The 72,089-nt window shown below is 36.8% G+C and overlaps 5 protein-coding genes across 6 annotated transcripts; 3 read left to right on the top strand and 2 right to left on the bottom strand.

Annotated features, from left to right (window-relative positions):
• The first annotated feature begins 9,006 nt into the window (after positions 1-9,006).
• LOC131144810 (egg cell-secreted protein 1.4-like) lies at positions 9,007-9,462 on the top strand. The gene has a single exon (XM_058093687.1). It carries the CDS (start codon positions 9,007-9,009, stop codon positions 9,460-9,462), a length of 456 nt encoding a protein of 151 aa, XP_057949670.1.
• An 8,314-nt stretch (positions 9,463-17,776) lies between these two features.
• Positions 17,777-18,535, top strand: LOC131161310 (uncharacterized). Its single transcript, XM_058116987.1, has one exon. It carries the CDS (start codon positions 17,839-17,841, stop codon positions 18,433-18,435), a length of 597 nt encoding a protein of 198 aa, XP_057972970.1. The 5' UTR covers positions 17,777-17,838; the 3' UTR covers positions 18,436-18,535.
• A 16,428-nt stretch (positions 18,536-34,963) lies between these two features.
• LOC131166927 (GTP-binding protein At2g22870) lies at positions 34,964-38,695 on the bottom strand. The gene is made up of 4 exons (XM_058125578.1): positions 38,128-38,695; positions 37,940-38,009; positions 36,288-36,450; positions 34,964-36,189 (listed from the first exon to the last, which is right to left on the bottom strand). The coding sequence occupies exons 1-4, from the start codon at positions 38,612-38,614 to the stop codon at positions 35,980-35,982; spliced, it is 930 nt and encodes a 309-aa protein (XP_057981561.1). The 5' UTR covers positions 38,615-38,695; the 3' UTR covers positions 34,964-35,979.
• A 620-nt stretch (positions 38,696-39,315) lies between these two features.
• Positions 39,316-54,350, top strand: LOC131153881 (uncharacterized). The gene is made up of 3 exons (XM_058106332.1): positions 39,316-40,026; positions 47,653-47,840; positions 53,414-54,350. Exons 1-3 carry the CDS (start codon positions 39,402-39,404, stop codon positions 54,113-54,115), a joined length of 1,515 nt encoding a protein of 504 aa, XP_057962315.1. The 5' UTR covers positions 39,316-39,401; the 3' UTR covers positions 54,116-54,350.
• Positions 54,351-54,554: 204 nt separating this feature from the next.
• On the bottom strand, positions 54,555-59,893 carry LOC131158522 (ACT domain-containing protein ACR1). Of its 2 annotated transcripts, XM_058113402.1 has the most exons (8): positions 59,638-59,893; positions 58,834-58,971; positions 58,513-58,558; positions 56,992-57,106; positions 56,741-56,808; positions 55,953-56,660; positions 55,292-55,396; positions 54,555-55,169 (listed from the first exon to the last, which is right to left on the bottom strand). In XM_058113402.1, the coding sequence occupies exons 2-8, from the start codon at positions 58,902-58,904 to the stop codon at positions 54,792-54,794; spliced, it is 1,491 nt and encodes a 496-aa protein (XP_057969385.1). In that variant the 5' UTR covers positions 58,905-58,971; positions 59,638-59,893; the 3' UTR covers positions 54,555-54,791. The 2 variants fall into 2 exon arrangements, with proteins under 2 accessions (XP_057969385.1, XP_057969378.1); XM_058113395.1 differs by lacking the exon at positions 59,638-59,893 and having other exon boundaries at positions 58,834-59,035.
• Between the last annotated feature and the right edge of the window lie 12,196 nt (positions 59,894-72,089).

Below are 72,089 nucleotides of genomic sequence, written 5' to 3' on the forward strand. Positions count from 1 at the left end.
TATGTTTTCTACTGCTATCCAAATATCCAATCAAAATTGATATCAGATTCCTACCTCGATTCTTGGGAAAACCCGAAACTCTCCGAAGCGACGATCCTATCCACTAAAAGTGTAGAGTTCATCTTTTGATCCACTCAGTACCCTCCGTTTTTGGAAATGGACGACGAACAGCGAAGGATCTTAGCGAGAGAGAGAGAGAGAGAGAGAGAGAGAGAGAGAGAGAGAGAGAGAGAGAGAGAGAGAGAGAGAATGAGAGAATGAAAGAGAATAAGAGAATTTATAAAATAAATCCTAACTTAGCCCTTAAGTAATCTAAATAAATATCTCCTCCAAGATATTTATATATAAATATCTCAAAATATCTCTTTTCAAAATATCTTCTCCAAAATATCTTTTTATTTATTTATTTATTTTATTATTTATTTATTTATTTATTTATTTATTTATTTATTATTATTATTATTATTATTATATTTTTTTCTTTCTCGGGGTCGGGTTACTACAAAACCACCATCCCTCGAAGGAATGGTCAAAACCGCGGAAGTAACCAAACGGTGCTTCAACTCCTGAAAACACTACTCACAATCATTGATCCACTCAAACTTCACCCCCTTCCTCGTCAAATGAGTCAAAGGCCCAGACAACTTAGAGAAACCTTCCACGAGAAAACTACAAACCTCATGAACACTCTTCAGCCTCACCTAGTCAACCACAGCTTCAATCTTGCTAGGATCAACTGAGATGTCGCCCCTAGACATCACATGGCCTAAGAACGCGATCTGATTCAACCAAAATTCACACTTCTTCAGCTTGGCATATAGCTTCCTTTCCCATAGGATCTGTAGTACCAACCTCAGATGATTCTCATGCTCTTTCGAACTCCTCGAATACACTAGAATGTCATCAATGAACACCACTATGAACTGATCTAGGTACTCATGGAAAACCCTGTTCATCAGATCCATGAACACTGCCGGAGCATTCGTCAACCCAAAAGGTATGACTAAGAACTTATAGTGGCCATATCTGGCTCAGAAATCCATCTTCACCACATCTTCAGATCGAACCCTCACCTAATGATACCCTAACCGTAGGTCGATCTTCAAAAAGACTTGCATCCCCTACAATTGGTCAAAAAGATCATCGATACAAAGCAACGGGTAATGATTCTTCACAGTTACCTTCTTGATCTCACGGTAATCAATGAACATATGCATCGAACCGTCCTTCTTCTTCATAAACAAAACTGGAGCTCCCCAGGGTGAAACACTTGGTCGAATAAAGCCCTTGTCTAGTAATTCCTCCAACTGCTCCTTTAATTCCTGAAGTTCTGCTGGTGCCATCTGGTACGGAGCTTTAGAGATCGGTGCCTTTCCAGAAAGCAACTTTATCGCAAACTCCACCTCACGATTCGGAGGTAAACTGGGTAAATCTTCTGGAAACACATCCGAGAATCTGCTAACCACTCGAATATCCTCGAGCCTTAACTCATCCCGCAGTGGTTCCTTCATACAAGCCAGGTACCCCTGACATCCGTTCAAGAGTAAACTCCTCGCTTGTAGTGCCGATAGAACCTGTGGCGTTGAGTGCACACACGATCACACAAACTCATACTCCTGCTCCCCAGGAGGTCTGAAAACTACCACCATCCCACGATAGTCAATCACAGCATAACTGGAGAACAACCAGTCCATCCCTAATATGACATCAAACCCCGACATATCGTATACTACAAGATTCGCTGATAGCAGCTTTCCTTGAATTATCTCTGGGCAGTTTTCTAACATCCTCATATAGAATGATATACTCTCAGATGGTGTAACTACAGACAACTCTTCATTCATAACTCGGGTCTCAACCCCACATAGTTCTACAAAATTAGTAGATATAAAGGAATGGATCGCACCCGAATCAAATAAAATCGCAGCTCTATTTAAAAGTAACGTCAAAGTACCTGTCACCACATTCCTCGAATGCTCAGCATCCGTTGAAGTAAGTGAGTATACCCTGGCCAGAGCTGTGTTCGTCTGGTAAATTCCCCAGGATACCTGATTACTCCCCCGATTCTGACTTGGAGCGAGCGTACCCCTCTTCGACGCATGAAAATCTCGAGCCATGTGACCTAATTGGCCACAGTTGTAGCAGTTACCCCCAAACAGTTGGCACTCACCGCTATGTCATCTGTGGCACCTGATACAACAATCACTAGACTAGCTCACCTGAGAACCGGGGCCCTCGGTATTATGACGATAACCCGAGCCATTGCTCTTCTTCTTCCATGATCCATGACAAGATCCCTACTGAGAACTAGAAGGTATCGACCTCTTCTTCGATTCCTGATCCGCCTCATCCTTCCGGATGCCGGTCTCGATCACCGTGGCCTTATCCACCAACACTGAGAATTCACGGATCTGAAGCATACCCATTAGCCTGCGGATATCCTTCCCCAAGCCCTTCTCGAACCTCCGAGTCTTCCCGTACTCACTCGAGATCAAACACTGTGTGAAATGGGATAGCTCTACATACTGAGCAGCATACCCCTGCACCATCATATCTCCCTGTGTCAAAGTAGAGAACTCATACGCCTTAGCATCACAAGTGGAGGCCGGGAAGTATCTCTCAAAGAACACCTCCTTAAAACAGCTCTATGACATCTCTCAAACATCGGCTCTCGGTCTTCTTAACCCAGTCCTCAGCCACCATCGGATCAGGTCCTCCAAAAAACGTCGGAGGGTGCATACGTGTGAACCTCTCGATGGTACACCCCGCAGCAGTAGGAGAGCGTTCACTTCTCCTAACACTCCGCTCAATCTCTTGCATCACCTACCTCATCAAACCCCGAGGCACTGAAGTAGACTCATCACTCACAATCTCTTAGGAGCCACTCTCTAAGTTATTATCATTGGGTTCCAATCTGAAAATATGGTAGAAATTTATTAGCACTCCTACAAGTACAGTTAACGCAATTATTTACAACTAATTATGTTAACTACTATCTCGCAGGTCTAGGTCTATCCTATCACACTAACAGGGAAGTCATCAATGATTTGCCATGATTTTATTGAAATCGTTATTCCAGGAAAAACATGGAACACCGCCAACGAGTCCCTGTCTAGCAACAAAACATCCCTCGACCTATTCTACCCATTTCCACATCCTATGCTCTGGTATATACACATAGCTACTCCTAACCAAATCTACATAACCTAACAACCTGGTTAGCTCTGATACCAAGTTGTCACACCCTAAACTCGGTAATGGGACCCAAGGGTGAAATAGTAACCTAACATGTCCTTGTATCATACAAAAACCAATGATACAATACCATATGAATGAGGGTCCGACCCCGTGGGGTTCCCAAGTACCCTATACACATTCATATACATTACAGATACACAACGGAAAAAGGTCTTTCTATACATATATAGTACCATACCAGAGTCTATACAACAAGAGACTAGGCTCCATAACATAAAACATAAACCCGGGTGCCAACCATACCCCAAAAATGACAACTTGAAAACAAAAGTCCTAGCACTTACACAAGCGCTATCCGAAGTACACCAACCACTACGCTCCCAACTAAAGGACGCTAGTTCCAGTTACTCTAAGGACCTGAAAAATATGTACGTATAGTAGGGGTGAGACACATCTCAGTAAGGCAGATCCAAGTTATATCGGAGTGTGACATTTGAGTGTTATCATGACATAAAACATACACAGTTAAATGCAATTTTAGTATTTTCACAAAATAGTTCCAGAATAGTGCATCACACACACACACACACACATAATCAAACAACCTGGTATCATCACACCCTTCGGCCTGAAGCCGGCCCGCATTACACGGTATCCCTAGCACATGGCATAGCCCCAGGCTCCCATGGCATCGTACTAGTACAACTGGTGGATCCACACCTTTCGGTGATCAGCCCGTAAGGTTCACGCCCTCGGATATAGAGTCAGACACTCTTGCCAAACATGGCAGCCGATAACACACGCCCTCAAATATAGAGCCGAACACTCTTTCAGTTGCTGGAACAATTCGGAACCCAGTTCCTATTGCATTTCAACAAAACACAACCATACACACTTATATAACCAAACAAATCACATCCATTTGGCAATCTAAAATCACGGTTTTAAAAATACAGTTTATAACAAGTCAAGGCACAACCATCTCCATAACACAATATATAAAACATAATATATTCACGGTTTTCCAATAAAACTAGAGATGCAACCCAATGCCTCCTTTTTCCAAAAACTGTAATATGCAAAACCCATAATTTTACTTATTAGATCCCCCCAAATGAGTAACCAAAATGCACGCAGAACCGCGAACCACAGTTCTACCGATTTCAAAAATAACCGACATAAACAGAATCCCCTTACCTTTCCCCGAACAACCAATCCCAAACTCTACGGCTCCTAAATAGCGAATCAAGTTCTCAAAACCTATAAAATACAGCACAGAAAGTACTCACGACTTCGTTCTACTCTACAAAACTACTGAAATGGAAATGAAAATCGAGTCTTACCTCGATTTTACACCAAAACCTGAAAATGCCCTGAACGAAGATCCGATCCACAAATCTTATAGAGAATCCTTCCTTGGTCCTCGTGGTAATGTCGGATCAACGATTTTAGCAACGTATGACGAAGAAATCTAGAGAGAGAGAGAGTGCCCTTCGAGTTCTAGAGAGAGAGAGAGAGAGAGAGAGAGAGAGAAGATTTTTAGTTTACTTAGCTTGGAAGTAATGAAAACAGATATTTATAGCCCCTTTGATTCGGCCAATCTCATCGACGAATGGTGACTTCATCGATGATCCAAAGTAAACAGCTCATCAACGAAATGGTGGCCTCGTCGACGAGCCTAAGATTCCTAGTTTCTTGAAATCTCTTGGCTTCTCCTCGTCGACGAGCACCTAAAATTCGTCACTAAGTAATAAAGGGCCTTCGTCGACAAACTCTGGCTTCGTCGACGAAGCCTGCTCAATTACCTTATTACCCTTCTTTTTATTAATTAAATCCATATATCACGATTCGGGTTCTTACAGTAGGGACAATGAAATCCTTGGGGGGTATGCCCAAGGTGGAGACGTAGACTATTTTTGCTGAACCTCGATAAAAAATATCGTGTCTCTCTCTCTCTCTCTCTATCTCATTTATTTTTTTGCACTTGAATTTTCATTTGTGTATGCTTGTTTATTTACTGCTATAACCTACATGCACACATTTGAATTAAATGAAATATGCTGCACTCTTGTATGTTTACATTAATTGGTAAATCATTTTACATATACACCTTAAAATTTAAATGGGATATGACGTGACATCTGTATGCTAATATTTAATTTGTTATGAGTGCCTTATTGGTTTTAAATATTAGCATACCAGATTAATTGGGGGAATTGAGACTACTTAGAAAGACCCTAAGTTTTGTAATACTAATTGCAAATTTAATTTAACTTAGGAAGAATTTTAAATGCTCAATTCACCCTCCCCATTTGGAAACACACCATAACTCTCAACATTTTTGTACAATTTCTCAAAGAGAAGAGATCTAAGTTAGATGGAAAGTCAAGACAATGTGGTTTCCTAGGTTATGGTCATGAAGTGTTTGGTTATAGGTTATGGGATCCTATTGACAAGAAGCCAATTAGAAATAGGAATATTGTGTTCCTTGAATATCAAACCTTTGAGGAATTTGACAAGAAAGCACAAAAAGCCAAAATGCACGTTGACGAAGCCTATTATTCCTTATTCTAAACACTCCTACTATAGTGAAACATAATTATGGGGGAGATGGGTAGGAAGATGGTGAAATTGATGCTGATGAGCCATTAATGAATAAGCAAGTCATAGAAAACTAGATTTTGCAACCTCTTTTAAAACCACTAGCAGGTACATCTACTTAGAAGATCGACTAGAGAGCATTTCCAAAATCTAAAGTATTACTTTAGGGACTATGTGAATTTCACTAATGGGGTAGAACCTAAGCGCTTTGAAGAAGTTATAACTTGTAATAAGAAGAAAGAGTGGTTGAAGGCTATGCAAGAAGAGATGAAATCACTAGTTGGCAACAAGGCCTATAAGTTAAAAAAGTTGCCTAAGGGCAATCACTCAAGAACAAGGGGGTGTTTAGGTGTAAGAATGATGGAAATAATTCACAAAGTAGGTACAAGGCGATATTGGTTGTTAAGGGATTTGGTGAAAGGTAAGACATTGATTTTGAGAGAATCTTTTAACCCATGGTCAAGATGCCTTCTATTATATTGATTCTTAGCCAAGTTCGACCTTGGAAACTGAACAACTAGATGTGAAGACTATTTTCTTACATAGTAACTTATAGGACAAAATCTACATAGAACAATATGAAGAGTTTGAAGACAAAGATAAAGAGCATCTTGTATGCAACCTGGAAAAGAGCTTTTATGGACTGAAAAAAAACTCCATGAGAGTGGTACAAGAAGTTTGAATCTTTTTTATCCCAAGATGGGTATGATAAGAATTCTTCTGATCATTGTGTTTCTATTAATAAAATTTCTAGTGGTGATATCATTGTTTTTTTGCTTTATGTGGATGATATGTTGATTGTCGGTCAAGATGTTGAGAAAATAGCTAACCTGAAGTAAGAATTGAGTAAGTCATTTGTAGTAAAGGACTTGAGGCTGACAAAGCAAATTATTAACATGAGAATATCTCGTGATAAGTAGTTTAGGAAGCTTTGGTATTCTAAGGAAAGGCACATTGAAAAGGTCTTGACAAGATTCAACATGAGTAACGCAAAACCAATGAGTTCTCCACTTGCAAATCACTTCAATTTAAGCTCTAAACACATTGTCCTATAAGTGATGGAGAGAAGGAGAACATGGAAAAGGTTCTTTATACTTCTGTTATTGGTAGTTTGATGTACGTCATGGTATGTAAAAGGTCAGATATATATAGCTAATGCAGTTAGTGTAGCAAGTCAATTTCTTTTTTATCCAAGTAAATAATATTGTGAGGTGGTGAAAAAATGGATGCTTCAATATCTTAGGGGTACATCTAGAATTTGTTTATGTTTTGGTAATCGCAAGCCTCAGTTAAATGGTTTCATTAACTCTAAAATGGCAAAGGACGTTCACTCCAAAAAATCAATATCTGGGCATTTGATAACTTTTGCAGGTGGCACAGTGTCATGGCAATTAAAACTGCAAAAATATGTTGCTTTATCAAGTACAAAGGTTGAATATATTAGTGATATTTATCACTGAAACTTCAAAGGAGATCCTATGGATAAAAAAGCTTCTAAGGGAGCTAAGCATCAAGCAAGACAAATATGTGTTGCATTATGACAATCAGAGTGCAATTCATCTTAGCAAGAACCTGAAATTTTATTCGAGGTTGAAGCATATTGAGGTGAGGTATCACTAAATTCAAGATGAACTAGAGATGAAATTGCAACAACTTAAGAAAATTCATGTAGATAAAAATGGGGTTAACATGATGACAAAGATGTTGGCTTAGACGAAGTTAAAGTTTTGTAGGGTGGTCATAGGTCTTGATCAAGACCTTTCCTTGAGAGTCAAAGGGGGGAGATTGTCAAGTCGTCCCTCCTCATGTGCCATTAAGAGGACTAGAATGGCAACTTTGTAAATAAACAATATATATATATATATATATATATATATATATATATATTTAGTATGGTTGTGGGTGTGCATGTGGAGAGGGATTCATAAGAAACAAATGAAAGGGCCAAGTGGTTGCTAGCAACAAAAGGAGGAAAAGGAGAAGTGAGGAAGAAGAAACCACTTAGGTGCTTGATCGAATGACGACAGAGACTCTAATTGACTTGAAATATTTTTCTATGTGATGAACATGATAAGGGTTTCAACTTGATCAGATTTAATTTGATTATGGTATTCTTCACCAGATTTTTGTCCTTTAGTTTGGCAAGAAGTATTTTATTGATCTCTAGTTCTTGTTGGTGAGATCGGTTCTGAGTAAGACTATTTATAATTTATTGCATTGTTGTTGTTATTGAGTCCTCTTTAGAATTTGTGGACCCTTGTATTTTTCTCTTAATATTTTTTTTTCTATTTGAGGTTTTCTACATAATTTCTTGGTGTCTTGTTTTTTGGGTGTTTTATTACTTCACTTTTACTTTTTGATTATTTTTAAGTTTATTTGGTGATCTAATTATTGTGTTGGGAGATTAAATTTTGAAATTGAAATTTAGTGGATATATTTCTAGCCATTTGCTCTATTTTATTTGTGTATGGTAGTAAAGCCTGTACAAGGATTTTGAGTAAGTTCAATTATTCCGGTATCTTTTCCTACACAAAATATGTATTCATATTAAATTAATAAAATTATAAAAGCTCAATTAAATCTCATAAATAATATTACATATTAAACTCCAACTTGACTCATTAAACTACTTGAGTATCCTGAAGTAAGCTGAAACTTAAGTAAAATTAAGCTGTAAAGTGAGCCAATGTTGCAATTAACCTCAACACATTAACACCCATAGCTCTGTATCAAATGAATATTCGTAGCTTAGGAGCCATGATTTTGATTTTATCTGCCTATTCATACTCTTCTGAATCCATGCAAATCATCGCTAAAATTTGATGTCTGGAATTCAAAATTCAAAATCTTGAGCGATGATTTACTTGGACTCAAAAGAGTTTCATCACATCATGTTTGAAATAAATATTTCCATAGTTACTGGGAAGATAATATTTTATAATGAAAGGACTGCGTAACAGAGAATATATATAGCTCTTTAATTTAATTTTACCGTTCGTTCAGTATGTTGTATACAGATCGTCGTCTCTCCCAATCTTCGCATTGATTGCAGTTCCCTCTTCATCTCCCCTACCACTCAATCCATCCATGTATAAATCAAAACCCTACCTCTTCTCTCCATCCACCATCTTTTTTCCCGTTTCTCATTCTTTAGTACTTTTTCTCTACACTTGCTCCATCCATTATCAATCTACAAATCAATCAATAATGGCTGCTCCCTCTCTCAAACTCCTGCTCGTTGCACTGCTTTTGGTCGCATGCAGCGCCGCCACCTCCGGGGCCACGCGGCAGCTGAACACCGATCCGTCGGCGACACCGCCAGAATCCCGATTAATGCAAGCGGACAACTCTTCCTCCTCTGACGACAACAACAACAACTACTGCTGGGACTCGCTGCTTCAACTCCATCTCTGCACCGGCGAGGTCGTCCTCTTCTTCCTCAACGGCGAGACGTACCTGGGCCCCGCCTGCTGCCGCGCTATCCACGCCGTCCAGCTCCACTGCTTGCCTTCCATGATGGGCTCCCTCGGCTTCACCTCCGAAGAGGGTGACATCCTGCGCCGCTACTGCGATGCCTCTGTCTCCGGCCCCCTCCAGCCTCCACCTCCCCCGCCGGAGACCGTCGAGCCCGACGTTGATGTTACCCATAACTTGATCCCTTAGCTGCAATTTAATATTTATGGCACTTCCTCGTCTCTCTATTTCCACTAATATGGCAGTTGGATTTCTCTACTGTGAAACCCTTCAACTTGATTTGGAGGTGAATAATGAATGTGCCATTTTTTAAATTCCTAAAGACAGATTATGTTTTGACGCTAATACATACAACTGGACTGACACTATCTAATTGCATTTTCGTTCAATATTATTTCCGACATCATATAACATATGAAATAAGTAATGTTGTATACTCGCATTTTGAATCAAAAACTAATTGCTATTTAAAAAAAAAAAAATCATTAAAAACTGCAAATCGAGCAATCAAATGCTTGACTTGTGCTTATATGACATAACCGATCAATAAAAAATACTTTCAATACTTCACCCTTATCATATATATCGTACATTACTTTATTAGATGAAATCATATTAGTCCTAATGCATCAATATTCATTAAATAATTTTTCATTTATATATATTGGATTTAATGCTTTACGCAATTCCTTCTTATATTATCAAAAGCAAAAATTATTTTATAATGTGCTTAAGATATTGTGTAACGACCCGAAGAACAATAATATTTAAATAATAAAGAGAAAAAAAATGGAAACAGTAACAAAAAGAGGCAGCTGACTTCGTCGACGAACGTGAAGGGTTCTTCAGGATCTTGTTGACGAGGTCCCGTATCGTCGATGAGAAGATATCGAAAGAGGATTTTTGGGAAGTCTGAAATTCGTCGACGATGGTGTAGGTTCGTCGACGAACTTTTTATAAGACTCGTCAACGAGATGACGTGCTCGTCGACAAATCCCACAGTAGCCTAAATCCGGGTTAAATGCATAATTTTTCAACGAAATTCTCTCATTTTCTCTCTCCTACGGTTTCTCCTCTCTCGCTCTTCGATTTCGGTTTCGTCGTTCATTGGATCGACGATCTGAGGCCACAACGACGCTCCTGGAAAAGTTCTCTCCAAGTCTTCCGGAGCGGATCGTCGATGGGATGAAGTTGGATTTCATCCCAGATTCAGGGTAAGACCTTTTTGATAAAATTTGACTTTATAGCAGTTGTAAGAAATGTTGTAGACGAAGAAATAGTAATATTTTGTTCTTGGATATATGATTTTCAGGGTGTTGAGTGGAGAACCCTGCGGGTGTAGGACCCGTTATAGTAGGGGATTTTTAGTAGGAATCAAGTAAGAGAAATATGTTATGTTAGGCAATTCTAGTATGTTTTTAGTATAAATTATACGTTATTATCATATTATTATTCACAGCAGAAATTTACATAGTTTATCAAGTATGTTTAATATACTTCAAATTAATATGTGGCTTGAGAATATAAATATAATACAGAATCATGTTTTACAGTATTTTTCAGAGTTATGTTTTACAGAATATACAGACAGTGAATATGTTTTATAGTAATTACAGAATACCATGATTATACAGTTGATACAGATACAGTTTACAGTACCATGACATATAGTTTTACAGTTCATTTTAGAAATACAGTTGATACAGATACAGTTTATCACAGCGTCATGGTTAATACAATTATTACAAAATCATGGTAAAATAGATAGTTGTATATAAAGATGTATTATATAGTATCAGACCCTGATGGACATTATAGATACAGTTTACAGAACATGGTACCATAGCTATATACAGTATAGAGTGCAACCACCTATTCAGATAATATATGGTATAAGTTGATCGCATAGAGCCCACGAGTGGACAAGCTCCCTATCAAATATGGGTTGAGGATGGCTGATCAGAATGACGAAATATAATGGTTTAACCTGGTCGGCCAGTTAAGTTAGATCCCGCCTACGGGCCGCACAACTTGTCATGAGGGGTTAAATCATGACATACAGTTATCCATTCAGGGAAGTTTTCAGTTATTATTATATATATACAGTTTTACTGATACAGGGAATATATGTATATATATATATATATATTAAAAGTATTATGTATAGAAAACTAAAATACATATATGTTAAGCAACATAGAAAAGGTGGTGGTTATATTATTTGTACTATATTTACAAATTCAGTTATACATGATTATATAAAGACAGATTTTCATAGTATTGTAACTCATTTGCCACATACTAGCAATAACATATTTCGTCTTACTAAGCGTCGTCTCATCCCATTACTTTAACATTTTTTAGGTGATCCAGGTAGGCGAGCAGATTTGGCTCGCAGATAGAGGGGCTTCAGTACTGTTCTGTCAGTAGAGTGAGTATTTTTTTTAGAGTATTTATGTATAACCCTAGCCCAGTTGAGGGTATTTTGGGAAACAATCATATATATATATATATATATATATATATATATTTTGGGGACACGTTTTAGCACTCTGGTATTGTATATTTTCTTGATTGTGTTTATAAGGATTCCGCTTTTTACTGCTTAGGTTGATGGTTTGATTTAATCTAGTAGGTATCAGAGCATTATAAATCTTACAGTATAAAAAAAAAAAAAAATCAGAACTATAAAATAATTAGTAGGTCATTACATATTGAATATGCATAGAATTTTTGTTAAGAAAAAAATCTTTAAGCTCGGATATGGTGTTGTGCACACATTAAACAAAGGGAATTTAATACTAGGTAGGCAGCTATTTAATTTAGCTCAATTAAATATGAGAACTAGTTTTCATAAAAAAAGTTTTTTTTTCTTAAAAAATTATCAAATTTGATAAATAATGATAATAAAACTGCTGAAAACCTAAAGTATTATTTGATATATGTAAAAAAATATTAATTATAAATACTTATGAAATAAGTGATATTATATGCTTACTTGTGTTATATGGATATGTAATATTATATGAATTATATGATTATATTTCAACATATATCTAATATATCATAGTATGTAAGAAAGTAATATATAATTGTTAAATTATTTTAATGTTTTTAATTGATATTGTCTAATTAATATTTTATAATTAACAATTAATTAATTTTATTTTGTAAATTTTTTTTAATATTTTCTAATTAAAAATTGACATTTTTGCTTAGCATTTTAAGATATTTTCTATTAAATTCCATATATTTTAATCAATTTTTTTCGAATTAATAACTATAATTTTTAATTTTTAATAATTAAAAATAAATTAAAATTTTTAGTTGACATTTTAAAAAATTTATACTTAAAAATTCATTAATATTTTTAATTATTGTTTTTAATAAAAATTTAAATATTTTTGAATTAAAATTAATAAATTATCTAATTAAGTTTATCAATTTACTTTTTATTATTTTATAATTAATAAATTAATTAAAATTCATGTCATTTTACATTTTATTGAATTTTTTAATATTTTATAATTTTCAAACTAATTGCATTTTGATCATAAATTTTAATTAATCTTTTAACTATTTTTGAATTAAAAAAATAGTTAATAGTTTTTTGACTAAACATTTTAATTAATATTTTTTATTAACAATTTTGATATTTTCTATTTAATAAATTAATTAATAGTTTTATATTAGACACCCCATTTTGTCCAGTCATTATATAGCGAAACTTTTGGAGTTTTTAATTGTTATTCTTTAATTTTATTTTTTTGCCATCTAAGGCCTTTGCCAAATCAGGTCTCTCATTTCTCAAAACTTTGCTGTGTTGAAATGAAATTGCATTCTTGGGGATCTTTATACAAATTGTTCTACATTTTGAGCATCAAAAGCACAACCTTTTTTTTTTTAAGAATATGCAAAAGGAAAAAGAATTTGTTCTTCGCTCTTGGGCTACTTCTTGTTAGGGCTTTCTTCATCACCTACATACACAAGATAGGGTTTCAATGTTAGTATTGTTAATCAAAGCAGATTGGGCCCAATTTGGGCCAATTTTATAATTAAAATTCGGTGTGAGCCCACCTTAAGCCTATTTTTTTAGAGTAGCAGCCTTTTTGGGCTTCATTTGAGCAATTAAAAGGCCAATTATGAGCCCAAATTTTGATTTGCAACCCAACTTTGGGCTGAGGGTAGCAAAAGAACCCAACCCAACAGCCTCACACAATTGTTTCCCTAAATGCCCATTTGATGAGAATTGCTGATATATAAGAGATCAAGAAATGAGCTCTTCTCACCAAGATGAGCATCACTCATAAGCCCCTAAAATGGCCATATGATGAGTACCGTCTAAAAGGTCCTCAAAGATGCCCACTTAATGGTTTGGATCAAGCAAAAAATGACTTGGTAGAAGCCATTTATGCTATCTGTAGCTCAAGTGAAACGACTTGGATGGTACCATTGTAAAGGAAAGTGGCTCGAGCTATTTGAGATTGACTCAAATTAAGTCATTTGATGGGATCGTCAACTTGGACCAAGAGCAAGGAGCTCTTGTGATAATTGGTCCCGGAAAACCCAAAACCCATCTTACTTCAATTTCTTCCAAGTAGAGAGCCAAGAAAACAAATTAAGCTGAATTTCTTGATAATGAAAGGTCTCGTGTAAAATCCAATATACTCTCGAATCAAGAGATAAATTTTAAGACTCGAGAGCGCCCGGGAGGGGAGGGGGGGGGGGGTTAAACTAATATAACATAAAAATATGCTCCCTGTTAACATCAACAATGTTATGTAGAAGACCAAAAAAGAAGAGAAATCAACCATAACGTTCCCTAGTAAATGTTCGTAGTCGAAATCTATCTCTCACCATCTTAATAAATATCTACTAAAATAGAAATCAATGAAGACACATACCTAGTACCTATAAGAGGGATATTGTAAGAGAAGTAAGGACATCTCATTCACATCTATGTTCTTACTATTGTAAATGTATAACCTTTCAAGATCCCTTAATTTAGGCATCGAAATAATTTCTTAGAGTATACACTAGGTTCTCTAAGTCATTTTCCCTTCATTCTTGGCATGTGATCTAGGTCGTGATTAATCCAAAATCTTCCAGATAAATTTTGACAGCAACATACATTATATTTTAATAAAATTTAAAATTTATATTCTAAAATAAAGATTACCCCTACATATTTAAGTCTCACATAGATGTGTAAGCGATTTGACAAAGGCGGCAAGAATAGGAGAGGAGAACCTGTCACGGTCCAAAAATCCTACATTTGCCTTCATATTTAATTGCCTTCTATTCTTTCCTTCCCACGTCACCACGCATGGACTGCAATACAAAATACAGCTAAAAATGACAAACAATATGTATTGGAAGCTTTGAACAATAAGCCATCCTGCCTATTTGTAATATATGAAATGGCCTCAAAGTGGTTATATATCATTTGGTCAAACTCAGAACTTACATTCTTTTCTGAGAAAGTTATATTAAAATGCCGCCAGGAAGCACGTGTGACGTTCATTTTTTATAGGGCTGGTGTGTGGAGGCGGAGAAACTATATTGGGGCTGGAGGCGGCCAGACTCCACCGCCACCAGATGCCTCCGCCTCCTTGACCATTTTAATCCCCAATGCTTTTGAAACTGATAAAAAATATCAAGAAATTCATATATATTTTTATGTTTAGATATTAAGAAAAGTAAGAAAAAATAAAATATATATATATATTTTTTGATTAATTTTTAAAATTTTAATCATATTGAGAACTTATTTATTGAAAATTTTAATTAAACTTGAAACAAACTCAAATCAAATTTAAAAATATTTGTTTAAATTTTTTTTTTGATGAGTTGGGAACTCCGGTCACCATCGTACCACTTTGGACACAATAATGTGACACCAAACCTGAGGATGAAAGTCACTCGCCCATTGACGCACCCCTACTAATTCAAAAGGGTAATCTCTTGAAGGAAAATCGAACTCGTGACCATGGAGTTATCAAAGTTATAAGTCGCTCTTACTACTTGAGCTAACTCAGCTGGGCTTTGTTCAACTTGTTCATTTATGCAAATAAATGAGTTGCGAGCTCTTCTCAAATTGAACTACCATACTCATAAATGGCTTGATTCTCTTAAAATTTTAGGTTATCTGAGAGGACCGACGTAGTTCTTCCATTAGGTTCTATTGTCCAATATCAGTTCAAATAGTGGATCTAATATGGTAGGATCCACATATATTCTAATCGTGGCTACTGTTTAATTAGAATGATTTCATTAGATAGGAGTGTCTGATGGAAGGACCAACATGGTCCTCCCGGCCCCAAAGGACCTAATTTTTTCTCCTACTCTATGACATGAGAAATGCTTTTAAGAGTGGTTGGTTTGCGGCATTTTTAAAGATTATCGGGAATGTAATTTCCATAGCATCTTAGCCCAATGTTTGTTTTGAGTATGAGAATCTGACATGACAAATATGTTCACATTATTAGGAACGAGAGAATTTCCATGAAATATGAGCATACTATAAGAGTTTTATTCCCATAAAAATCCTACTTTTTGGACCAAATTGCTCTCACTTTTTTGAATTTTGAGTAATAATACCACTAATCACACTATTATTATGTTTAAATAAATAAATTATTATAAAACAAAACTTTAAATGAGCAAAAATAGTAATTAACATAAAAACTAGTTAATATTTTAACTAAAATTACTAATTTAAAATATTAATAAAAAAATTAATTAATATTTTCATTAAAAAATATTTAAAATGTCCATTAAAAGTGTTAATTTATATTAATTAACATTTTAATTGACATTTGTAATTTATTAACAAATAATAATATTGTTATTGTTCTATAAAACTTAATATAATAGTTGATACTTAGGCACGATATATATTGACCTCAATTATTTTGATTAATCTATTATTAAATGTTAAAATTTTTTAAATTTGTAATTGTTAAAACTTTAGATATAGATTTAATTAAGTACATATTCCTAGTAGGTTTTGTTATAAAAATACAATTATTTTCATATATTTTTTACACACACATTAAAAGTTTTAATGGTCAACTTCTTAAAATACCTAGTAGAATTCCTAAGTTAAATTAAACATTAACCTTATGTACAATCTTATAACTCGAATCAAACAAAAATATTCTCATAAGGTTCCCAAGAATGAGATGTCTAAGAATTTCACTGCATAAGAATATTTTTTATGCTGTGAACCAAACACCTCCTTAAAATTTTATTAAGAGATGAAAAAAAACTCTTACTAATAATGCCCTAAAGGTTTTTTACCTTCATAAAACTAGCTTATTGACTTTGTGCACGTTAGTCCTATCGCTAAATTCAAACTTTGAAACTTTGACTAAACAAGCTCATTCCAAGATAATTTCAACTTTTAAACTCACTAAATTCTAGTAAGTCTAATTCAATATCATTAAACGAGCTTATAAACAAGTCTCGCAAAAACTTACGTATTAAACGGGTCCAACTAATCCTATAACCAAGGGCCGGCTCAACATTTAGGCAACTGAGGTGCTTGCCAATTTTTGGGGCCCCCAATTTTTTTTTAATATAATAATGTTAATATTATTTATAAAATTCTATTTGATGAAATTAATTTTAAATAAAAATAAAAATTAAATAAAATATTAAGGACTCTTAATTAAATTATTGTGTTCGGTGAAATTAATTTTAAATAAAAATAAAAATTAAACAAAATACTAAGAATCTCTAATTAAAATATTCGTCTAGGGCCTCATATTGTGAAGAGTTGCTCCTACCATAACCTAGTGAACATGTTTGTATTCAAGTTCAGCTAGCTTATTAAACGAGAATCAAAATTAGACTGCAAACTTGTAAAATATTTGGTGTGCAAAATAAAATGGAGAAGAAATGAAATTGAAATTTGAAGAAAATGAGTTAATCAATTCAAGTGATCGCGAAATCACGTAGCAAACGCTCGATGGCTGCCACCCACAATACGTGGTGTGACACACTCAGCCTTTCCCACAGCACAACCAATTAGAGTGCGCGATGCAGAGGATCCTTATCTCTAGTTCGTTGCACTAAGGGAGAAAGACATGCAATGCACTAAAAATGAAAGGAGAGGGAGAAGGTACCAATTCCAAAGCAAAAGTGGAAAACTCAGTAATAGAATATTATTATTGTTATTATTTTAAAATTATTTTTTGGACCATACAGATATTATTTATTAAACCAAAATGGAGAGAGTAAAAAAAGCCCTGTCAAACTTCTGCATCTTTGACCAAATTTTATTATGTCGCGTCAGCGCATACGCCGACGGCACACGACAATTTAACCCTCTTGAATTTTTTGGTTTTCCTCTGCATAATGCTGTAATCATTCTCCTACTGCTTCACCTCTCTTTCCTCATTTCATATTATTACCCTCTCTATCTATAGTGTCTGTATGGTTAATTAATTAGTAAATAATCATCTATATATTTGAAGGGATCTTGATCCATTCTCATTAATTGTCTTCTCTGTCTCGCTCTCTTCACACAGCACACAGACAGAGTTGGCACAATATACTACAATGGAGCAATGCAGCTACTCTTCCTCATCATCTTCAACCTATCAGCTGCTGCAGAAAACACAGGAAGACACTATGAAAACAAACACGACTTCCTCATTGTCAGCAGTACTGCACTCCGTCCGGAAACCCCTGGCGAAGCACTGGAAGAAACCTGCCATTGCGCCGCCGCCCCCGGTTCCGGCCAGAGTCTACAAGGTGGAACCCAAAAACTTCAAGGACGTGGTGCAGAAGCTCACCGGCGCACCTAAGTTCCAGCCCCAGCGGCGGTTACAACGCACGCCGCCTCCTCCCCTCGACCTGATTCCCACACCCCCATGCCCAAACAACATAATAGATACTCGAGTACCACCGCCGCAGCCCCTCCTCTCCCAGCCGACACCGTTAATTTCTCCGGTGTACCGGGATTTGATGTCGGAAACGCTGGAAACAAAGCCATGGAGGCACTACTCATCGGAAGCAGGAGGTTGTCTAATGAGTGGGAACGGGAGTGGGAGCCCTCTCGGTTTTGGGAGCCTGAATTCGCCATCTTCATATGCGTGGTGCTTCCCACTGTTGAGTCCGGGAACTCTGTCCATCTTGGAGCAAGGCACGGTTTAAATGTAATTAGCAAAGCTTTTCCTCATCATGTCATTTGGTGGGGCAAGTAAAGTTATGTTCAATAATTATTATTCCAATACAATGCCATTTCCACCACGTACATAAACAACCGTACATGTTTTTATTTTATTTTATTTTTTTCTGAGTTGGGTTCATTATTTTGTGATCTGCGCATACGTGAGAAGGGAAAGTGATGGGTGAATGAATGATAAATAAGGAATAAGAGGATTAGAAAAATAAAATGAGAAAGAAACTATATTTCAACAATTATGAATAATGGATGGTCAATACATATGGAAGCAATGATGGATGAGAGTACTCCATACACGTGGGAGAGGAAGTTGATGAGTGAATGAGTTATGAGGGATTAGAAAAGCCAAATGACAAAGAAACTATATGCATACACTCATGAATAATGAATGGTTGATGAATGATAATAATAAATGAGAGGATTAGAAAAGTAAAATGAGAGAAAAATTATATGCATATACTTATGAATGATGGATGGTCAATGCAGATGAGATGAACTTGACTATTGTTAATTTCATTTTCGAATTGATGTTGTCTGGATGGATCCGAAGGACTTGTCTATAAATTATATTCAATATGTTGAAGAGTGTCAAGCTGAAATTTGAGCCATTAAATGCAATTAAGATCAAACCGCTGCAAGTCAGTTTGTCATTAAGGCCAACTCTGTAATTTTTCAGTCACTTGTATTTTATTATTTAATCTCCAACTCAGGTTTTGGAGTTTTTTCAACCACACAAAAACAAATTGTGATTATTCTGGGGAGAGGGGATTTGGAGAGAGTCAGGAGAAAAGAAAAAAGAGATACCAAGAGAGTTCTTGGCGGAGAAACAAGGGTTAGGGTTTCTTGGGCTGATTCTTGGAGGAGATCAAAGAGACCCCGCAGGTTTGATCTGTGTATTTGTAAATCATTTTCCACCATTAATGAAAGCTGGTCCTAGGTGAGGTTCCTGCCGTGGATGTAGCCCTTTAAGGCCGAACCACATAACTCTCTTGCGTTGTTTTCTTGTGGTTGATCTTTGATAGTTATCTTGTGGGATGTTTTGTGATTTCTGTACATTTCATTGTTGTTGTTCAGTTGAGAAATATTTCCTGATCAAGCTTGGGCACGAATAAGCAAGTTTTAGTTTTTTGTGTGAGGTTGCTGATCTGATGTAGTGATCCGAACCCAGAAAATAAAAATAAATAAATAAAGGAAAGGAAAAATAAGAAAAATGATGGAGATGGTTTGGTTCAGCACCAAATTGTTAATGGTTTCAGGCCCTCTCAGAAAACCGTCGACGGTTTATACTACTGAGACTTTTTAAAAACGGGGACACCGGGGCAAATCGTTGACAGTTACAAGAAATTGTCGATGGTTTCACGCGGGGACAACTTACCTATAAATAGATGTTAGATCATTTTTAAAAAAAAAAAATTTACTCCTCTCTCTCTCTCTCTCTAAGTTCAGAACCTCTCTCTCTCTCTCTCTCTCTCTCTCTCTCTCATCCCTCATGTGACTCTCTTTCACTTCTATGCTCAACTGAAGCCGCTCTTGCTTCCCGAGCATCTTTCTCTTCTCTCTCGGGTAGTCAGAACAATTTCGGTGGCTGTTTTGTGAAGCTAGGGTTTCCATCCTCCGCTTGTCTTAGGCATATTTCCAAGATCAGGTAAGGGAAATAAATTATACCAGCTTTTTTATTAAATTTGAACCGGTTAATTTTATGTATATAAGCTTGTGTATATATATGTATATTTTCTGAACAGATTAGGCATTTGAAAACAATGGTTTTGATTATAATTCATATTCGGGGAAAAACCAATGTGACTGGGGTGTGTTAGTTATTTACAGTATGTAACAGTATGATTAACACTCAAATAGTGTGGCATGAGAATAACTCTTCATAATAAACTGGTTGTGATTACGGTGGTGAATGGTTGATATGTTTTGAATGAATTGTTTGTGTGGTTATTCGTATGTATCACAATATAACGTCGGTAGGCCTAAGGAGATCGTTATATTGTCTGGATATAAATCATGATATAACGTTGGCAGACCTAAAGAGTTCATTATATCGTCATTTATATAAATGGGGTAAAACATTGGCTGTCTTGAGAAGTTTGTTTTACTGATATACTATGAATAGGTCATTGGGAAATGAAGCAGTGAAGGTCGATTGGGTGAACTTGTGATTGATCCTGTGTGGTTGAGAAACGTGTGCAGTATCCTGTGTGGATGAGAAACGTGTGCAGTATCTTGTGTAGATGTGTGTGATTGATGTTGGAATGTGTGTGGGTATATATGGTATCAAAGCAAAAGGGCGTTACATGTATGGGCATGTAATCTCCCCAATTCTCAGGAACTTTCACTATAAATATTGGTTATATATGTGTGGTTATAGTATATAAGTGTATTAATTAGCTGATATTGTTGTTGATTAACAAATAAATATATTTTGTGTACACTAAAACTCATCTTCCACACACTGTTACACCCCAGCAAATTATTAACTTTTTAGGTCCTTAAGGTGATCGAACTTAGCAAGGTCCAAAGCGAGGTTTAGTTTTTGATATTGTGAGTAGTTGTAAGATATGAAATATATAAAGGTTACATTTAAATTCCTGGTAATGTAATATATAGTAAATGGATACACTTTTTGGGTTGTATAGAATAGAACTTTGGTATTTTAATAGAGAATGCTTAATTATTTCCGTTGTGTGAATGATATTTTTGGTATCACAGATTGGTGAATGGATCACATAACACCCTGGACCCCACTTGGCGAGTTCAGGGCTTTGCATCTTATTTTTGTAAAGGGATTCATATATAAATAAAATATCTTGTTTTAAGAACTCTAAAGTCAAGTTTTCCACAACAAGTGGTATCAGAGCCTGGTTTTGAGATGGGGACTGCCAAGTTTGAGTTGGAAAAATTCACCGGTAAAAATGATTTTGTATGGAGGATCAAGATGCAGGCCATCTTGGTACAACAAAGGCTTGAGGAGGTCCTTCTTGGAGACAAGAAGGGGGCTTCCACTTCACAAAAGGGGAAACCAGGTTTACCCTCCATCGATAAAGTGAAGCCCGAAATCCTCCAAAAGGCACATAGTGTCATTATCTTGTCCCTAGGAGACAAAGTACTTAGGGAAGTTGCCAATGAGGATATGGCAGTTGGAGTTTGGCTAAAGTTAGAAAGTTTGTACATGACAAAGTCCCTAGCAAACAGACTCCACAAGAAGACCAGACTCTATACCTTTAAAATAAATCTTGGAACATTTATTGATGAACATTTATATGAGTTTAATAAAATTATATTGGATCTTGCTAATATTGACATTAGTATAGATGAAGAAGACCAAACAATTCTTTTATTGAACTCTCTTGATTTCACTTATGATAATCTTAAAGAAACTATGATGTATGGGAGAGAAAGCCTAACTTTAGAAGAAGTGCAAGCTGTTTTGCACTCTAGGGAATTGTACACCAAGTCTGATTCCAAAATAGAGTCAGAGGAATGGTTAAATGTGAGAGGTACATCTAAAAAGAGGGACAAGAGAGGAAAAGGGCAAGAGGTCTAGATCAAAATCTAAGAGCAAAGCATTAAAGTGTTTTTCCTATAACAAGGAAGAGCACTTTAAAAGGGACTGTCCTGAAAGGAAACAAGCTGCCAATGCCACCACCTCTTAACCAAAGGATAAGGCAGCTGTAGTTTTAGATGGACATGACAGTGCTGAAGTGTTAAACATCTCTGAGATAGATTCTGGAAAAAGAATGGATATTAGATTCATGATGTTCCTTCCATATGTGTCCTTTGAAAAACTGGTTTGAATCCTTTACATGTCTAGAAGGGGGCCATGTTATCTTAGGTAACAATAAGTTCTATAAAATATAGGGTATTGGTACTGTGAGGCTTCTAATGCATGATGGGATTGAAAGAGTGTTAAGAGATGTAAGGTATATACTTGAGTTGAAGAGAAACTTGATTTCTCTTGGTAGCTTAGATAAAACAAGGTACACATTTAAGTCTGAAGGAGGTAGCCTAAGTGTCACGCCCCGAACCCAGAAATGGGACCCAGGGGTGAAAATGTAATCTAACCTGTCCCTGTATCATACAAAACATCCAAAGATACAGGACAAAGGATGAGGGTCCGACCCCGTGGGGTTCCCAGGCACCCTATGCACATCCAAACATACAGATCATACAAAGCGGAATAAGGTCTTACTATATACATACAGTACCATACCAGAGTCTATACAAGAGCAAAAACAGGCTTTATCATACAACGTACAACTAGGTGCCCAACACATCCCAAAATGGCAACACATCAAAATACAATCCTAACACTTACCCAAGCGCTAAACGTAGTACACCGACCACTACGCTCCCTACACCAGGACGCTAGTTCCGGTTACTCGAAGGACCTGTAAAAATGTACGTACAGTAAAGGTGAGACACCTTTTAGTAAGGAAGAACATAGGTTATATCGGTGTGTGGCATTTAAGTGTTATCATGATGCAACATACACGCAGCTAAATGCAGTTTAATACTAATTTTACACAGTGCATACACGCACACAACACATATGATCAGCAATCCCGATGTTGTCACACCCATCGACCCGAAGCCAGCCCACGACATATGGCGTTGGCCTGTAGCCAACCCACGTAACATGGGGCCACCGGCACATGACTAGTTCCCGACTCCCATGGCATTATACCGGCACTAACTGGTGGATCCACACCATTCGACCTAATCTGCCGGAATAGGCTCACGCCCTCGGATATAGAGCCGGACCTCTGCCAATCTATGGCCAGCGATTTCATATGCCCTTGGATATAGAACCGGACACTCTCAATACCTGGAACAATTCGGAACCGCGTTCCTACTAGCATTTCAACCAATCACACATACATGCATGCTCATATAACCAAACAAACCACACCCATTTGGTAATCAGGGCGAAACACTAGGTCGAATGAAACTCCTGTCCAGTAATTCCTGCAACTGCTCCTTCAACTCTCGAGGTTCTACTGGAGCCATCCGTTACGGAGCTTTAAAGATCGGTGCCTTACCAAACAGCAACTCTATCACAGACTCCACTTCACGATTCAGAGGTAAACCGGGTAAACCTCCGGGAACTTGTTGACTACCCGAATATCCTCGAGCCTTAACTCATCCTAAGGCGGTTCCTTCACACAAGCTAGGTACCCTTGACACCCGTCCAAGAGTAACCTCGCTTGTAGTGCTGACGAAATCTGTGGCGCTGGACGCACACACGATCCCACAAATTCATACTCCTGCTCCCCAAGAGGTCTGAAAACTACTACCTTCCTATGACAGTCGATGACGACATAATTGGAGAATAACCAATCATCCCTAGAATGACATCGACTGACATGTCGTATACCACAAGATTCGTCGGTAGCAACTTCCCCTGAATTACCACTGGGCAGTCTTCCAACATCTTCCTACAGAATGATACACTCCCAGATGGCGTAGTAACATATAACACCTCGTTCATGACTTGGGTCTCAACCCTACACCGTCCAATAAAACTCACAGATATAAACGAATGGGTTGCACCCGAATCAACCAAAACAGAAGCTTTATTTAAAAGAAATAATAAGGTACCTATCACTACATTCCCTGTATGTTCAGCATCCACAAGAGTAAAAGAGTATACTCTGGCCGGAACTGTAATCGTCTGAACGGTTCCCCGAGGTATCTAATTGTTCCCTTAGTTCACACTGGATGCAAGCACGTCTCGCTTCGATGCACGACAATCACGAAACATGTGACCTGGCTGGTCACAATTGTAGCAGTTACCCCTAAATGACTAGCACTCACCCTTGTGCCATCTGTGGCATTTGATACAACGATCCCTAGTCTGGATCCCCTGAGAATCCTGGCGCTCGGTATTCTGACGGTAACTCGAGCTCTTGCTCCTCTTCTTTCACGATCCTTGATGAGATCCTGTTTGAGAACCAGAAGGTACTATCCTTTTCCTTAATTCCTAATCCACCTCGTCCTCTCGGATATTGGTCTCAATCACCGTGGCTTTATCCACCAACACCGAGAACTCGCGGATCTGAAGCATACCCACCAATCTGCGAATATCCTTCCTCAGGTCCTTCTCGAACCTTCGAGTCTTCTCACACTCGCTCGATATCAGACACAGCGCAAATTAGGACAGCTCTATGTACTGAGCCGCATATCCCTGCACCGTCATACTCCCCTGAGTCAGAGCAGAAAACTCATCCGCCTTAGCATCACGTACAGAAGCTAGGAAGTATCTGTCAAAGAACACCTCCTTAAAACGACTCCATGTCATCTCTTCAGGACCGCCCCTATACTTTTCCAGCAGATTCGCCATAGTCCACCATTGACTCGCCTCCCCAGATAGCTGGAAGGTAGCACAGAGGACTCGCTAGCTATACGTGCAGCGTAGGACCTCCAAAATCCTCTTAGTCTTCTCCACCTAATCTTCTGCTATCATCGAGTCGGGTCAGGTCCTCTAGAGAACGTCGGAGGATGCATGTGTGTGAACCTCTCAATGGTGCACCCCGCAACAGTAGGAGAGGGCTCGCATCTCCTCGCACTCCGCCCGATCTCCCGTAATACCTGCCTCATCAAATCTCGAGGCACAGAAGAAGACTCATCACTCGCAGTCTCCTCGGAGCCATTTCCAAAGTCATTATCTTTGGACTCCATTCTGCATCACAATAGGAATCTATTAGCACTCCTACAACACGTACCATCGTACAGTTAACACAACTATCTACCCCCAATCATGTTAACTATTCCTGTTAGGTTTAGGTCTATCCTATCACACCGACACAAAAGTCATCAATGATTTGCCCTACTTTTACTGGAATCCTCATCTCAAGAAAAACACAGAATATTGTCGACAAATCCCAGCTTAGCAATCGAACAACCCTCAACCAACTCTAACCATATCTAACATCCTATACTCTAGTATGTACTTACAGCTAAGCCTAACCAAGTCTACAAGACCTAACAACCTAGTTAGCTCTGATACCAAGTTGTCATCCCCTGAACCCAGAAATGGGACATAGGGGTGAAAATGTAATCTAACCTGTCCCTGGATCATACAAAACATCCAAAGATACAGGATAAAGAATGAGGGTCTGACCCCGTGGGGTTCCCAGGCACCCTATACACATCCAAACATACAGATCAAACGCAGCGAAATAAGGTCTTACTATATACATACAATACCATACTAAAGTCTATACAATAGCATAAATAAGCTCTATCATACAACATACAACTGGGTGCCCAACACATCCCAAAATGGCAACCCATCAAAATACAGTCCTAGCACTTACCCAAGCGCTAAACGCAATACACCGGCCACTATGCTCCCTACACTTGGACGCTAGTTCCGATTACTCGAAGGACTTATAAAAATGTACGTACAGTAAGGGTGAGACACCTCTCAGTAAGGAAGAACACAGGTTATATCGGTCTGTGGCATTTGAGTGTTAATGATGCAACATACATGCAGTTAAATGCAATTCAGTACTAATTTTACACAGTGCATAGACGCACACAACACACATGATTAGCAATCCTGGTGTTGTCACACCCATCGGCCTGAAGCCGGCCCGCGACATATGACGTTGGCCCATAGTTAACCCACGTAACACGACGCCACCAGCACATGGCTAGTCCTCGACTCCTATGACATCGTACCGACGCTAACTAGTGGATCCACACCTTTTGTCACGCCCCGAACCCTGAAATGGGACCCAGGGGTAAATTAAGTAACTTAACCTATCTCTGTATCAATATAAAACATACACGATACCATATACAAGAGGGTTCGTCCCCGTGGGGTAACGGATGCCCTATATATATATATATACACACATGTCCATACTCATCAAAATACGCAGCGGAATACGGTCTTTCTTTACATCAAACTGTACCATACCAAAGTCTATACCATACAGGGTTAAACATACCTACATATACCATACATACCACGGGTGTCTACAAAATCCATTAGGACAACTTCTTTACAAAATTCGTACCTATCAGGTACTAACAGTAGCTAAACACACCCCCTGCTTTTGGATGCTAGGATGCTAGTTTCAGCTACTCGAAGGACCTGAAAAACATTTGTATATATTCGGGGTGAGACACCTCTTAGTAAGGGAGAAAAGAGGTTATATCAGTGTGTGGCATACTAGTGTCATTTTCATACTTCATAACACATACACATGATACAGTTTGAAACATATACGTACAGTTTCAAAACAAGTTCCATACATTTCCATACAATTCCATATAGTTCCAATATTTCCACAAAATCCATTCCAGTTCATACGATACTCAAATACATACATACATACATATGGTCAGTGTCGTCACACTACTCACAACTACACAAGTCACCTAGTCTCACAGCGGTTACGTTCAAACACATTAAACTACGAAGGTTTCTGACTCATAGTGAATCCATTGCTACATATGCAACTACACAAGGTCACCTGGTCTAACCCTGATTACGTTACCATGTGCAAACTACGCTGCGTCAACCTAGGCCCACTGTGGTCCGTTGCTACATGCGGTGACCAGTCGAATCATACTGGTGATATTTTGTACCCCGGATATAGAGCCAGCCACTCTTGCCCATGGTAGTTAACCGTTATAGGGCACAGCGTACGGTAGTTAGCCGCTCCTAACTGTTTCGGCGTACAGTAGTTAGCCGCCCTTAGCCAATTTTCACAAAACCTAGAATCACTTTGGAACTCACGTCCCTATACATTTCAGCGTACGGTAATAAGCCGCCACATAGCTGTTTTTCACAAATATCTAGAACAACATACATACATACACACGTACCACACTTATTTGGTTTATGACAAATCATATCGTTTACAATTTCAAGTATATAGTTTATGCAGATATAGATTACGGTCACCTCAATAATACAGTTTAAATAACATAAACGGTTTTCCAATCAAATAAGAGAAGATACCCGAAATCCCCAATTTTCTCAAAAATTGTAACTCGAAAATCCCGTGTTTTTACCCAATAAATTTTCCTAAATAAGAAGTCAAAACATACATACGATTGTAACCTACAAGCTTACCGATCCTGATTTCAGAAATGAACTGATATAAACAGAATCCCCTTACCTCAACCCGAAACCAAACCACGAACTCTACGGCCCTCAAAACTATGAACCGAGACTCCGAAATCTACAAACCACAATACTAAACATGCTTATAATCCATACTACTACACATATACTGAATCAGAAATGAAAATCGAGCCTTACCTCGATTTTGGCCCGAAACCCGAAAACGCTAGAATTGAGATTTCGATCCACAGAAGTTGTAGAGAATCCCTCCGCGATCCTTGTGGTAACCTCAGATTTCCGATTCTATTAACAACCAGCGAAGAAATCTAGAGAGAGAGAGTAGAGAGAGTTTAGAGAGAGAGAGAGTTGAGATTTCTTCATGAAAAAGAAAGAAACTTTCCTTTTATACCCCTTTGACCCGCCTGGTTTTCGTCGACGAAAAGTACCTTTGTCGACGAAAAATCAAGGATTTTGTCGCAAATGTCGGCAGCCTCGTTGACGAAGTCTGATATTCAAAATTTTCCAGACTTCTCGGCTTCTCTTCATCGACAAACCTCTAAATTTCGTCGACGAAAAGTCTACTGCCTTTGTCGACGAAATCTGGCTTTGTCGATGAAATCTACAGAAATTCCTTTTTTATTTTCCGAGTTCTTACACCTTTCGTCTTGATCTGCCGGAATAGGCTCACACTCTCAGATATAGAGTTGGACCTCTGCTAATCTATAGCCAGCGATTTCATACGCTCTCGGATATAAAACCGGACACTCTCAGTACCTGGAACAATTCGGAACCACGTTCCTACTAGCATTTCAACCAATCACACACACATGCATGCTCATATAACCAAACAAACCACACCCATTTGGTAATTTAAAATCATGGTTTTCCAAACATATACAGTTTAAAACAAGTCAAGGCACGACCATCCCCATAACATAGTATAAATCAACATATACGCTCGGTTTTCAACAAAACTAGGGATGCAGCCCGTCACCCCCTTTTTTCCAAAACTGTAATCATGAAAAACTCATAGTTTTCCCCATTAGATCCCCCCAAATGAGTAGCCAAAACACACACAGGACCGTGATCCACAGTTCCACCGAGTCCGATTTCAAAAATAACCGATATAAATACAATTCCTCTTACCTTTTCCCAAAATAGAAAATCCCGAACTCTAAGTATATATACCATGAAAGAAGCAAACATATTGATACTCAATATCATATTAATAGAGAGCATGTGAAGAACAAGGAAGTGGAATTGCTTTCTTGCAGGACTTATGATCAGATTGCTGATATTTTCATAAAGTCACCCAAGCATGATAATTTTGCAAGACTTAAGATGATGCTCGACATGACAAAGTCAAGAGAGTCAAGTTTAAGGGGGGATGTTGAAGGGTGAATTTGTGGTAAACTGGTTTATATCGACAATCGGTCAGCGATTGCATTAGTAAAGAATCCAGTATATATACCATGAAAGAAGCAAACATATTGATACTCAGTATCATATCAACATAGAGCATGTGAAGAACAAGGAAGTATAATTGCTTTCTTGTAGGACTTATGATCAGATTGTTGATATTTTCATTAAGTCACTCAAGCATGATAATTTTGCAAGACTTAAGACAATGCTCGACATGACAAAGGCAAGAGAGTCAGGTTTAAGGGGGGATATTGAAAGGTGAATTTGTGGTAAACTAGTTTATATCGACAATCGGTCAGCGATTGCATTAGCAAAGAATCTAGTATATATACCATGAAAGAAGCAAACATATTAATACTCAGTATCATATCGACAGAGAGCATGTGAAGAAGAATAGCTTTCTTGCAAGATTTATGATCAGATTGCTGATATTTTCATAAAGTCACTCAAGCATGATAATTTTGTAAGACTTAAGATGATGCTCGACATGAAAAAGGCAAGAGAGTCAAGTTTAAGGGGGAATGTTGAAAGGTGAATTTGTGGTAAACTGGTTTATATCGACAATTGGTTAACGATTGCATTAGCAAAGAATCTAGTATATATACCATGAAAGAAGCAAACTTATTGGTACTCAGTATCATATCAACAGAGAGCATGTGAAGAACAAGGAAGTGGAATTGCTTACTTACAAAATTTATGATCAGATTGTTGATATTTTCATAAAGTGTAACGACCTCAAAATTCCCATCATATATATATATATAACCATATCTACGCAGCGGATATACAAGTCATACAACCATACATACTAAACAATATCAGAATTCAGTACATTCAGACCATAGCCAATACAATAACTCCCTCAAATATCATCTACCCCAAAAATACAAAACCCTGTCACAAACTTACCCTACAACCAGGGTAACCAGGTCAACTCTCTATTTGCGAGCCTGATCTGCTCACCTAGCTGGCTCACCTGAAAAGTGGTAAAGTAATGGGGTGAGACGATGCTCAGTAAGTGAAATATGTTATTATTAGTGTGCGACGACCGAGTCATAAGACTATAATAATAATGTTTAAAATTGTATGATCTGACAAATCTGTAAAACACATGTATAGTAACTTAAAATATTTGTATCCTTTGAACTTTCTATCATTCATACTGCTATATCATACTATATACAACAAAAGTTGTAAAAATGTATACATATACACATACATAACTGTGCTTTTTCCCTGAAACTCTGTATGTCATGATTTGACCCCTCATGACAGGGTTGTGCGGCCCGTAGGCGGGACTTAACTCTGGTCGGCCATCTAGGTAAGTCATTATACTCTACACTACCTTAGTTCGGTCAAACTGTATCCACTCCTAAGCTCGGGACTGGCTATTACCTCGTCAAACTGCCCCCCTCAACCCAGTGAACGGGGGAGTTGCATCCTCTCTGAGCACAATTTGATGATACCCACACACTATCTGAGATATGTGGTTGCACTCTATTCTGTATATAGCAACGGTACCGTACTTTGTAACTGTATTTGTCTATAATCTTTCCATAGGGATCTGATACTATATACATATATACTATACTCTTTTTACTGTTTTCATTATATTTCTAAAATAACCATAACACAATTAATCTGAACTGTAAATACTGTAATATCTATAGCATCTTGATGCTATAACTGTATAATCTGTCTGTACTTTCTATCTGTGTAATCTGTCTATATACTTTGAGTGTTATGACATTTAGGAAAACATTACATTTTGTAAATACTATGTATACTGATCTAAATAAATATCTGTGTACATATATATATATATATATATATATATCTATCTGTTAAGCTATCTGAATAAAAACTGTATATGTACTTATATCTGTCTGTATAATATCAGTGAATATCCGGCTATATCTATATATTCTATATAACATCATATACTGGAAAAATTGTATAAAATTCTACATTAAATAATATCTACTCAGGCCACACATACTTTAAAATTTCATATTTTGTAAAAGTTACATAATAACTGGTACACATGCACATATGTAAAATTCTTGTTAATATAATCAAATCTTCTAGCATAGCATATTTCCCTTACTTAGTTTCTGAAAAGCCTTCGCTGAACTCTGATTGTACACCCGCAGAGTTCTCCACTCAACATCTTGAAAACAACATCTCCCAGAACAAAATATCAATATTTTCCTATATACAACATTTCTTATAACTGCAGGGAAAATATATTCTGAATAAAACACCTTATCCTGAATTTAGGATGAATTTCAAACCACTTCCACCAACGATCATCTCCAGCAGTCTTACAGAGAACTGCACCAGCAGCATTGTGGTGGCCTTGGATTTTCGATTCGACGAGAAACGGTGCCGAAATCGAAGAGAGAAGGAGGGAGAGGCGTTTAGAGAGAGAGAGAGAGAGAAGAAGAAGAAGAAGAAGAAGAAGAAGAAGAAGAAGAAGAAGAAGAAGAAGAAGATTTATGCCAACTTCTGCAAATTAACTCGGATTTTCACTATTTATAGGTTCGGATTTGTCGACGAGACACGTCATCTCGTCAATGAGTTCTTAAGTGAATTCGTTGACGAACCTTACTTTCTTGTCGACGAATTTCAGACTGCCCAAAACCCCTCTCGGTATCTTCTTGTCGATGAGACATGGTTTTGTCGACGAGGTCTCTTTATGCGCTCGTCGACGAACTCCCTGTGTTCGCCGATGAAGCCTTGTGTAAATCTTCTAGGTTATTACATCCAACGTGCAACGTCGTCGATAAAGCCTGCCGCCTCCTTCGATTTCTGTTTCCATTTCCCTCACTCTTTATTATTTAAATACCATTATTCTTCAGGTTATTACATAAAGTCACTCAAGCATGATAATTTTGCAAGACTTAAGATGATGCTCGATATGATAAAGGCAGGAGAGTCAAGTTTAAGGGGGGATGTTGAAAGGTAAATTTGTGGTAAACTTGAGTCATCAATTCATGAAGAAGTCATCAATTCATGAAGAAGATTCAAGCCGCTATATGAATAGTATAGTTGTTATATGAAAAGTGTAACCACTATATGAATAGTGTAGTCACCTACCATCTGCTGTAAGTTTCTAATGGAAATCATGGAGTGAAAAATAAAAAATCTAGAGAGAGAGAGTGAGAGATTAAATCAAGTATTGTTTGTGTGCAATATAGCTCAAGAATCATATCACCTCAATCATTCCATTCTATCCAACAATCTGCACATACGTGAAAAGGGAAGGTGATGAGTGGATGATAAATAATGAATAAGAGAATTAGAAAAGTAAAATGAAAAAGAAACTATATACATAGACTTATGAATGATGGATGGTTAATACAGATGTAATGAATGAGAGTACTCCACATTTGATCATTAATTTCATTCTTTATTTAACGACTATTCTATAACTTATGTTTCAATAATTATTATTCCAATGCAATCTCTTTCCACGACCTTCATTAGAGTATAATTTTTTTTTCAGACTTGTTCCTTCATTTGTGATGTGAGAAAGGAAGGAGTTGACGGAATGATGATTAATGAATGAGGGGATTACAAAGTTAAAATAAGAAATGGATGGATGAATGAGAGTACTCCAGATTTGACCACCATTACTCGGTTAGAGCAAGGGACGTGGAATATTGGGTTGGGATAGGGAGACAAATTTAATGGAATGACAATGATATTCAATTAGAATACTATAATATTCAGGAATACTGCTGGCTGTACACCTACTAAGCCTCCCGTAGCTTTGATCTCTATGCTCTGCTTAAAATAAAAATAAAAAAACTATGTGCACTTAAAATATTTTATTTATGACTCATTTTCAGAGGAGGTAATCCACATGAAATATGTTATAGTAAGAAGTTTTGCCAAGAGAGCAAAAGGGGCCTGCAAGGCCCATTGCCTATAATACGTTGAGTCAAGGCATAGTGTAATTGTACCATCATGTCAAAGTATTTTGAAATTTTCATACAAAATTATATAATTGGTGTTGAAACCCTAACACAATTTTTGTTTGATAATATAGTGAGAATTGCAAAAGGGTTTCATGAATATAGACATGTTGTCAAACCACATAAATTCATTGTTCTTTTTGACTTTCTCTTTTTTCGTATTTACTGTGTCCGTGTGCACGGAATGCATAATTTCACAACATTACTGATGTTATAGCTCTTTTTACCTACTTCTTATTTGAGAAGACAAAAAATTTTTGTGCCAATAAAATAGCTAAATTTCATTTTTCTTTCTTTAGAGAGATGTTTTTGTCAATCCTAAGGGAGCCATAATTTGAGTGCCAAATTAAGGCCAAATGCACCATTGATAACCCTTCATTGAGCTCAAGATTATTATGGCTCTAAACTTCTTACTGGGATCCTTGAGCGTACAGTTTAGAACTCAAAACATATTGGGGAAAGGAAACAAAAATATTAAGGAATTCACATCTTCATATTTGATTATCAAGAAAAATGAGAAATATATATATATATATATATATATATATATATCAAATGTATAAACAAAAATTTGATTTCCGCATCATTGATATTCAATTTTTCCCAATTTTCAGTCCTATTAAAATAAACTTTTATTTTTAATAACATTTTATATAAAATGAAAATATAATGAAAAAAAAAAAATTTTTCTTCCTTATTTTCCTCTCCTTTCCTTCCGCCAAACAAAATCCTTAATCCAAACCGACCCTAAAAAGAATAGGAAGATAAGAGAGAAAGAAAGGACACACACTGAATTTAAGAGTATGGAATCATGATTATGAAGGGACCTATTAGTTAATTAATTACAACTTGATATTATATTGAGTTCGCTAAATGATGAATAATTTTATTAGTATTGATATTTGAAATTACATCGAGTTTGTTGAACCATCTGCTGAAGATTCCTGCTCTTTTCCTTGGGTGCACCTAAAAATCTTTCATTGGGTCTGTGAACTTGAAGGCTTCTCTGACTTTGTCATAAACTTGTTGCCCTTGCAGGCTAAACAAAACTCATTGTGCTTAAATATTTAATAAGTTTAAACGATAGCATCCAAAATTTCAGTTTTCGATCTTCAATTTAGTAGTTTTGGAGTTTGGTATGCTCAGTTAACCAACCTTGACTTAGCTTAACTATGTTCGAGCTCAAGGGGAGTTTGAATTTCCTAATACAACTCATGAACCTAATCAAGCTCATCTGATCTTTGTTATTACCTTAGTTTAAAATCACTTGTAAATAAAACAATACATAATTTATACATATATTCAATACTATAAATATCAAAATTATGTTTAGTATTATTTTACAATCAAAAGGAGAATTTAATGATTTGAATTTGAATTTTATGAACTCAAAGTCGCTTCAAGGTCGATTCAACAATTACAGCATTAATCAAGTTTGAATTGAATTTTGAAATTAAAATTTCCAAGCTGAATTGAACTCAAGTATCCCATCAACTCAACTTGACCTGAATACACTCCTAATATTATCCTTCTTTACGTGCTTCAACAGGCCTTTAATTTAATTATCTTAGAGAACTTCAAAATTAATGATAAATTTAAGGGTTTGAAATTGATTAAAACTTCTTCTTGCCAGATATTGAAAATGATTTTGCAAACTTAAAACCTAAATAAGATGTTTTCGAGCCTTTTAATGGGTGGTTCAAGAAGTTTGTGGCGAGTGACAACGAATCAAATGTGAATGAATATAAATTAACATCTTACTAATTCATACATAAGCAAAACCACAAGGTTACATAGACATAAAGGCATTGATCTTGTAATAGTTAGGAATTCCAATTTAACAAAAAAGAGTTTATAAATTTAAAATTCAAAACACAACATGCAGCATAAGATTCAATCAACATGGTCTCGATTAACTAATACATGGATTGATATGAATTACGTTTAATGGGCGTCATTCTTCACAGACACTATAATTGATGTTCAAACTAACTAACTGGAGAGAAATTATCGACAGCATAAACTATTGTCTCATTGGAATTTCTGATCAGCTACTTCAGGTTCTTTCATTGCACCATACAGCATATTATAAAAGCAAAATCTTACTTGAAACTGCAATACTGGCTACCTAAAAAAGAGGGTCATCAGACTGCAAACATTGTCCTATGTAGGAGATAGTTTGAAGGTATGAGATACATATACACGAATGCTTACCTGTGATAAAGATAACTATGCAATCCCACCTCTGCAGTTTCCAATAAGATACAGCATGGAGATCCCATGGAACGTGTTAATTCACAGGAATTGCAGAGAAGTGCACGGCACTGGGTTGCACGAAAAGTGAGACTGGTCCTGCTGCCTAAGTTGTGCCCCCATGGGTTCGAATAAGTTATAAGGCAGTTATTTACAAGCACAAACCAGCCCGTCCATGCCATCATTGAGCAGCTTCAGTGCAGAAACCCTTGTTCACTTTTATTCATGTGGATGGATGGATGAAGGCAGATAATTAAGGAGATGAAAATCCAGGTACAAGAAGGCCACAACTCCTATGATAAGATAGGCTCCTTTGTGTGAGGGGCACTCCCTTCTAAACCCTAAAAAAAGAGTACCACAACACGACACTTCATTCATTCTCAGAACTTCCCAGAAAACAATCATGCACCTAGGGAACGAAATATTATGGCCAGAACAAAAATCACTCTTAAAGGTACTACACAGAGCAAAGAGGCATGTGGTATACCATTCAGTTATATAATTACAGAGGAAACCACAACACCCCACTGCCCAACCAATACACCCAAACGTAACCAACCCAAATTTATACTTTGGCTCGTATTCCCCTCCCACCCCCCCTCAAAAGTTTTTTTTTGGTTACATGGGAAATCAAATTACAGCCGTGAAGTACAATTTCTTCTTGGGACTAAAACCTGGAAAAACATTACTCATCGCTGTGTCCACTTTCTCATGCTTTTGGTAGACCTCTTCTCTAATAAATCCAAATAAAAATTTGTGTCTACCTGCTTCTAGTTATCCCAGTAATTCCTTAGCTGCGACATATGCAGAAGAAGCTCATCCCTGCCCAGACCAGTGACACTGCTAGTCATGATCCAGGGGGGATGTACTCGGTAATTCTGTCTGATCAGCTCTTGGAATTTCTTGATGTTCTCATCAGGCCTCTTTCCTTTGCCTCCCTTCATTTTGTCACACTTCGTGAATACAAAAGTCATTGATATCTGAAATGTAGAGTGAATGGTAATAAAAACCATAAGAAAGGACTGGATTTATGAATTGTGGCATATTAGAAGTCAGTTAAAAATAAGGAGCTGCATACATTGTTGCGTCCAAGCCAATTAGCACAGTCAAGGTCAATCTTTTGAGGTGGAACACTAGCATCAATAAGAAGTAGCACACCAACTAGAGTTTCTCTATTCAAAAAGTATCCTTTTGTGAATGAGGACCAGTCCATTCGAGCTGAATCTGGGGCATTAGCAAACCTGCAAATGAAGTGAACTAGAATAAGAGAAAAAGCTTAACTGCACCACCAAACATCAACTTGCATTTAAATTTTTTTAAGTTCCACGACTGCGCAAGGTGCATTACCAAAATACATAGAATCAAGGTATGCATCAACAAAACAAATCACTTCTACAATTCAATCCTTCCTGGAGATCTTAACCATAGAGAATTATTAAACTGACTATAAAGCATCTATTTTGGGCTCTAACACAATAACAGATTAAGAACAAGTATTTTGCCAAACTGGAACTAAAATTCCTGAAGCTCATCAGCAAGAAAATTTTCATATTAACAGCAATTATTGACTATTATAGTCCAACTTACAGTCCAAATGCAAAATTTGAACTGGATGGCTGATGCCATTCTACAGTCTGAATTGTTGATTCTAATATTCTGACATCCACCACGTAATGAGAGACCATGCCACAAATTTACATGTATATTTGCCATCGATGCTGAAAATAGAGTGCATGAGGTTGCCATGGTAAAATTATCTACACATCAAAATTGCATGCCTAACTCCCAAAAAGCAATCCAAAGGGCAAATGCCCAGTTCTCATTTGCTAACAGAGTGAATCTGATTGTGCAATCTATCAAAGAAAATAACAAAGTTTATTAACTATTTGTGATGAATACTATTTAGCAGTTTTTATATGTGAAATTGAGGACTCTTGCAAAACATTTAAGCAGCAAGCTACTCTCAGTGGAGCACACATGGTCATCGACTCACCGTGGCCATATGATCAGCAGACACTTGTATTGAAAACATATGCTTGGATGAATTCTAAAGTGCTACCAACTTCATTTGCTAATTCTCTCTAACTCGTCTATTGATCGATTGTATTTTTTTTTCTTGCATTTATAGCTATATTTATTTTTATATTTGTTTGTCTTCACAATTACAAAAGAAGATGTAAAGGGCAGTAAACTTTGTTCAAGGAGCTTAATCTATCTTAATTTCTTTATACAAGGACACAGCCAAAACCATGCAAAATCTACATCCAATCTAAAAGTATAACAATTATACCAAAATTTAGCACCTACTATGCATATGTCAACATGTCTTGACACAGAAGGCAGAGTAGTAAGAATATGAAGACATGACTATACAGTACATATTGAATGTTTCACATGTTCTTTAAATATCAACTATAGTGTTGCATGTTCTTAAAGGTTTTGATCGAATGAAATATCTAGAGATAGAATAAGCTTTACCAGGAAAAGATAAAAAATCCAAATGAAATGATTCGTTGCATTTTCTGCAGCAATTATATGGACATATTAAAACTGATATAATGCTTGTTCTAGAATTACGCAATACATAATTGTTCCCTACGCATTCATCTAACACTCAGTTACTTCCCTAATATTCTCCCAACAGACTATTCCAAAAGCTTATGAAGCTTATTGCACATAAAACACGAGACAAAATTTCCAATACTCAAAAGAAAAGGAGTTTGGGTTTACCCATATCCAGGCAAATCCACAAGATACCAACTTTTGTTTACCAGGAAATGATTAATTAGTTGAGTCTTCCCTGCACAGATTACACACAAATCAAAGCTCTAAAATCAAAATCAGCAAGTAAGTTCAAATTATTGTTTATATATATAAACAATAGCAATTGATTCGGAAAAAAGAGAAATATTGAAAACCTGGCTTCTTAGAAGTGAGGGCAACTTCTTTCTTACGAACGAGAGCATTAATAAGCGAAGACTTGCCAACATTGGAGCGGCCGAGGATGGCGAACTCCGGTCTCTGATCCTTAGGGCAGTCCTTGGGCCGGCCGCTGCTCTTGACGAACTCCACCTCTTTAATTTGGGCGTGACCCGCGTAGGGTCCGAGCACGATGTTCGAACCCGGAATGACCATGTCGTCGGTGACATCGTCTGGCTCAACTCCTGGTGGCACGAAGAGGACGGTCCGGACGAACTTGGCCGCCTCCGACATTGGCGGTTTCGCGCTCTTAGATGTTGCAGAAACATGGCGCGACAAAGAAGGGATGAAATTAGGGCTTTTTCGGGTCGAGAGATAGAGAGGGTTTGGGAAGTAGAGGGCGAACGGCGAAGCATTCGGAAATGAAGAAAGCGGTGATAACAGAGGAGCAATTTGGAGACTGAGTAGCCGATTTCTCAGTAGCATCGTGCTGTTTGGATCGCTGGTGCCGGCCAAGAGAAACGAAAATACAGCAACAGGTTTTTGAATGCGGCTGAACGCCGTCGTTTTGATAAAGCTAAAACACATTCACCTCCCATTTTGGTTGGTTGGAATTGATGAAGGACTAATCACAATTGAAATGCGATTAAAAAGATAATGTATTTTTAAAAATAAACAAAGCCCTTTTTATTTCAAAATTTTAATTTGAAAATTTATTTTAAATAAAAATGTATTAAAATCTCTTAAAATTTGTCAAAAGGTACAGACATCTCTTAATATTTTGTAAATGTCGCTCGCTTCTCTATGACATTTGATTTTTGGTACAATTATACCCATTCGCATGTTTATTTATTTATTTTATATCAAATACAGAAAGAGATTCAAGTCTTTTTGTAAAAATCTTAAAACAGGTTCGTGATTCTTTTTTTGAAACATTAAGAGACATATATATGCATCTTTTTGGTAACTCATGAAAGATCTATAAATTTATTTAAATTTTAAAAAAATTTTGTATATTTTTGTCAACCCTTATCGCAATATTACCGGCACAAGCATTTTCCAAAATTTGAAAAAAAGAAAAAAATAAAATTAGGGTGCCATGCTAAGTTGGTAAAAACGTTGGGGTGTTTTGTAATTTTACCAAGGTGAGAAATACATAGTAATTACACCTCAACGAAAATACCAGAGGGGTACAAAACCTCACCCTGCTGGAAGTGGGCTGCGACTTGCGAGCTCTGGTCTTGGATTCTTCCAACATTGGCCCCTGGAGAAAATGGCATGGTTCGCCAGGTCTCTCGCGAACTCTCTCAAGCTCGACGACGACGACGACGGTGGTAAGGAGATCCACATCAGTGCCACCGATGCAGAATCAGTACCAATTAAGCAAGAAAAAGATGAGCAACGCGATTCTGTCGATTCATCACCATCCTCATCGTCGGAGATATCTTCCTCGCGCGGGGTCAAAGAAGACCTCTCAGAGATCACCAAAACCCTAACCCGCCAGCTCTGGGGCGTCGCCTCCTTCCTCGCTCCTCCTCCCTCACACTCTCCTCAGATCTCCGATTCGGCTGGAAAAGAATCGCTGGCCGACGATTCATCCGATCCCGATGTCGCAGACGCTGCCGGAATTGCTGGTGTACGCAGCGATTTTGCGGAGATCGGAGGAAAGTTCAAGACCGGAATCTCAAAGCTGTCTAGCAATATAGCAGTGTCGGAGATTACTAAGATTGCCACGAATTTGCTTCAGTTTGGGTTGGAAGAGCAGGGTTCCGTGGACGAATACTCAGCTGCTGGTGTCATCGGTGTTACGGATGAGGTGGTGTCCTTTGCTAGGAATATTGCAATGCATCCTGAGACGTGGTTGGATTTTCCTTTGCTTGAGGACGGAGATTCAGATGGTACATCTTCTTGAATACCTAGAGTTATAAAATCATCATCATCATCATTATTATTGAGCTTTTGTTGCTGCATTCAAATTGATGAATACTTGGATAATCTTTACTTTGACGGACGACGGATGAAAATGAAAACCTGTCTTCTACTGTGCCATTTTCCCTCTACATAGCAGTTTCTCTTAATGTACTTTTGGTTGCTGATGATCTTATAAGAACTACAATGCAATTGAATTTCTTAAGCCACAATTATGGAAAGGGTAATTTGTTTTTGCAGAGGATTTTGCATTATAACAATCTGCGTTTTTTAGCTGCATAGGTTTTTATTTGTGACTATTTGTGTCTTTTCAATTCTTTATCTCGGTTGGCTTTGCAGTGCAATTTAGTTTTACAACATTTGAAATGTGGTATGATTGGAATTGACAATCATTTATGGAGAAACGGAAGAGTGAGTTATGTATCAACATCATGTTATCAAGTTTCTAGAAAGACAATTTGAAAAGGGTTGTCTCATTTCGACCAAGTTGGCAGCCAGTTCTCTGGTATGTTAGATGTAGTCAATCATATTTTTGGGGTACACTCACATGCCACTAAATGTACAGTAATTCATTTTCTATTTTCTAAATAAGAAGATTAGACGATAAGCAAATTTGAGATTCAAAGCCCAAATTGACATTTCCTCTTCTATATTTATTGAAACTAAAGATTATTACAAGAAGGATATGAATTATAGCTTTCAGACTTTTAAAATTATATGGAAAACTGAAATTATATATTTTCTACAGCAGTTTACATGACCTTATATGTCTAAATTATCTGTATTTGTATAATAAAGAATATTTAATTGATTTTTATGAGTTTCGTTTATATCAATTGAATTTGTTTAATATGACGCTATGGTATTTATTACAGTTATTGCGCTTTATACCCCACATACATGCCCTTGAATTTTTGTGTTTTCAATCAGAAAATATAATTTATTAATAGTGCATCAAGGGGATGCCAACCCAATGCAACAGAAAAAAAAAAAAAAAAGGGATCACCCACCTGCAGGGTGTCACAAGAACCATGAATTACGCCAGGATCATTCAAAAACTGCCCACTGTACAAGTTGGTAATAGTAGCAATCCACTGATCTTTACTAATGTGAAGGGGCATAGCTGATCCTTCAAAGGCTTTCCTATTTCTTTCTTTCCAAACACACCAAAATATGAAAAGGGGGATAAGGGTTAAATATTTCCTCTCCTCTTCGGTGGCTTGGATACTCATATGGCCATATACATGCTCTTTGATGTATTTTAATTATACTATTTAAGTTCTAAATCATGCATTTACATGTTTATTAATAGTTTCTAAAGTTTCATAAGAAAAATGCATGCTTTACTACTAAATTTTCATCATTTTTTAAAAACAAAATCAAAATGAACATTGACATTGAAATATCCATAGTCTTATAGCTACAATAGCAACAACAAAACCAAGCCTTAGTCCCACTAAGTGGGGTCGGTTATATGAATCATTTTCTGTCAATTTATGCGATCATGGACCTCACAGGTGCACTATAAAACCTACGTTGCATGTGTCCATACCATCTGAGTCGTACCTCCCTTATCTTATCTTCTATAGGAGCTACACCTAACTTACCACGAATATGTTCATTCCTTAATTTATCTTTCAATGTTATGCCAATCATCCATATAAGCATTCTCATCTCGGAAATTTTTACTTTTTGGATATTATGTTTCTTCGTCGGCCAACATTCCGATCCATATAGCATAACTGGTCTTATAGTTGTCCTATAAAACTTCCCTTTCAATTTTAAGGGTATTCTATGATCACATAGCACACTTGAAACTAGAGTAGTTAAAAGTGCGCCTAGGCGCAGTGAAGCGAAGAGGCTTACGCCTCAAACCAGGTGAGGCGAGGCGACCTGCAAGAGGCGACGCTAGGCGAGACGAGGTGCACTGGGGCGACAGGCGCAGTGAGTCGCGCCTTGTGAATTTTTAGTCATTTAAAGTAGAGAAATAGCCACAGCTAGACCCGTAGCCCTCATTCGACTCGAACGAACATAGCCCCTAGCCCCTCTCGGCCCTTCGAAGCCCTTCGTGAGTTCGTTTTGCACATTCGAACCAGCAAGAGCCTTCGCGATCCTTTGAACCAGCAACGTGAGCTCGTCTGCGAGCCTTCGAACCAGCCGGAAGCCTTCGCTACTTCGTCTTCGAGCTTCGAACCAGGATCGTGAGTTCGTCTTCGAAATTTTGAAGAAGCACGACCCTTCGTGACTTCGTTTCCAACCAGCAGGAGCCCTTGCGAGTTCTTCTTCTTCTTCTTCTTCTTCCTGCTGCCTGCTGCCTTCTGCTTCTCTTCTCCTTCTTCTTCTGCTTCTTCTTCTTCTTCTTCTTCCTGCTGCCTGCTTGTTGCGTGCTGCGTGCTGCTGACTGTTGCGTGCTGCCTGCTGCTTCTCTTTTTCTTCTTCTTTATATGTAAGCTTATAAATTAAATATTTTCTTTAATTAATCTAAGCTTATAAATTATAACTAATACATAATATTTATTTATTTTACTGAAATTTACCTATTGTTTTTAAATTTGTAATATTTAGTTTAATTAATGTAAGTTTATAAATTATAACTAATACATAATATTTATTCTTTTTATTGAAATTTGGCTACTTTTTTTCCTCTTCTTCTTTATATGTAATTACTAATTAAATATTTAGTTTAATTAATGCAAGTTTATAAATTATAACTAATACATAATATTTATTCTTTTTACTGAAATTTAGCTACTATTTTTAATTTGTAATATTTAGTTTAATTAATGTGAGTTTATAAATTATAATTAATACATAATATTTATTTATTTTATTGAAATTTAGCTACTATTTTTGATTTGTACTCTTTTCTTTTGATGTTGAACTATGTTGAATTGTTGATGCTTTTGGGCTAAATTTTCAATTTTGTTATTGAATTTTTTTGGCATTTTAAATTCTAATATTACTAGATATTCATATGTTCATATATCAATTACCCCAAATAGACATTTTACACCATTTTAATAATTGTGCGCCTCACCTGCATGAGGCGCACGCCTTCCCCTTGCGCCTCGGCTTTAAAGACCCTTTGCGCCTTGGCTTGCCTCGCGCCTCTAACTACTATGCTTGAAATACTTCTCCATTTTACCCAACTTGCTTTAACTCTATGCATTACATCATCTTCAATTTCTCTTTCAGCTTACATAATAGATCCAACGTATCGAAATCTACAAGTGCTATTTATTTCTTCATCATCAAGTTTAACTTTGTCTCCAATATTCCTCCTATCATTACTAAAATTACATTTCATATATTTTATTTTATTTCTTCTTATCCTAAAGCCTTTAGATTCCAAAGCTTCTCTCCATAATTCTAACTCAACCTCTACTCCGTCCCTAGTTTCGTCAATTAAATACAATATCATCAGCAAACAACATACACCATGGAACTTCCTTTTGAATACTCTTAGTCAATTGGTCCATCACTAAAGCAAAAAGATAAGGACTCAAAGCAGATCCTTGATGTACACCTATGGTAATTGGAAATTCTCTAGTTTCTCCATCTATATTTCTTACACTAGTCATTACTCCATTGTACATATCCTTAATGACATTGTTATACCTACAACATACACCCTTTTTTTCTAAAACCCACCATAGAACTTCCCTAGGTATCCTATCGTATGCTTTCTCAAGGTCAATAAATATCATATGCAAGTCCCTCTTCTTTTCCCTAAACTTTTCCATTAATCTTCTTAAAAGATAAATAGCTTTTGTGGTAGATCTCCCAGGCATAAAATCAAATTGATTTTCTGAGATCTTCGTTTCTAACCTTAATCTTTGTTCAACTACTATTTCCCATAGTTTCATCGTATGACTCATAAGTTTTATTCCACGATAGTTATTACAATTTTGAATATCTCCTTTATTTTTGTATATAGGTATTAAAGTGCTTTTCCTCCATTCATCTGGCATTTTCTTAGTTTTTACTATTGTATTAAATAAATTAGTTAACCATATAATTCCGTTATCACCCAAGCATTTCCAAACTTCAATTGGGATTTTATCTGGTCCCATAGCTTTCCCATTTTTCATCTTTTTTAGTACAAACTTAACTTCGTTAATTCTAATTTTGCGAATAAATCTTATATTTTTAGTCTTTTCCTCATTTGACAATTTTAAGTTTAAACCATCTATTTGGTTTTCGTTAAACAACTTACTAAAGTAACTTCGCCATCTTTCTTTAATATCTTCGTCCTTAACCAAGACATCCATAGTCTTATAGCAGTAGAAGAAATTTTCATTGAACTCGAAATTTAAGACTTTTGAGTCATAATATGGGGATATAGGCAAGTTTGAGTTATAATATTTGGATTCTATAGGCAAGCTTGAGTTATAATATGGGGATATAGGTAAGCTTGAGTTATATTATGGGGATATAGGCAAGCTTGAAATATAATATGGGGATATAGACAAGCTTGAATTATAATATAATATATATTTTGTCAATTTGTTTCCTGTTCGGGTCTGATGCTGGCCTGGAGGTGGCTGAGAAGAAGATGAAAGGGGATAGATCTTGGTGTCATTAGGAGGCTCTGTTCTTCATAGCAGAGAGAGAGAGAGAGAGAGAGAGCAATGTGCATTGTGGCTGTCAACTCTGCTTGTTGCTGAGAATAGAAGCTTCCTAATCTTTTTGTCCCCCTTGTGCCTCACAACGGCCTTGCACCTGGTGTGCCTGATTGAAGGGGCCTTGCCTGGGCCTAGGTGAAGCCTTTCTTCTGTGCCTTGTTGTATCTTGGGCATTTTTTGGCACCTAGGCGCACCTCTAACTACTATGATATCAAGGCCTCCAAGCAACAAGGATTTGTCCTGGAGAACGAAAAGGACCCTTAACCAACCTTTAGTTGAAGGAACCTGAGGTATCATGGAGGTGGTTTCTTGTGTTCAAAGTAGAGAAATGGGGCTGTGGCAGGGAGCAAAGTTGAAGTCAAGAAGGTTCATGACTTGTTCTTTCTTTCAGAGACGAGATGCTTCTGTTTGAGAAACGTATACCCTTTTGGTTTTGGACAGTGGGGAATAATTGCAGGGAAAGAGAGAGAAAGAAAGAAGAGAGAGGGGTTGGGGGGAAGAAGAAGAAGAATAAGAAGAAGAAGGAGGAGGAGAGGGGGAGGGGTTGTGCGTACAGTGGAGAGAAAATACAGATTCTAAATTCAATATGGATAATTGTCTCAAACAGACAACCACCAAAGTATTTATAGGGGCTGTGTGCAGTGGAGAGAAAATACAGATTCTGAATTCAAAATGGCTAACTGTCTCAAATGGACAACTACCGAAGTATTTATATGCTACTATTAATTACAAGCACATAATAACACATGAAGCCCAACATAATAGAAAATAATACAACAACAATATTCGTAATAAAAAATTATACAATAACAATGTCTAAGTCATGAACCCTGATGTTCTGACTCTATGCCTAAAGTATGTATCGGATAGGTGGACTAAATAATGATGGCATCTGTCCATAACCTTTTGTGGACTAAGAAACTTAAATGCTAACAAGAATGGAAGAGAAAACAACAGAGGATAAAGATATTGAAGCAATTGAAGATGATGGAAACATAAAGTGGAATATGCTGAATCAGTTGAGCATATCCTTATGCATTACTCCAGGACTATAGTTTTTTGGAATCTGGCCTTTTCCGTAAAACAGGCAGCAGTGGGTTATTGCCAGAACTGTGGAGGGTGAGCTTTGGGCTTGGAAAGGTGTTCGTGCTAGTAAGGACATGAGGAAAATCCTTTCCCTCATTCTCCTTGCCATCCTTTGTTTGGTGTGGAGGGAAAGAAATAGGTGAGGTTTCAAAGGATCAGCCACACCCCTTCATGTTGTCAAAGATAGATGGATGACTATAGTTTCAAATTGGCAAAGTAGATTGTTTCTAAATGACACTCATGTAATCCTTGACTTTTTTTTTTTTTTGGCACCTTGCAGTGCTCATGATGTCCTTTTGTTTGTTTGTACTTGGTGGCATCCCCTTGATGCCTTTTAATGAATTTTCTTTGCTGATTGAAAAAAAATATTGAAGTCAGAAAGGAAGAAATGGCCACCATAGATGATCATGAAGATAGCGATGATGGTGATTTTGATATTAAAGAATTGTCTTGATTGAGTTTTTGATTTACAGAGGGTCTTTGAAGTTATTGAGTCCTTATACCACACCATTAAACCCATTTGATTATAATATTTTCTTCATTTTATTACTAGATTAGTTAGGTATTTATCTTCTTAAAGCTATTCTTGAATTTGATAACAAACCTTACAATTCAAAATTCTGTTTGATTTACAATTCAAAAAAATGGGATTTTTTATTCATGATTCAAGCCATGATTTGACAACTATGAAATTCTCTCAAATGCTCAACAAATTCCTCCCGAGCACCCATCAGCTTGATCAAACCATTATCAATAGTTCCATTCTCTTATACATTTCCTCCGATCCTTTTGGGGGCATTTAATTCACGATATCTTGCAACATTCCTGCGATGAGATGCCCTTCATTTCTATGTTTGTTTGGGCACTGGAATTTGATGTAGTTATCTTAACATTTCAAGAATAAAGGATTCCCTCAAAACATGGGCATCCCATTTCAACCTGATGGTTAAGTTTCATAGGAATCCCTATAATATAGTATTATAATATGTTATTATTTATTTAAAATAATTTATTATAAATAAAAATGAAAGTAATATTATTATGTTATAATAGTATAATATAATGGTTAAAATTTGGAGACCATATTGCTCCAATCATTTTGGTTAATTTGATTGTTAGATGTCAATTTTTTTTTAATTATGATTGTAGAAAGGTTTAAGACATGGATTTAATTAGGTACATATTCTTAGGTTGTTTTTGGGTTGAAAATATAATTATTCTTTATATATAGTTTATATACACATCAATGGTATAATGATTATCTTCTTCAAATGCTTCCCATTATTCTCTTGACTAAATACTTAACATGGGCATCCTATGTACATTCTTGGAATCTTTCAGCTCAAACCAAACAACTATTCCCATTTGCCTGGAATGAGATTCCCATGATTGTCATTCCATGGGAATACTTTTGATTCCACAAACCAAACACCTCCTTAGTCTTGCATCCTTTTTTTCTTACCCTCACAATTAACATTTTTAACCGCATCTTTAGATGTCTTGTCACAACTAGCTTCAATAGACCTTATAGCATGAAGCATCTCTTTCTCCCTTATACGATTGAGGTCATTTTCATTTGCCATAATTTTCTTTGTCCTACTTAGGTATCGACAATGCAAAGTAGCTGCATGTGTGAATATAAGGGAGAAAGAGATGCTTTTTTGTTTGCTGTTTAGGGGGATTTCATCCACAAATGCAAAGTTTATGGCGGACTGATACCACTCATCACCATTTAACTATTGCATTTATTTCTCATAAGGTTTTGATGTTAGATTTTAGTTTGTTATCAGCATGGTTTGCTTTGGTAGGACAAGAGTTAACCTGCTGAAGTGCGTATATGATTTGATGATAATTTCAAAGCAAACTATGGCTCTTCCTTTTCAGATTTTGACATGTCTGATGTCCAGCAAGAGCATGCTTTGGCCGTTGAAAGTCTTGCTCCAAGATTAGCTGCTCTCAGGATTGAACTTTGCCCAGGCTATATGAGTGAGCGTTGCTTTTGGAAGATCTATTTTGTACTTTTGCATCCTAGACTCAATAAAAATGATGCTGAACTATTGTCTACACCCCAGGTACGTCGGTCTAGTTTAATATTGATAGTTTCTCCTTGTTCTGTGAACATTTCTGTTTTCTTCTTCTTCTTCTTGTTCTATATTTTAGTTTATTGGGTGGAATATTTGGTACAAAGTTATTCCTTTAACAGTGTAATCCATCCCAATCCCTTGGCTAAAGAAATAATGACTATATACAACCTATGTTCATTGACATTGCAAAATTTGCTTCAATGCAATATAGAGCAAAAGTTGGTATGTGCATATGTTATGTACAGGTCACGTGTGTTTTTGAATGTGTGCTCAATTGGGCATGTTTAACATAGTAACAAGGAGCGTATTCCCATTTCCTTAGTTTCATTGAAGTTGATGGCCACTTGTGTTTTTGGATGTGTGCTCAATTGGGCATGTTTAACAAAGTAACAAAGGAGCATATTCCCATTTCCTTGGTTTCATTGAAGTTGATGTTTGTATTATCTACATATTTTAACCCATGTTAAACTCTTTGTGTTAACTAGATTATTTCATTTTACCCAAGCATGCAAAAGGAATAAATGTCAAACAGTTTGACATTTCGGTTATGTCATTTTTAAAATTTTGTGGTTGAGAAAAATTGTTACCTGGGCAGATACTTGCACTTGACATGCATAGCTGAATCAACAACACAATCCATTAGGTGCTGTTTGGATCAAGGATTTGTCTGAGGATAGGAAAGGAAAAGAAGAAGGAAATTCATTTTTCATTATATTTTCTCTATGTATTAAATACTGTTAAAAAATATTTTTTATCTATTATGATTAACAATTAAGAAAATCAAATGTTAATGATGTGTAAAATTAAATTTTTGTTCATTGATTTGCTATATATTTTATTTTTTCCAACATTCCTTGATAACCAAACATGAAAAGGTATACTCCTTCATATTTCCTTTTGTTTCCTTAATGTTTTCTTAGTTCTAAATGGCCCCTTTGTGAGCATTCTTGGGAATCAAAACTCCTAACTTTCTTTACAAGAACAGCTCTTTTCACCTAGTGTGATTTAGAATGCTCATCTTGTGGTAATTTAGTTTATGTGATTATCTGTCTCATAGAACTCATATTATAAAAAAAAAAAAAAGGGCAGTCCGGTGCACAAAGCTCCCGCGTATGCAGGGTCCAAGGAAGGGGCAGACCACAATGGGTCTATAGTACGTAACCTTACCTTGCATTTTTGCAAGAGGCTGTTTCCACGTCTCGAACCCGTGACCTCCAGGTCACACGGTGATAACCTTACCGTTGCACCTAAGCTCTCATAGAACTCATATTGTGTGCCAAAATAACACAATGAAGTTTTTAAGTGCATCACGGATTTGTTGATATTAATATACTTTTTTCTTTTCCATTGTTGTTGAAATTCTTACTTCTTTTGTTATTTGTATGATGTATTTCTTGTGGTGAAGGGAGCACTTTAGATAAAGCTTTTCATCCAACTTTTATGAGCATTGGCTGAAACTTAATTGCAGTAGTAAGTCATCTTCAATGATCCATGGGAAGATAGTGAATAAAATTTGGGTGCTAACATAATGTGTTAACTGTGTCTACCAAATTCTCGTGGTTGTTTCAAGCCAGATCTCTGTCCAATCAATTAGTTATCTGTTAGGTCTTGGCTAATGTCTCTGTGTAAAATTAATGAAAACAGGGCGTCCTTGTCAACAACCATAAAAGCTAGCCCTCCTTATTATTTTTGCTGTCGGCAAAATATCAACAAAACACGGTGATGGTGAAAATCATAAGGATGAGAGTGACCCTTTTCAATTCATTTCAATAAAGTTCTCAGCCTGTAAAGCTGCCTACCAATCTCAGGAGCAGGCATTGGGATGGGTCTTGAGTAAAGGGGGAATTTGTTAGCAAGCTATTGGGGTGCTGCTTGAAGGTTTTGAGGACCGAGCTTATGGTCTCTGAGGAAATTTGAAGGAGAAGAACAAATGAGAGGAAGAGTTACGACAAAAGGGGAGGTAGCAGCAGCAATAAAACAAGGGAGATGAATAGAGAATTTAGAAGGCTGGAATTTTCTGTCAACTATGATAAAATCGAGGAAGTAAAGGGGCCTGTGCACGTGTGCTTGGTATGGAAGTGTGTTGTTGAAGATTCAAAGGACTGCGAAACAAATGATGAAACAGCATATCTTGGAATACCTGGTATTGAACTGTGCTAGGAGGAAACTCTCTCTGAAAGAGTGGAAACAGGATTTGGTCTGGGAAGGAAATGGATTGAATGGTCTGCTACAGGAGCTGCACTCAAGATGTTACACCAATATTTTATTTCCTTCACTCTAGTATCATTTAAAACAGGGTTGTTCAAGATGTTTAAAGCTGCACATTGCATGGCTTCTCCATTCTGTCAGCCTTTTCTCTTAATTTCTTTTGAAGAGTAGGATCAATTATAAGATTTAATTATTGATCAGACTTGCATCATTCATGATAAACAAAAAATGGTTCTCTTAACAAAATAACCTTTTGATCACCACCATGGTGAAATGTGACCTGAATGTCTTTTCTATCAATCTAACAGCCAAGGAGATTCATTGGGTACCTTTCAGATGCATATGTTCTTACACACCAGTAAAGGTAGTCGTTGGGTGCAAACGATTAGGGCCCCTAATCATATGTATTTTTTAGCATAAGATTTGAGAGTCAATGGCTAGGTGATTCCTGACATTCGAAGGATTTGATAGAAAAATGCAGTTTGGATTTTATATTTTTCCAGATAGAAAGGAGGCCTCAGGGCTGGTGGCAATTTTTGGGGATGCTGAAGGGATTTGATCCATTGGCTTAGACTTCTGGGTTTAAGAGGGGCTTGGGTGGAGATAATTCTACTGAAATGAAGACGGGATACTGTTTTGAAGCTGATGGGAGAAGTAAGATGCATGGATTGCAGCCTGAGAAACCTAGGTCATGGGGCGAGATTGCAGGAGTGATTAACAGACATTAAAATTTCTTCTTCTTTTTTATTTAAAAATATTGGAAAATCCCACATATTTTGGTTCATATCTCATATGCATCACTTTCAAATTTTAATGGTAAGGGGTCTGTTAAGTAAGGGTGGGATGCATGGTTCTTAACACCCAAGAACATATCAACTCGCCGACAGGGAAGGAGCTCGATTCAAACACAACCAAGTGAGCTTTTTCATCATGGGCTTGTCATACATGGGCTCTTAAAACTCAAGCCTATTTCAGAGAGAGAGGACTTTTTTTTTTTTTTTTTTTATCAATAATGAAAATCTTCTTAAAAGGGCATTAAGGGGATGCCACCCAAGTATACAGCATACTTAAAAAGATCCCCTACACTGAAGGGTGTCACAAAAATCAGGATGTACAAGAGCTCAGCTTGTTACAACAGCAATCACCAAGACATTTGTGAATTCCTCAAGCCACTCAAGGTTATTATTTAATAACCTCGTGCCAAAAGAGTGTTTCTCAGGGAAGCCTTGATAGATTCCTTATCTTCCATGAGTGGGAAGGATCACTTTTTGTTCCACGTTGCCTGGTGTCAGAGCATCAGCCTAAATGGTGTGTTACTCCTTATTGTACAGAAAGCTTGTGGTTGAGAGTTGAAAGTTTTTGCAATTTAGTGAAGCGCTGTGAGAGAGCATCCAAGTTTATGCAAGTTTTGTAGTTGCAAGGAAAATGTAACTTCTTAAAGAGGAAATCAAAAAATAGAACAAGGAAATTTTTGGGGATGTGAAGTGAAGCTGAAATAAAGAGTTGTGTTTGGATTACATAGGTAGGTTGGTGATGAGGAGGCCTAGTTTGGCCCCAGCTGAGAATGATAGGGGAATGGCACTCAAAAATGAGCTGTCCATTGTCATTGGGATTGATGAAACTCCTTAAAGGCAAAAATCTAGGGCATTTTGGCTAGAATAAGGGGATAAATTTCTTTCATACTTACGCTCATAGAAGATATAATTATTTCGACAAAGTAAAGATAGAGAAAATGAAAATGTCCGTTTGTAAATTCTATAAAGAGCTTCATTCTGTACTGGATGTTAGAAGACCTCTCTTAGGGGGTATAGACTTTGAGATCATTGGGGAGGAGTGGCCTGCTTGGCTGGAAAAATCATATAGCAAGGAGGATGGGGTTAAGGCTCTTAAGGATGTTGTGGAGACGAAGCTCTGGATCTGAATGGATTAACCATTTTGTTTTGATCAACCAAGAAATATTAGGAAAAGAAAAAACAGGGCATCAAGAAGAAGCCAAACAAGAACAGTGGAACTAAGAAAGCAATATGGAGTCACTGAAGTACATTCAGAAAATAAAAAATTACAGAGGCGTCTGTTTAAGGTGTCCCACTATTGAAAAGTTTGAGAAGAAACCAACTGGTGGAAAAGGAATTGTCTGTCAAAAGGTGGAACCTTACCCCAATGAGTAGTACTCTTTTGAATCTGCCAGTTTACTACATGTGCCTTGTCCCCCTACCTTACTCATGAGTTTTGGGATGGACATGAAAAAGCCATTAGTCTGATTTTTTTTTTAAGAAAAGAAATTTATTAGGATGAATTGACAAAGAGGAGGAATCCTCAAAAAACAAAAAAAAAAAAGAAAAAAAAGAAAAGAAGAAGAATACAAGAAGAAACCCAAAATGAGTCAAAATAACAAGTCAATCCTGTTAAGCGCCAGAAAAAAAAAAGCTGTGTTCCAAAAACACCCTCTCAAGAATGGCTACAAGGACCTTAAACACAATCCTATCCCAAAGCACCTCCACAGAAGACCCACATTCTCAAAAAATATGGGGATTTTTCCCCAGCTGAATCACCCAAATAACAGCAAAAAGAGAAGAAATACCACAAAATCTCTAGATGCTTTTATGCCTTCCAAAACCTCTGAAATCAACCATCAAGAAGGCTTCCAAAGAATAGGGACTCAACACTCCCAACAAACCAAAAAGCAGCTACCAAGAATGCCTTTAGCTTAATGCCCTGGCTTTGGGTATTCTTGTTATGCAGTGGTGGACCCTGGGAAGGGTAGAAGAGTGATTGAAAGGCCTTCTTTTGTAAATTATATTGAAATTTTTTGAGGATGCCAGACTATTGTTTGTGTCCTCTTGTGAATTATTGAATTTTTAAGGAAAAAAAAATATCTTTTCAGACTTTAGCTGTCTCCTTTTTATGTCACTTAGGTAATGGACAGGTTGTGAATAAATAGCTCAAATAATAATGATTTTTAAAAAAAATTATAGTACTTTCTGGCCCTCTATAGGAAACCAGAGGATAGCTTGACCAATTGGATGAACTTGTCTTGTTTATTTGAAACGGATGCCTTCCCTAAGTAACAAACAACAACAGCAGCAAGCCCTAAGTCCCATTAGATGGGATCGGCTATATGAATTCTTTTCCTCTAATTCAGTTGACCAAGGACATTTTTGCTACACCAGAGTGGTGTAAATGCAATGCATCACTTAATAGAGGACTTATAGAGGATGCCCAGTGAATTTTGAGATGTTATTTTTTATTTATTTATTTTGGGTGGGGGAGGGAACAAACTGTTAAATTTAAATAAAATTTTCTTTATTTTTATTTTTTATATGTTTACTCTGAGCCTAATGCCATGCATGCAGATTGTGGAAGCGAGAGCAATGTTGCAGCAGGATTCACAGAATCGAATGAAGGCAAAACCAGAACCAGATTTGCCTGGAAGAGGCACCTCTCAATCAATGGAAGCTGCTGATTCACCTAAGGAAGAGCATCCTTCTATTTCACCCAATGCTGAATTTGAATCTGTACCCCTGAAGACAACCGCGCTTGAATCAGCCACTTCTACAGCAGCAGCTGATTTTGAGACAGAAAAACACCCAATCCTAAGTTCCGAAAGTCAAATTATTGACAAATCTGTTGTTCAGGAAGAGCCAGTGAATCAGACTATACTGCAATGTGCACTCTCTGGTTCATCCTCTAGAGCCTTGGATGACAAGTATGAAGATGATGGCGATGAATGGCTGAAGGAGGATAACTCGGAAGCAGTTGGCATCAGTGGAACCACCATTCCTATTGGGAATGAAGAGGATGTATCATTCAGTGATCTTGAGGATGATGACGATGGGGATGCACCTACAAGTAACAGGAAAGTCGCATATGGCTCAGATTCTTCAACGAAGGAATCCCGGGACTGGGTGCAATTAAGTGGAAGCTCTCCTGAATCTGCTACTGATGCAAACTCTTCTACTACTAGACTTGCTGGAGCCGAACGACCAAGTGCTCGCAATCCTGAGACAAAGGAATCTAATGACTGGCTTGACCTTGAAGACATTGACGTGGTATGACAACCCGGGGAATCATTTTAAATAAAATGGTTTGTCTTTTACATACCATGCGTCTGCCTTCTCCATTGTGAATAGCTTGTCAGAAGATTTCTCCTCTGCGCTGGGCTGTGCAACTTGTATCTTTGTAAATAAAACCCAATCTAGACTGGGTGTTCATTTGCTTTATGAAGAATGTGGATGATGAAATTTGTTAAGACCCGCAAGTCCCCAATAAATTAATCATTTATCTTTTGAATTGTGCATTAACAAAATTCAAAGCCCGAGTCATGGGCTACTCACCTTTTCTTTTCCTCTTTGTTGTGACAGCCTCAATAATATGCCTTCTTTAACGTGACCTTTTCACGTTCACAAGTCATAAGTGCACGATCACATTGGAATACATGTCTAGTTTCTACAACATCAGCTGTGTCTACCTTGTGAAAATATAGATCTCAAGAAATTTTGTTAATGAATAGGATCGTCGTTTTTCTTATTGAAAATGGAAACTGAATGCTATGATTAGATCAAGTTGAGCATGTCAATGGGTTAGTCAAAGGAAAGCAATGCAACGGACTGTGGTACATATATCTAAACCATGACATAGGCTCCTAAATCATCATCTCCCCTCTTTGACAACTGCTAAACATATTTACACAATTTAAAGATGACAACTACAGCTAGCTAAATCAATTCCTAATTATGATTTTATTGGGCCAAAGTTGATCGAAAGTCGCTCAAGCTGAGCCCACAACAAGCTCCCCAGTGAGAATCTTGGCGGGTCTTCCAGTTTGCTACTGCTGGCGCTTCTGCCCGTGGTGGATGACGAAGAAGGCCAGCCTGTGGGCTCGTTCACCACTGCAACCGTTCCCCCAATCTCCTTCCTCACCAGCTCTATTGTCTCCGGCTTCACCATGTCATTCCCCGAAGCATCCGTCACGTAGAACGATCCAATGGCTTTCTCCCCGCGCATTCCGATCTCCGCCCTGGATATCGACAGCCCGTTCTCTCTGAACAATCGGGTGACGTCTGAGAGTAGTCCCAGTCTGTTTCTGGTGCACACATCCAGCCTCATGCCCTGCATTATCAAAGTAACATACATGAACATTAGTCTAATCTCATCAGTTTCAAACTACTAAGTTAATTATACATAACGTAGAAGCAGCAGAGCAGAGTGGTATTTCTCTTTCTGGTACATACGTGGGAGACCCTGCGCTCAATGGCAGCAATCAAGCATTGTGTAACTCTCTTCCTCTCGCTTTCTGTGACAAGAGTGCAACCATCCTTGCGTCTTACGAAGTATTCCTGCAATTTCCACAACATTGAGGAACGAAACATCAATCAAATCCACAAACCCATCTTGCCTTTCTCAGATATCTTTCCATATTCGGCATATTTGGTTGGCTGAAGCATGATAGAAAAAGAATACAGTGACAATTTAATTCCACTTTATTCATAAGGAAAAAACATTAAGCTCTCCAAAAAGACGAACATAGTAAAATCCATACATAATTTGATGGAATATAGTGGTGTTGTTAAATGCAAAAGTCTAATAGGAAGACCACCGTAGACAATTTTTTTTCTTGCACTAAATTTTTGATATCTTCTTTTAAAACTGTCAAACATATCTTTATAACAACTAATAATTATCTTAAAATACTCTTAATTACAAAATACTCTTATAATAAAATCTCAATTAATAATTATCTCAAAATATCTATATAACTATTCACCAATATTTCAAAATATCCTCCTACTATATGATTTTTTATTTTTAACAATTAAAAAAAAAAAAAAATTACAAACAGACTCATAAACACGAACATTTTATTTTAAAAAGTTTGAGAGATCGATGTGAAACCTGATCAGCAATGGAGCCCTTGGAGCTAACAGCGGCATGAAACACCACATACTGCAAATCCGTGAGAGTGCAGACCGTATCAAAAAGCAGCTTTGGTCGATCTCTGCTCCTCACGTTAACCACCGAGTACCCCTTCTCCTTGCAGCTTTCTATGCACACGTGCGTACCCAAACACTTCTTCTTCCTATACCCATCCCCGCCGCCGCCGCTCTTCCACCCGTACCCCTCCGCCTCCCCTCCACTCCTGCTGGCGGCGCCACCGCAGTCGCAGCTACCGCATCTCTCGAAGTCCCCGTCCGCAAACATCAGCTGGTGGAGCCGCCGCTCGGTGTGGGTCCTGCTGGGGGCCGGGGCAGTTAGCCCGACGCTGCTCCTCTCCCCATTTTGCCCCCCGTGGGTCCCCACTATGCAGCCCAATTGCTGCTCTATTTGGGCCAGCCTTTTTGCGTCCGTGATGGGCCCGCCAGTAGCCTCATCCTCCACATATACGATGCTTGCCACGCGGGTCTTGTGCGTCCATGCCACCGCCGCAAACACGTGGCACCCCATCTCAGCTAAGGCGGCGGATATTTCGGACATTAAACCGGGTCGGTCCGCACCCGACATTTCTAGGGCGGTGTGGTCTGTTGACACGTGTTTGGGCCTCACTGCCCTCCCAGGATGAGGGGTCGGGTCCTTCAATCCTTCCCTCCTGCTCGCACACAGAGCCTGTAATTAAACATTAATGCAACAACTCAATCAAATTTAAAACAATTAATTAACTAGCTGCGCATGAGAGAGAGAGAGACCTGTTGAATGTAAAGAATGAGGCTTGGGTCAGTGATTTTGCTGCCAAGCTGGTCGGTGACGTGGAAAACTGATGACGGGCATGCAATCAAAAGGAAACCCACATGAGAGATGACTCGAGATATATAGTTAAATGAATTAAGTTCATTATTAATTAGAGCGAGCTTAATTCATTAACATCATAATTAATTAATTAGTTTACATATACTCTAAAATTTAATTATTAAAAAATTATAACGAAAAGAGATAGTACCATCCATGAACCATCCACCGTCAGAACAAATGTAAGATTTGGAAATGACGAGGTCAAGATCCGTCAGGTTTTGCACCATTTCTAGCAGTATCCCATGTTTGTTTGCACTGTCAACCTGCGCATGCACACATATACATATCTCCTAAATAATTAAAACTTCAATTTGAATTTACTTTGAATTAATCTTGTATTAATTAATACTTAGTATTCTTAATAATAACGATTGATAAATTAACCTTTGAAGTAGGGGTGGCAAAATGGATTAACCGGCCAAATTCGGACGAGTCATAAATGGATTTGGATTTGAATTGATCTGTTTATTAACTGATGACTAATATATAAACTTAAACTTGACCATTTAATAAATGGATCATCCGCTTAAAAAATATCATTTTTTTTATTTTAAAAATCTATAAACATTTCATATAAATAAACTGAACCCTCCTAAATTGTTTAGTAAGCGGGTCGAATTCAAACTATAAACGAATCAGCTTGTATTAAACTCAAACTCAATTGAAACAGATAGACCATGAGTTACCTGTCAAATTTCGATCTATTTTACCACACCTACTTTGCACAAACACCTACCTTTTGAACCTTTTGTATTCAAAAGTATGGCCTCATCCAATTGGTCAATTAATTTTTTTTTATTTATTTGCTTAAAAAATTATACACGAGCCCTAAACTTTATATGAGTATTCTCCTTTTTATACATCAAAATTTAAATTTTAAAAATTCTAAATTTTAATCATTTAGATATCTTTACGAAAATCTTGTAAATTCTTTAGTTAATTAAATAAATAAATGCTTAAAACAAATATTCCTCCCCCTAAAATTTAATTAACATATATGTTAAATATCTTATTGCAACACACCTAAAACATGAGATCCACACTGAAACTCATATTAAAACATACTTATATATAAATTTAATCTAATATCGTGACAATACTTTCAAATTTATACGAACAAATTAAAATACAAAATTTAGATGCGTGCTAGTTGAGAAACTTAAGTAAGTGTTTGCATGATTTTACTTTAGATATATACTAAGAAGACTTAAGCTCATAAAAATAGCAAAAACTTTAATTATTTGATAAATTTTCTATAAAAATTAGTAGAAAAATTAATATTTGTTTTGAAAAATTATTTTGATTATGTTAAAGGATGAAAAAGATACTTCTATATATGGTAAATATATTTCAAGATAAATGGTACGTTGGACTCTTTAAATTGGATATTCTTAATTTATGAAGACAATAGACTCATCTCAGTACCCTTATCTACTTAAATAAGGAACAGCTGTTAGACTGAAAGATTGAAACCCTAATCATTTATATGTTATCTATTAGTTCTAAGTTCTATAGATAGCAATGTAGCTAGCATGCATTGGTTGGTGTGCCTGTTTCATTACATTGATTGGATGGAAATGGGTTCAAACCCACCCTTTAAATTTTAATAGAACATTTAAAATAATAATAATAATAATAATAATAATTCGGGAAAATTAAGAATGCCAACCTTCACAAGGGTGCAATCTGGGCATGCGTCATTATCGATACAAACCCTGCCGAATCCACACACACACATGGAACGCAATTAATTAATTACTTAATATCCAGATTTGCAAATGTGAAATTAATGATATTGAAAAAAGAACTGATGAGATCGAGAGAGAGAGAGAGAGAGAGAGAGCTAAGAATGTTAATGAAGGGATTAATTCCTGGAAGAGTTATGCTGTGAGTTGAAAAATTAAGATCTAATTAATTAATGAATGGATAAAACTCATGGGACTGATTGATGAAATATATGTCGAGAATATGTCATTAAGTGTAAATTAACCTGGGAGGATGGATCCTCTCGAGGAGTAATTCGAAGTCTGGATCAACGTAAGGCCTGTATATGATGTCCATCTTCTTCTTCTTCTTCTTCTTCTTCTTCTTCTTCTTCTTCTTCTTCTTCTTCGTCTTCTTTTGCTGCCTGCAAATTATAATTCTCAGTTCTCAGCTCTTTTCTCTATCATACCATGTATATCGATCCCCACGTCCTACCCTGCATGTACTTGGTGCATATATATACATATAGTCTTCTCTTTAATAAGAACAGTACCCTCCACGTACCCCACAAACGTTGACAAATTTTAACCCAAATTACCGTGTGGGAAACTGTTGCGTGTGATATTTTTACGGATAAGATAATGATCCAACTCATTTTGTGAAAAGAAAATTGTTGGGGCTGTGTGGGTTTTTCCTTGATTCAGAAGAAAGACAGCAAATGTTCAATGTTCCACCCTGGATTGACATCCCATATTCATCAACCGCCGATGGTGGGGGAGCCATAAAGTCGCAGTCAAACAAAATTAACAAATTCTAAAATCAAAAGCATTAACGAATCCTAATTCAAAATATATAAGAACAATGAATTACGAATCAACCCAGGGCGTACAATTCCAAATCACATATATTGTCAAACTGCTCACGAAAACGAAAAAACAAAACCAGATAGTATCCCTCCCTAAGAGTGCGTTAAAATGGAAAAGCTAGAAATTGTTAGAATCGTACACCGACACGCAGCACAGATTTTAAAGAAAAAAAAAAATAGTATCCCTCCGGTAATTAATGAATTAAATAATTAAAATTAAATTACCTGCAGAGAAGGGGAATTATGAAGATCTGCTTTCTGCTAGCTGTTCCAGAAGAAAATTCAAACAGCCATGGCAGAAAAGAAGAAGAATTAAGGAAATCAGAAACCTCAAGCTAACTAATTGCCAGGGAAGATGGCAGCCAACGCGTTAAAGAACAGCTCCATTTATTTGCCAGCTCTGATATTTTCTAAGTTCGGAACTTTTTCAGGAAATTACAGCGAGGCAGAAGAGACGCAAGAGAGAGAGAAAGAGAGAGAGAGAGAGAGAGGCAGATTAAATATATATTTATATTTAAAAGTAGTGTTTGGTTAGGAGTGAAACCCTAAAAGAGCTCTGAATCTGGCAAAGGGCGTTCACTTGGGAGTGGGAATCTGGGTGGCAGTTGGAATCCATCCTCGTTCCACGTTTTGTGTTGGATGTACACGTGGCTGATTCTTGGCCATAAAATGCTGAGGTGTGCGGCACCTTGCTGCCGCCCTGCCCGACGCGTGGATATTAGGACTTAGAAAAGTGCGGGTCACGGACCTATCTCCATCTCCCAGTCCGAGGAATAGAAGTGCAACAAGGCCACGCTGTCTTTTTTACTGGCTTACATCACCCTCATCCATCCTGCGTTACCCGGTCAGCATGCCCGGATCCACGAACATTGTATCTGGCTCCTACATTCGGGTTCATCCGGACCCACCATATTCTATCATGATGCGTTGGTAATCTTTATGGTGAGCAGATAGGTCAAATTCCAACCAATCATCCCTTACTTGTTCATTTAGATCACGTTTGATCTCTTTATAAACACATCAATCTAAACTTAACATGTTTAATAAATAGGATCGATAAGTTTGAGTCGGGTATTCGTTAGGTAGTCCGTTTATAGTTAAAAAAATAATATTTTTTACGTTTGAGCTTTAGATATATAATATTAATAGTTACAGACTATATAACTATATTTATTAAAAGTTTAAAGAGGAAAAAATGATACACAACACAAGTGATAGATTATATTTATACCGGTACTATTTTTTAAATCTTAAATATTATTTTTTCAAAAAATAAAAAATAAAGAAATACTATTTTTAAAATTTTAGGTTTTTTTGTTAAGGTATTAATAAATAAAACAAATGATTAAATGAGTGTTGTTTAAAAAAAAGAAAAGAAATTAAGTCAATTTTGGTGAAATGCTAGGGGGAAATTAAAATAAATAATTTATATCTTTAAATGGGTGCTTAACGGGTATCTGTTTATGATTCGTTTATTAAATATACATGTTTTAGTTTACAGGTTACTGTTAATAAACTGGTCAACCCAAACCCAAACCTATTTAACGCTTACTCATCCAACTCTGGCTCGTGAACTCATTTTTGCCTCCTCTAGCAATCTTGTATGAGATTATATATAAAAATAATTAAAAAGATAGAGATGAGTTCTTTGTAGATGTACATCATTTGACTTTTTAGTATTTTTAGTATTGCACAATATTTGACTTTTTTTTTATTATCTTTTATTTTTTCTTGAAAGATTGTTGTTCAATTTAATTTTAATAATTAATTTCTAAATAAATTACTAAAAATATATTTTTAAAATTAATAGGATATAGATGCGTGGATTGTAAACGAAAAATCAAAAATTAATATGGTCATTGCATTTATTTTTCTGAATATTCTTCACTTATAACTTGTTTGCTGTGCAAAAATAGAAGGAAGTTGAATGCAATTCGTCTATATAATTTTACTTATTCTTCATCCTATAATTAATTTTTAATTTCATTGCATTGCAATCCATTCCATTGCAACATATCAAACATTAGGTTAGTATTATCCTCTAATTTCCCTTTGCTTACATGTACATGAACAAAAGATTTCAATTTATTCAAATTTGTACTTTATTAAGAGGACACATGGCAACTACCCATTAAGAAAGTTATAAATAGGTTAAGAGAAATCATCAATTAATAAATTCTTAAATAAATTCAATTGAGTTTTGTTTTATCTCTGCTATTCGAAAGGGGGTTTCTCCTTTCTTGATCTGATTTTTATTCTTTCTCATTATTTGTTATTTGGTCTCTATTGCAAGTATTTAAACCATTTTAACATCCTTTCCTTATCAAAAAAAGTGATATGTCTAACTCAACACAAACGCATTCGTTCCTTGATTAGTTATTTATTTATTTCTTTAACATTCTCATTTCAACAATTCTTACCATGATACAATATTTTGGATGTTCTTAATAAGTTCATCCATTACTAACTCGACTCACAGCAAACCCTTGATGCGAATGTATTCTTGTGATTGGGATTTCTAAAACTCTCTACCTGTTGTCTCAACAATATTGTCAAATACTCGACCTGGGGGTGGAGGACGTTGATCCGTAGGTTTGGTGCCGCACCAAAGGGTCCGAAGGGCTCGTTAGTGGCTAGAGTTCCTATGTAATAAAAAAAAAATAATTGTCAAATACTCTATCATACATATATGCATCCAATAATATCCATGTATCTACTGAGGGTATTTTTGGTTGGGATGACCAAACTAAATGTCTAAATATTGTACCAAACAAGTGGAATAAGTTTGGTGATCTGATAAAACAAAACCAAACTAAACTCGTTGGTTAACTAATAGTCTAGTTAACTGATAATTCAGTTTGGCTGTTTATTCTGAATTAAATCTCATAATAACATCACATTTTTTTTTGGTTAAAATATCTCTCTTATTTAGAGATTAATTTGATCTGTATAGGCCTGGAAAAACGGGTCATAACCTGTCGGGTCACCCGGACCCGTCCTTTTAAAACGGGTCTGGGTTTAGGAAAGTTAACCCATTTAATAATTGGGCGGGTCACGGGTCAACCCATTTATAAATGGGTTAAGTGGGTTTGGGCGGGTCACCCGGTGGGTGACTCGTTAATTCACCATGCTTCAGTGCTGCAGCTTCACGAATCAAGCTTCAGCCGAATCAGCCCCCCTGGCCCCTTCACTTCAAGCCTTCACGCCTGGCCCTCACGATTCACAATCACACATACTTAAAAAAAAAAAAACCCTAAAGCTAACTGCTAAGTAAAGTTCCCGACTCCTTAACCCGCGCTGCGCCTCTCCACTCCAGTCTCCTTGTCTGGGTCGCCTCTGAGTCTTTGACCTCTCGGCTCTCAGCTCTCACTCTCTCTGTCTCTTAGATTCTCAGCCAATCCTCTCCAGCTCTCCCCTCCAGTCCGGCAGTCCTGAGTCTGCTTTCCTCGCCTCTCCTCTGGTGACTGGTGTGCTGCTACGTGCCGGACCTGCCAGTCGTCATCTCCTACGAACGATCCACTCGGGTCACTCCACATCTTGAGCAAATCGAGTCGTCGTCTCCTCCAAGCGCCACGGACCACTCGGGCAAACGATCCACTCGGGCCACTCCACATTTTGAGCAGATCGAGTCGGCGTCTCCTCCAAGCGCCACGGACCACTGCCTCTGGCAGCACCCCCCCCCTCCCCACCAACTCCACAGACCACTTCTCCACTTTTAAAAAATGTATTCATGGATGTATTTAGAAATTAAAAAATATAATGCAGTTTTTTTTTTTTAAAATCATTTTATATGAAATTTTAAAATAAAAAAATTATATTTTTTTTAAACGGTTAACCCGTTACCCGCCCGTTTAATAAACGGGCGGTTTAGGATTGGCATGTGTGTGATCCGTTTAACATTGACTCGTTTATGACCTGGCCCGTTAGTAACCCGCCCAAACCCGGCCCGCCCGCCCGCTCGTTTTGCCAGGCCTAGATCTGTATAGTGACACTTTATTATAATGCAATTATTAGACATGTGACATGCTATCATTAACCAGTTAACAAAAATATAATGAACATTCATTATCATTATTGATTTATCAAACTAAAATTAAGATTCATATTTATCAAATTTCTGGCTATTTGAAACATCATCATGGTGTAAATAAGAATCTATCTATAAGTTTCATCGACTATAATGCAGATGGCATAAGAGAATTTTTCATGAAGCAGTGCAGGCCCTTCATAATTTGCTTATGCAATGCTTAGTTTGCAGAGTGAAATGGGGTGGGAATGAAATGGAATAGAATGGACTGAAAATTTAACTAGAAATCATGAAGAAATCAAGTGACAAATTTGGTTATGTTCTATCCAATTTCATTCCATTCTTATGTAGCTAAAGTGTTGTTAAGAGTGCTCACCATGGTTATCACACAAGATCAGACAAGAATATTTTATACACTTAAGCAGACAAGATTAATTACACATGTTTAGCACAAATTGAAGAAATTGCTTATTTAAAGAAGTCATTCCATTCTTATGTACCAAAAGTATAGTTAAGAGTGTTGAGCATGGTCAGTGGACATCAAACTAGAATATTTTGTACTCTTCAGCAGACAAGATTGTTGGGAGAGATATCAACAAACAACCACAACGAAATAATTCTTCTCCCTATATGCAAGCAAATATAGTGTATCTCTACTTTTATACGTGCTGAAAATAATAAGAAAAATAATCAATCACACCAAGTCATAAGAACACAAGCAATTTTTTACGTGAAAAACTTTCTCAGTGTGAGGAAGAAAAACCACGGGACTTAATCCAGTTGAAATCTCCACTATCAATCAAATAATGAGTATACAAAGTCTTCTCTAATCGTATTTAGATGTTACAAATATATCTCATCAAGATATCATCAATCTTGGCAAACACAAAGAGGATTAGAGAAAATATACCAAATTCGCGGTTACTATTCACGAGCAAACATCCCAACTCCCGAACTCAAAATCCGATCTCCACCATTCAGATTGTAGCTCCTTGAGTCGTGAACCTTTCCTCCAAATTTCAGCTCAATTGGATCACAGACGAAACCGGATCAGGGTCTTGATGAAATATGGATAACATGAGAAAAATCACGCTTTTCTCTTTTTTTTTTGAAAAGTGACAGCTCCTTCCTTCTCCCCTCTTTTTTTTTATAACTTTCTTTAAGTTTTCACACTAAAAGGGTTGAGTTTTGAACTTTTAATTTTCCTCCACATGGAAGGAAATCACCCAACAAAGATTCATTACACATGTTTTGCACAACCCCAAGAAATTGCTCATCCAAAAAGCATAACTGCATTGTGGAGGGTATTTAAAGGAATTGCTTATTTTTTGGAATACGCACTGGGTATCCACACGTCCATTTTACGGTCCACGTGACTAATCTTGTGCGCCTTGAAGTTGATCCCACAACTCCAAAGGGAGGGTAAATTCAGGAGTCCAGGGGCGGAAATGAGCCCGGAAGGGTTTGAACACTTGACATCGTGAAAGGCACTCTCGCAGCCCGCACTACCACCTGAACCACACCCTGGGGGTAAAGGAATTGCTTATTGGTCTATAGGCATGATGCTTAAATGAATATTTATTTCTCTCCAACAAATTCTCCATGGCGATGGTTTGTTTGGGTAAGAGTGACAGCAAACCTCAAAGAACCCTTAACTACTGGTTTTTGGCTCAAAGAAAAAGGAATCATGCCCTTTGGAATATCTTTTGATCAGAAAAGCTACCAAAATTCTGTCATAATGATGAACAGGGTGCACCCAAATGAGGGGGATGAAAAATAGGTACTGAAGGAGAGGCAACGTATGGATCCAAGCTTTTGACATTGGTTAAATACTGAAAATGGCATCTCTGATGATGAAGATAAGTAATTACCTTAGCATTAAAGATAAAATGGTAATTTTGGTTTTGGGTCTTTGTACTTTCTGGAGAAGTTCTGCTTCGATCTTTAAATGGAGTAGGTGACTTGTGTGACAAGTTTTCCTTAACTTGAGTATTTCCTCTCAATGTACTTGTGGAGGGTGTGGTTCAAGGAACAACCTTATTGTAATGTCAATTTGTTAGTATTTTAGGTTTATCAAAACATTATGTTATGGATTGCAACAATTTCACTACAAAAAATAAGATTATTAGTGACGGATCAAAACCGTCACTAATAATTACAAAACCATCACTAATAGTATAAGTGACAGTTTTGTCATTATTAGTGACGGTTTAGAATTTGTTGCTAAATCTGTAGTTATTAATACATATTTCAATACACATTTCATAATCTCATAATTTTCAATGTAAATCATTTAACCCAGTTCGAAATATATTTTAGTATAAATCATATGCCACACAATTGTCATATGATATTCATATCATAATAATTTCAGGTAAAATATCATATTTCCATTTCTCAAATTTCTCAAGCAATAATTTTCAGAAAAGATTGTTATAATTTATTCCCCTTACTTAACTTATTAAGAAGTCCACTAACACCCTAAATCATACGCTCCTCGGCGTTCACAGCCCAAAAGCCTGAAATTCACATTTACCCCAAATTATTCAATTCAACTCCCAGAATAATTTCTGTTTAACACTTCATAGGTTTCGCATACTCCAAATTAACATTAAAACTCTAAAATACTCCACTTACCTTGGTTTTGAGATGGTGCCCCGAAACCCCAAACCAGAAATTTGTTCCGCTGAAGTTACAGAAAATCTTCCCAGGAACCTCATAGTGGTTCCTGATAGTCAATCTGGGTTTTAACGGAGTCAAAATTGAAGAGAGAAGGAAGAGGGGTTTGTAGGGTTTTTAGGGAGAGAGAGAGAGAGAGAGAGAGAGAGAGAGAGAGTAAGGTGGATTTTGATTAATGAAAAATGACTCGCAGGACCTCCTTATAATGCCTTCTGCAGAAAAAAACCATCGACGATTTTCTGCACTGTTCACAAAACTGTCGACTGTTTGGACTTTAACCTGCCCCTTTTTGCCGTTTTACTTGTTACTGAGCTGCGGTAAAAAGGAAATCGTCGATGGTTTGGGCTTCCCAAACCAAAATTTCCTTATTTTTCTTATTATTATATTTTTCGGGTCTCTACATGTACACTTTCTCTTTCATTATTATTCTTCAATTGTAACTTCTGTGTATGTACTCTCCCCTTTTTGGTATTTTTTATTGTATGTGTGTTCTGGCGTGTGCTGCAACATTCCTCTGTACCTCATGCACACTTTGGGCACGTGCCCCTTCTTTTAATAAAATGTATGTTTTTCAATTTTGACCTAAACTTTGTTGACCATTTGTCAATTCAGAACAAAGTTTCAAAATTAAATACCCCAATTAAAAACTTTGAAATGCTCAACTTAATATCTAAAATGATTCAAAATTTTGAGGGACTTAAGTTAAAAACTCCTGGGCTTAAATTAAAGAGATGGAGAACTCAACTTTCAACTTAAGGACTAATTTTATTTTATTATTATTTTTTATTTTTAAAATTTAAAGGACTCAACTAAAAAAATTCAAAGAACTCAATTTCAAGACTAAAAATTTGAGGACTCAAAACTTTGGGATTTCAAGACTTAAACCACAATACCTAACCTAATAAAGGAAATTGGTTTTGAGTCGGGGCCTCAACTTAATAAAAGAGATTAACTAAAAGAACCTATACTAGGATTATAAAAATTGGGTTTGAAAACTAAAATCAAGGAGACTTAAACTAATCAAAAGGACTCAATTTTTTGAAAGTGGGGACTCAAGATCTTAATTTTGAAAAAGGGTTTCATTGAGGACTCAAAGTCAAATCTTGTTGCGCTGGATCTTCTTGAGAAGGGTCTGGTTAAAATTGGGGTGTCTACACTTGCAATATTTAAAGACGAATCTTCTTCATTTTGTTTGCACCTTTGTGTGTTTGATGGAGAGAGTCACAAACTTATTTGGATGTCTTGGAAGAGGCGATGATTTCAAACGTGGCCTCATCAAGGCCTTGGTTGATTATTATGGACTTCATCTTGCAATCCTTCTTTCGATCGGCGCGGAGGGTTGTTTGTTGAGTATCAGATATAAATGCTTCGACTTATTTTTAGGGGGCTTCTCTATATCCATCTTCAACGATGTCCATGACATCCTGAGCACCTAGTAGAGCTCTCATTTGAATGCACCTGTTGTTGTAGTTATCCTTTGTCAGCTTTGGAATGACCGTTTGTGTAGTTTGCCACCAAATTTGATATATATATCAAAGTAGAGTGGTGGGGATGGATTTTGGAAAATCTGATGCTACTGATGCGTTTAGAAGGTCGAAAAACTTTAGGAACCAATTTTTGGTTGCAAAGAACTAGTCTAAATCACACTGAGCCAACCAAAAAACAATTCTGAACCGGTTTGACTTTACGGAGATTAATGGCGTCAGTAATTACCATTAGGACCACGTGGCGAATTCTGGGTGTTCTGCCTGTCGGTGACTAGACGCGGATCAGTTAGCCAGGTCGGGTTATTCTCGTGGGTTTGGATCTGGGTTGCTGGTGTGTGGGCCTGGTCGCGGAATCGGGTTTCTGGTCGTTGGGTCGGATCATGTCACTCGGGTAAAGACGACGCGTGTAGGCGCTTGAAGCGCATGACTTCACCGGTCGACAAACTCGCCGGTGTGTGTGGCGCATGTTGATGATGCTGTGACAACTGGTGGCGCATGTGAGGACCTCCGGACTCCATTTGAGATGCGATTTTCACCTATGAACTCATCTCAATGCGTTCTACGCGATGGTATGCTCAGAAATTGATTTTGAGCAACGTCAAATCTAGGAAAAAAATTTGAATTCCCCTCTGTTCGCCTCTGTTTGGTGAATTTTAGCGAACCTAGGTACTCTGATACCACTGATGGGTGGAGGAGACACACTCAATCACTGGTTGTGATTGAACTCAATGAGAAAACAACCAATTACACACAAACACTTTGATTGATTTCAATCTGAAAATAAAATACAGAGAACTTCTCAAAATACAATCTGTCTCTCACTGGTTATTCATCCGCTCTACACCAGATTTACATTACACACATTTATATATAGCAATGAATTAGATGGGTACATGAAGATTAATTCAACATAATTAGGTTGGTGGGTGGAGGTAGTTGTTGTAGCTTAACATTTTCAACAAAATTGGACTGGGTTGGTGGAGCTGCCACTGTCAAGTTTAATTTTCAACAAGATGATGTGATTTTGTCTCTTCTTATAAGTTTTGTTTTTTGTTTTTTGGCCCTTTCTGTGTTTGTCTTCTGTATCTAATTTTTGTGAAAATGAAAAATTAATATTATGTTTGGCAGATGCATATTCCTAGCATTGTAAACTATAAGACTTTGTTGCTTACCACTCTTGAATAGTTTGTGTCATATTTATATTAGTAATGTTTTATTCCTAATTATTTTTATTTTGAATTTCAAGATGCAACTTTATATATTAAGAACTTCCAATATGGGCTTAGAATCATCTCATATAATTGGCTAATGATTTTTTTTTCTTCTACTTATTGGTTGAAAGAAATGTAAGTATTGTTTTATTATTATTATTATTATTATTATTATTATTATTATTATAATTATTATTATTATTTCAACATTTTAAAACATAAACTTCAACTTCCAATTTTATATTAATTATAATGTACATATGATTTCATGTGCAATGCACATGTCCAACAACTAGTTTATAGTTAATATGCAAAGCATGATACAAGAACGCATATAATAAAAGAATGTATTTTCAAATACCTTTAGTTCACTATTTCTTTTTTTTTTTTTTAGTTATATATTGCTTTTCTATGAATGGATATTATCATGTTCTATTATAAAGGAAGAGCAATCAAGTCCAAAAATATTATGTGAAAAATGGAAACCTTTTGCAAATTTTGATTTTTACTAAAATTCAAAATCTTCCATAAGTGGTACATAGCTTGTACATCTTACATCTTGGCGAGTGCGACGTTAGAGATGTGCTCAAATGAAGACTTGCTTATTTTGTTGTGGGGTTCAAGAGTAGAATGTCTGAACTTAATGAACTTAAAAATTTTGATATTTAAAACTTGAGTAAATTCGATCAATCTTAAAATTGTTAAATTCAGATTTAATTTAGTTTTAAATTTTAAAAATTTAAGTTTGGTTCAAGCACACTTATTTGATTATATATCAAAATATGCATAAAATATATACCACACAGAGTCAGGAACCCCTTGATCTTAACGTGTAAACATATGATCTAGACCCCTTTCTCCAAACACATCCTTCTTATGGATTTCAAACGGAGAACTTGGGGTCATGAACCAATGTTTCTTCAAGGAAGATCAATGGGGACCGTACAATCTTTCTGATGCGCAGGATCCTCCTAAGAGGCAAGCACAAAGCATACTCGAAGTCATATCAACATTACAAGCTCATAAAAGTGAGGCATTAAAGCCCTTTGCGCAAATAGTATTAGGGAAAGAAAGGAGAATTTAGAAAGCCATAAAGGGTACACACTGATTTCTTATTTTCTCCAATTCCTCTCTGCCTTACATATAGGAAGGCAGTCCCTTATATAGAGATTCAAGGAAAAGCACAAGCAACTTGCTTTCTCTTGAATAGACGTAAAGACAACGACTAAAGTAGACCTGTGTCATAAAGTAATGGCAGACAAAGGATGACAGTACAGAAGACTGGAAAAAGGTGACAGCACATGGGCGGCTGCATTTGTGCAACTTCCCGCCACCTTTAACAACCTACAACTTTTGACTAATGGACCACAACTTTTCACAAAGTAGCCACACATATAATAATACAGGTTACATGTGATACTATAGGATGCTACATGTGATGCGATGGAGATAGATTGAGGTTGATGTAATCCTCATCGGTTATTTGTCCGTGTATGGGATGATGATATGTGGGTATGATAAAGTGGTCATCATCTGTTTCCATTGGATCCTGAGAATCTTGTAGAAGATTATCGTAAGATGGTGGTTTGGGTGCTTATAAGATGTATGGAATGGCATGGAGGATTTCAAAGCAAAACTTGAAATCATTCGTCTTAGAAAGATACTTGAGTAGTGGGAGCTTGTAATTTGGCCATGAATTGGGAAAATCATACAGAGTATCCCATTCGTATGCACAATTCTGTGACCAAAGAAGATTCCTAGCAGAGTTGTAGAAATACGACATGTGCATAATGCAGACGCTATGGACAGTGGATACGATTCGTGGGTCAAGCTTCCAGAGATTGTGATTTCCCATGAGATTGGTCAACTTCTTTCTCCAGGTGAGAAGTGGGTCGAACCATTGTAAAAGAGTCCATAGCAAAGAGCCTTGATTCATTGGATCATGGAGATGAGCGTAGGTTTCCTGTAGAGGAATGAATACAACATGGACTTGTAAAACAGAAACATACCATATATACCATATAGCGTTAGTATCAAAAGACGAAGGCTTGATGATGTATGGATTGAGGAAAGGATAAGATGGAAAGGTGAGGTGGTGGCTTATCCTGTCAGCACAAGATCTGAAGTGGGTTATAGTAAGAATTTTTAACTAGGCCGAGTTTAGATTGTGAAGGGATTTCAGGAGGGAAATTCATCCTAGTAGAGGCACTTAGATGAAGGATTTCTGAAGAGGAGGAGGAGGACATGAAGATTAAAGGGACAACTTGGTTGCTTTAAATTAGAAAAGAAGTTTTCCGAGGGCGAGAGAGTGTGTCAGATAGAACATTGTGGATGCCTTTTATATATTTCACAGAGAAATCATATCTGGAAAACCAATCCTTTAATTTGAGAATTTGTGGATCAGGAAGAATCTTATTTTTGAATTCAAGCATTCTAGGGAAAGATGAACTATCCATTTCGACTATAAAGTGCTTCGTCTGGACATAAAAGTAGAATTTCTAAATCCCATTTTTTACCATAAGAATTTCTTTGTAAAAAGTGTGATAATGCTTTTGAGATTCTTTGAACTCTCCGATGGCATGTTCGCAATAAGACCTCTTTTTATCTTTTTCTTCAAGTAATAATGCTCCCCAATAATGGTCACTGACATCTATTTGTAGGATAAGATTCCTTGTGGATGGAATAGCCCAAGGCAGTGGATTTTCTACAGCCTTTTTAAGATACCAGACATCTTTTGTCTGTTCAGAGCCCCATGACGGTGGTTTTTTCTTCAAAAGACTTGACAGGGCATTAGTAAAGTGACTTGCATAAGGGATAAAGTCTCTTACATAGTTGATGATTCCAAGAAATTGCTGGATCTGCTTTACAGAAAGGTTCTCACCAGGATAATGTAATAATTCCTCAGAAAGATGGGGTCCTGGGCGAATGATCCCTTGTGATATTTTCATTCCCAAAAAAATCAATTTCACTTTGTTTGATTATGCTTTTCTTTTCTAAAAGCATAATTCCAAATTGTGTTGCCAGTTATTGAAATTGATGAAGAAGATGATAGTGTTCTTCTTGGGATTTGGAGAATAATAAAATATCATCAATGTATATTAGAGTACTATAAAGAATAGGGTTAAAGATTCTGGTCATTGCTTTCTGAAAACAGTGATGGAGCAATCTTCAAGACAAAGGGTAATACAGTCCATTGGAATTGTTCATTCGGAATGCAGAAGGCAGTTTTGTATCCGTCATCCGGATGGATCTCAAGTTGCCAAAAAGCACCTT

The sequence above is a fragment of the Malania oleifera genome, chromosome 1, assembly GCF_029873635.1.
Source record: "Malania oleifera isolate guangnan ecotype guangnan chromosome 1, ASM2987363v1, whole genome shotgun sequence".
Classification (NCBI taxonomy): Eukaryota; Viridiplantae; Streptophyta; class Magnoliopsida; order Santalales; family Ximeniaceae; genus Malania; species Malania oleifera.

What these genes read in the sequence shown, in the direction of transcription:
- LOC131144810 (XM_058093687.1), top strand. Translation starts at nt 9,007, where the DNA reads ATGGCTGCTCCCTCTCTCAAACTCCTGCTCGTTGCACTGCTTTTGGTC.
- LOC131161310 (XM_058116987.1), top strand. Translation starts at nt 17,839, where the DNA reads ATGGAGCAATGCAGCTACTCTTCCTCATCATCTTCAACCTATCAGCTG.
- LOC131166927 (XM_058125578.1), bottom strand. Translation starts at nt 38,614, where the DNA reads ATGCTACTGAGAAATCGGCTACTCAGTCTCCAAATTGCTCCTCTGTTA. An exon ending in CCTCACTTCTAAGAAGCCAG is followed by an intron (nt 38,010 to 38,127) that starts GTTTTCAATATT and finishes TAATCTGTGCAG; the next exon opens with GGAAGACTCAACTAATTAAT. An exon ending in ATTGGCTTGGACGCAACAAT is followed by an intron (nt 36,190 to 36,287) that starts GTATGCAGCTCC and finishes TCTACATTTCAG; the next exon opens with ATATCAATGACTTTTGTATT.
- LOC131153881 (XM_058106332.1), top strand. Translation starts at nt 39,402, where the DNA reads ATGGCATGGTTCGCCAGGTCTCTCGCGAACTCTCTCAAGCTCGACGAC. An exon ending in TGAGGACGGAGATTCAGATG is followed by an intron (nt 40,027 to 47,652) that starts GTACATCTTCTT and finishes CTTCCTTTTCAG; the next exon opens with ATTTTGACATGTCTGATGTC. An exon ending in AACTATTGTCTACACCCCAG is followed by an intron (nt 47,841 to 53,413) that starts GTACGTCGGTCT and finishes CCATGCATGCAG; the next exon opens with ATTGTGGAAGCGAGAGCAAT.
- LOC131158522 (XM_058113402.1), bottom strand. Translation starts at nt 58,904, where the DNA reads ATGGACATCATATACAGGCCTTACGTTGATCCAGACTTCGAATTACTC. An exon ending in GAGAGGATCCATCCTCCCAG is followed by an intron (nt 58,559 to 58,833) that starts GTTAATTTACAC and finishes TGGATTCGGCAG; the next exon opens with GGTTTGTATCGATAATGACG. An exon ending in TCATTCTTTACATTCAACAG is followed by an intron (nt 56,661 to 56,740) that starts GTCTCTCTCTCT and finishes GTTTAATTACAG; the next exon opens with GCTCTGTGTGCGAGCAGGAG.